The 72,089-nt window shown below is 40.0% G+C and overlaps 1 protein-coding gene across 1 annotated transcript; it reads right to left on the reverse strand.

Annotated features, from left to right (window-relative positions):
- Positions 1-5,930: 5,930 nt before the first annotated feature.
- On the reverse strand, positions 5,931-50,640 carry LOC146618618 (uncharacterized). Its single transcript, XM_085370628.1, has 7 exons — positions 50,585-50,640; positions 30,683-30,879; positions 30,460-30,568; positions 29,766-30,183; positions 28,949-29,108; positions 23,099-23,152; positions 5,931-6,067 (listed from the first exon to the last, which is right to left on the reverse strand). Exons 1-7 carry the CDS (start codon positions 50,638-50,640, stop codon positions 5,931-5,933), a joined length of 1,131 nt encoding a protein of 376 aa, XP_085226754.1.
- Between the last annotated feature and the right edge of the window lie 21,449 nt (positions 50,641-72,089).

The raw sequence follows: 72,089 nt of genomic DNA on the forward strand, positions 1-72,089 counted from the left end.
TCAGCTTGCTACATAGGTTGTCTCAGTGCCAGGAGCCCAAAAGAACTCACTTATGCTTGAAGAAGGTGTTCTTTATGGATAGACTGTGGTTGACACAAAAGTCCAAAAACAGAACACCACTCAGATTAAGATCAGGTAGGCCATTCCTACTGATGACGCCACTCCAGGTCTCACTGCCATTGCCCATGTTGAAGTCTCCGACCAGTGACAATGGAGTCACAAGGTGGGGCACCCTCCAGCACCATAAGTAGTGACTCCAAGAAAGCTTAGTACTCTGAACTTTCATCTGGCACAAAAGTGCAGACAACCCTCTTGCCCAGTGGAAGAAACCCCAACATATAGGCAGTGACTGTGGGAATACAACAATCCACAGAAGGGTGGACCCATGTCACTTCTGGTTTGACCCCAGGCTGGCTCCCTCAAGCTAGAGCTCAGCAAACTGACACTCTCCCTCAAGCACTCTCCTGAAGCCAAGTTCAGTGGCAGGGCATAAGTAACTGTCCTGGGCAGAGTAAAAATGGTCTCTAGATGTTTTTCATTTTCCCATACGTGTAATGTGAATTGCCCTTTGTCTGGCTTATCACCACTTTGCCTTGTGAAACCCTACCTGAGGCATAAGCCCCCAGCAACATAACCCCAGGGATTATTGGGACACACACAAAAAAAACATGACAAGGTGGTGATTCACAGAAGGAAGCTCACAGACAGAAGGTGCCAGTTATTAGTTGCCACTTAAAACATCACAGCAAATAATGATGAACATGAGGTGTATCGAGGGCCATTAATGTCAGTAATGTCAAGGGTACATAGAATGGTGAAATGTATGTCTGGGGATTATGAGATTAAACCAAACCAAAGTGCAGAAATATTGATCCCAGGAGGGAGAGAAGGACTTGTTTGACCAGCTTTGCTTAAATTTATAGTAAAGTCATATGTAGGTGTGCACAAATCAAACTAGAAATTCATCTGGACTTATCATCACACAAAACAGCATGCTGTAAGGAGTTAAACCCATTCTTATTTTAACCAATTAAAACAACAATTAAAATATTTCCTTGGAACATTTTATAAATGTCACATGTACAGAACTGCTTAATGAAAGCAAGACTTATAGGCAAGCCCTTTATACAACATTTTATAATTGTATAATGAATACCCTGTATAAATGGCATTTACTTTGAGCTGGTAAGTTAAAGAAAAAAGAAAAAGTTACCATGTTAGTTATAGAGTTTTTTGGCCACTTGGGGCTCAGCACATTACCCCATTACAACAACATATGACACGTGTGTCATCATCAGTTGTCATCATGAAATTACAGTAATCTTCAGGGTAACAAATACAGGTGTTTAATTTGCACTGACCTTTTGTGTATGTGCATACACCATCATCGCCTACCTGTGTTCATACTGCTTCAAAGTACACATTGATGGATTCACCTCTTCTCATAGAAAATCAATCAGTTACTGAGTGGAACCTAAACAAATAGAGCTGTTATGACTGAGTTTCCCATTACGGTCCTGTCTACAAATTCTAGCCTTGCTACACCTTGTTACACCTACACACAAAGACACACAGTAAACCATGACTGGTGAACCAACTAGGAAGTGGTTTCTACATTTGATAGAATGGGATAAAAAAGCAGAGCAAGGTCAAAGGGGAAGCTGAACACTAAAGCTGGTTACAGACCAATATAATTTCAGGTTAATTAACAGTAAGGTGTCACACACACACAGACACGCACACACGCATACTCAAACACTATGATGCTGAACATTAAAGGGAAAAAAAAGCCTTAAAAAAGCACAAGTTAATTTTGCTCAGATAGTTAATCTCTTTCTTTCTCCTTCTCTGAGACACACACACACACACACACACACAGTAGGCTCTCATACAGAAACCGTAAGACACTCTATCACAAGTCTCTCATCTTAGTAGGTACCGCTGTGTCTTTTTTCCATCTTGGTGTCCCTGCCTGTCTCTGTATTGCTCTCTTTGCCTCCCTTTCTGTTTCTCAGCAATTTCTGCTGTATCCTCTTTCACACCTTCATCCTCTCCCACTCACTCTGCACCTCTTTTTTTGCCTCTCATTCCCTCTAAGCAGTCTTTCCTAAAAACCCCTTTCATGCTTTCACCGCTCTCTCTCTCTGCACATTTTCCTCACTCTCTAAAGCCCGTTTTGATTCCCTCTCTCTCTCCCTCTCTCTCTCCCACCCCCCCCCTATCTCTGTCATATTCTTTTCTCTGCACCTGGCCATGACTCTTCCCCCATCACTGTGGTTTCCCCTCTCCACCTCTCTGACAGCTTCACATTAATCATTCCTATATCCCCAGGAAGACTCGCCTTCTTCAACTCTAGCTCTTTCTCTCCTTTTTCTTCTGCATGTATCTTTGTCTCACTCGCTCTCCCGCTGTCACGTTTTCCCTACAAACTGCTTCTTTCATTCTTTTTTATCACTTCTCATCAAATCCCTATTTATGTACGTGCAACAAAAACGCTAGCACCCATCTCCCAGTTGTATTAACTTATCACATGTGGAATACGCTTCCCAAGTTTTGCATTCGCTGAAGCAGCAGCGGAATGGCAGTGTATGTGTGGCAGAATGATTTATTCGAAGTAAGAGAATATTATGGGAAAGTCTTCAGACCAAAAATAGCACTGAGTTTAAAAAAAACAAAAAGAGAACACAAGTGGCTGCTTTGGTGTGGGTGTGTTGCCTCAAGTATTGGTGAGACAATGAAATATTATCCTTTTTAACTGGTGTGAGTGAAACATCCACAAGTTTTATGGCTCTTTGAGATGGCAGGACACTACACAGCTCTTTTTAAGACTCTGAAGACATAACAAGAGAACTTGTTACTGCGTTTCAAGATGGCACCTCATTAATTTCCAGTAAAAGTTGCTCAGCCAGCACATGCTGGCTTTCAGGCATTTTAACCCACTTAGCATGTGCAATGTTGTTCCTCTCCACCTGAGACAGTTGAGAACTGGTGTTTGGCATTCATGTGTTTTTAAGAAAAGTGTATCATTTGACTTTGCCAGTACCAAGTTGGGCTACTGTGCAAAAAACATTTGAAACATTTTTTCGTGAATGCATTTTAAAGACTATACTCAATCATTCTTGTTGCAAAGTAATTCACTGGAAATTTTCACTTGCTTGTAGCTGATTGACCGTTGCAGTTGGTTGCTTTACTACAATTTCATGTACACTACTTTTTTGACTTTAAACTGTGCTCTCATAAAAATGGATACAGCAGCCATACTGATAAAACAGCAGATACCATTCTCTGAAGCCAGTTCTCAATGCTGTGAACCCATTTATTGAATCAGTCGCTCCCTTTGGCAAACCTTGACAGCTTTCATCTAGTTAGATGCAATTTGCAGATCTAATTTACTCTTTCTGCAAAACTTTAAACAAAGTCTCACTCGCTAAAACACATTTTCACTGTGCCACACTTGTGATGCACATTGGTAACCACAGGTGGCATAAGTTAAACACAATTACAGCACAGCTGTCACTGCTTACACAAAATGATGCAAAAGTGTTCACACCTGTTGGCAATGATGCAATTAAACCAATATATACTAGTTCAGAGTGCACAGGCAGCACCAGAAAGTTGAAGTTTAGTACAAAAATGGATGGAAACCATCTGGGGGACAGGAGGATGATGAGATTAATATAAGCATGTAGGAGTGCATGTGAATTTTGATGAGGAGAAAGAGGGCAACAAGAAGAGCAAGACCAATAATAGTAATTGCAGATAAAATTCAAGCAACTGTGATAGATAACGATCTCATCCATGGAATGGCAATGAGGTAAGAAGGACAAAGAGTACAACCCAGTCACAGCACACTCTCTGCGGCTACCATAATCAGAAGATTGAGAGAGAAAAAAACCTTTCTGTGTTCTTCTAACAGCAAATCAGTTGATGAAATAGTTACTGAGGACAATGTTAGTTTTGGAGGACTCGACAGTTCACTACGCAACAACACTGACTACCCTTGAGGAAGAGTCAAATAAAAGTTTACGTTATCCATTTAAATCAATTGAGGTAAATGCTTTTCATTTGCATTATATCTGTGCAATGCGTTATTTCTTACAATAATTAAAGTGTGCATTGTCTAATTGCCACTGTCAGTTTTTCAAGCAGTCTCTAATAAATGGCAGTATTGTTTTTCTTTAAGTTTCTTTGATCTGATGACATTGTTTGATGTTCATAAACATGTAGTTTAAAAAAAGGTGAGAGTTATCAAAGAAATTCTTTGCTTTACTATTTTCTTTTTCGTTTGTTTCAAAACACTTATGCAACGTTTCTGATGCTCACTGGCTGAAACGAATAGTCAAAATGGAAATGAAACTCGTAATAATTGAGAAATTGCAGGAAATCAAACACTGGCACTATCAAATGCCTAAGACAAAACATCAGACAGCCATTCATTTCCTTTCCTCATCGGCGTTTTCAACAGTCTCTTTCACACACTCATTTGTTTTATGGTTCTCTCTTATGCTCTTTAACACTGTCTAATCCCTGATTAGTAGAGGAAGAGGGCGTTTAATGCTTGTCTCCACTTGTCTGCTGCTGAACTGTGACACATAAAAATGCTTACAACTGCACAGGCATACACTCGACACACAGACTTGCTCTTGCACAAAAGGAAAACCAGGTTCACACGCACACAAACCTACTCTGCTCCTCACTAATGTTTCACGTCTCTTTCTCTCTTTTTGCCAAAACAGGTACTTGAAAAGAATTTAACAGTATCCAGTGAGTGCAACCCAACATTCAAACAATGCGTTTACCCAAGAGAGAAAACGCATGTTAAAAGAGAAGTCATCCCAACATAATTGTACTAATTCTTCCAGGGATGCTTTTGTCAAAGTTAAAATACGCTATAAACAAGCAGTGTAATTATGTTTAGTAGAATTACTGTGATGTGGAAATTCCCTCACCATGGGAGAAAATGGGATGAAGAAAGGCAGGGAGCAAGGCTATTGCCCAGAGCCTGAATTTGGCAAGGGATCATGCTTATAGAGTAGTGGCGCTTACGTTTTTTTTGCCCAACCTCACAGTCTTGCTTCACTTCCTAAAAATGTTCAAAAATTTGCAGCTGATCTTTCCTGAGAGGAGCGATAGAGTTCTTCCCAACTTGCTGGGGAAGAGCCAAGTCTAAAACAATCTGCTGGTAAATGGTCTACCATCAGGGAAGACAGAACAGAGACAGTGCCAGTTGGACTCACTTAAGGGTTGTTTTCACTGAGGAGGCCAACTATTTAGAGGAAAAGTGGGGGATTAACCCATGAAAAATCACTTCTCTCAGCATTTAGTCTGTTCTGAAACTGCATGACAGGCAGGCAGAACACATTAGCAATAAACGTGGTACATATACAGCAAAAACAGAAAAACGGATTGTTGAGAAGTACCAAACTGACATACAAAAAAAAGTTACACGTATTGAGCAAAGTAAAAACAGCGCTTGAAATGTCACTTGATGAGCAGTGATATTTTTCATTTCCCATATTGAATAAAGTAATTACAGTGGCGTCCAATCAGCAGAAGTGGTGGAGCACTGGAGAGCTGACAGATTGCTATCTGTTTGACAGAGGCAAGTCAACAACACCTCTATCTTCACTCACATTTCCCCTGATGCCACAACACTTTATCTCTTCATTAACAACTGATAGGAGATGGGCCATGACAGTTAATTGCATCACTGGGATATGTGAGTGTGCACGCGTATGTGTGTGAGTGTGTGTGCTTTAACAGGTCATCACCATCAACTGCTGTGGCGTGCAATTTTGTGCTACTGTATACATTTGGGATTTAGGATCAGATGTGCACGTTGCATGTGCAGGGCTTACCTGTGAGGATGAAATGTTTCTACCGGACTGTCTCCTCTCTTTTTCCTTTTATCAGTCCTCTTCCTCCCCTCATTATATCATTTCCACACCTCTCTCCTCCCCTCCAGTCCCTTTCGTCACTGCTATCGTAACCTGAGGGTGTCTACGTCCCACGATGCATTGCAATCCGTCGGCTCGCCTGGTGGGTGATGGAACTGCAGTGACATCTACTGAGAGGAGAGAAGAGGAGAGGAGAAAAGAGGAGAGGTAAAAATGGACAGATGAGCCACTGTATTATTGAAAATCCAAGAGAAGTCACAACTAAGCAACTCCCCCTTGAACCTTTACTGCCAAGTATTCAACTCGGTTATTTAATATCAGCACCTTTCTAAAAAAGGGGGGGAAACCAATTGAAATTTCCCCTCCTTTTTCCAGATTTTTGTTCCTCAGCCTACTTTTGTGTGCAGATAATTGCTTCTCTTTAGTAACAGCAGCTCAGAGATGATTTTTATTCTAGTCAGCACGCTTTGATACAGGCTGTCTGTGTGTTGTGTAATTATTGTCTTAGCCACTGGCTGTCAAACCCCATTACGTGAGGTCAAGCTCAAATGACTATCCTGAGCTGATGACAATAATTTAATGACAGACACACACACATTAGTGAGCAATGTACTTACCAAAGCACGCACAGATATGTTTATGCACAAAAACACACACTGACCAAATTCACGCTGAGCAACACAGACAAATGAACATGTACTCATGTGTGCTCGTTAATACAAATGAATGCACAGTGGGAAATTTACCTTTTGACAGGAACCTATACCATGAATAATTCAAGATGTAGTTTAAATAAACTATTTTATTGTCTACTGAGTCATACGTGAATTTGAAATACATTTGTATGTGCAGGCAGCCATCATGTAATTATAAGGGCAGAGTGCTATCCATACAAAGATACAGCTTGGGTGAAGTCTGTTTTAATTCTCATCCCCTTTTTGCAGATTAAATCCCAAAGGTTTTATGCAGTTTAAAACACGAAGTCAAAGGAGCTTGCAAAGAAAAGCGTCTGGACTTCTTTAAGTTACTTGAAGACGTTTCACCTCTCATTCGAGAAGCTTCTTCAGTTCTAAGGTCAAATGGTGGAGAGTCCCAGATATAAACCTAGTGGGAGTGACCCCCCACAGAGGGACAAAAGCACCCCTGATGATCCTCTAATCGCCTGAGCCAAGGTGTGAAACTGGGCGTGGGTCCCAATCAGCCAGAGTTTCGGGTGTGTTCATTGTGAAACCTGGCCCCACCTTATCATGCGAATTCCTGAGATCAGATGGTCCAGGATGTGAGTGGGCGTTAAGGCGTCTGGGAAGGGATCTCAAAACTGGATTATAGATGGCAGAGAGTTGGTGTCGTAAACCACCGCCTCTGTTCAAAGATGGTCGCTCACAGTGGACATAGATGGCTTCTTTCACTCCTCTTTCAAACCATCTGTCCTCTCTGTCCAAAATGTGAACATTGGCATCCTTGAAAGAGTGTCCTTTATCCTTAAGATGCAGATGGACTGCTGAGTCTTGTCCTGTGGAGGTGGCTCTTCTGTGTTGTGCCATGCGCTTGTGAAGTGGCTGTTTGGTCTCTCCAATGTAGAGGTCTGGGCATTCCTCGCTGCACTGTACAGGATACACTGTACAGCATACACCACATTGTTAAGTCTGTGTTTTGGCGTTTTGTCTTTCGGGTGAACCAGTTTTTGTCTGAGCGTGTTGCTGGGTCTGAAATGCACCGGGATGTCATGCTTGTAGTGATGGGTCGTTCGCGAACGAAATGGCTCTTAGAGCCGGCTCTTTGACGTGAACGATGCGAGCCGGCTCCTTATCGCGAGCCGTCACGTGGGGTTTTTTTTTTTCTCTCACCCTCTCTCTCTCTCACTTTTTTTCCGCTTCACTCCGCACGTGAGCCTTGTGCTTTACGCTGGGCAGAGGGGGGAGGGGCGGTAGTTACACTCAGTAGCACAGGAACAGAGCCAGAGAGAGAGAGAGAGAAAGAGAGCCAGGGACAACAACATCACATTAGAAAGGTATAGTAATCATCCACAACTATTTTCGGTTGCAGATGATAAAGGATTCAGAAAGTTTATTCATGCAGGCCCATATGACAGAGAATATGCATCTTCTTTATGTTTTCATATTATAATTTATATTTAATTGTGTTGTGGTTTGCAGTGTTTTGTGTTGTTTTCACTTTAAATTTGTAAAAGGAAAAAGCTGAAAATTTAAATAGTTAAAAGTTGAAATGTGAATAGTTGATTTTTGTATTACATGATTTATTTATTACATTTTATGTGGAGTGAATAAATAAAAGTATATTTTTGGTGGCCCCTAGAGACAAAGCACATACAAACTTCAAATCACGTACGAACTCTGAAGTATGTACAAACTCCAAAACACGTAAAAACACGTACAAACTCCAAAACACGTAAAAACTCCAAAACACGTAAAAACTCATAAGCACGTAAAAACTTAGAAGCATATAAAAACTCAAAACACGTACAAAAGACAACAGAAGTGCTCCAGGATGCTGGGCGCAGTGTTGAGCTTTTGTTATCTTGTGGCTACACAAGCCAGCAAGTACCAACGACCGGATTTGATGTGTGGTAGTAACAGGTAAATGAACTTTTTTTTTTTTTAAATTATTTGAATATATATGAGTGCTTGTGTATGAATACACATACAATACATACATGCTTTCAATTGTGTAATTTAAGTGATCTAGTAGCTCTGCTTTGGAAGTTCAGTTCATGCTAGAAATGTGTTTTGGAGTTTGTACGTGTTTTGTCTCTAGGGGCCACTGCATATATTTATATATAAACATATATAAATAAAACCACTTTTTTTACGTTAGTAATTCCTTTTGTGCATAATTTTATATTATTGTTAATAATAAATTAATTAAAGCAACAAAACAATCTGAAGAGCCGGTTCGAAGCCGAAAGAGCCGGCTCTTTTTAGTGAGCCGAACCGAAAGAGCCGGATCTCTAAAAAGAGCCGGAAATCCCATCACTACATGCTTGGAGAAGCTTCTCGGATGAGAGGTGAAACGTCTTCAAGTAACTTAAAGAAGTCCAGACGCTTTTCTTTGCAAGCTCCTTTAACTACGATGACCTGGATGACTGAGAACCTTCACAGACATATTTAAAACACGAAACACTTTCTTGTCACTGTCTTGTCCTTTTGTGTGGCATGTGAGACTCTTAACTCCGTATTCAAGAGCAATCAGAAACATAAATGGTGAGAAGAAAAATGAAACAAAAATGTGTACTAATAGGTTAAAGATAAAAAAAAAAAAGCAAAAAAAAAAAAAAGCAAATTGTCGAAGACATCAGCGGGAAGTACTGAATCTTGTGAATTCAACTATTTAAACTAACAGGTTTAGCGTAGTGAGACATATTAAATAAATACAAATCACAGTCAGTATAAAATGATCTGGCAATGAGCACTTAACATCAGAAAACACACACACACACATCCTGAAAGAGACTGAAGTCGCCAGAATAGTCAACAGGTTTTGAAATTTTGATTTTTTTTTTTCCCCCAAAACTGCTTTGTTAAAAAATTTCATATGCAAAGCAAAAATTCCATATGAGTCTCACAAATAATTTCTTTGCTGATTAACTGAATGTATAAAGAAGTGTAACATACATCCAGGTCCATTTCTGGACAATGACCATTTTCATATATTGCCTTAGTGGATCCACATGAGTGGATTTTAAATTACCCAAGATGTGATGTCAAGCACAGACTTTAAGATTTAATTCAAGGAGGTTAACAAAAATACTGCATTAAGATTTTAGGAATTAAAGCCATTCTTATTCATAGTCCCACATTTCCAGAGCCTTACGAAGTCTCTGGACAGACCATGCTTTTCAGATACTGCAAAAAAAACTGAATGCAGAGAGACCCATAAACAAGCAGCAATAGAAGGAAGCTCCAGTAAAGGGCTTGCAGAGTATCTCAAGGGAGAAAACACAGCATTTGGTGATGGCATTGGTTCTTGACTTCAGGCAGGCATTGACTGCAATCCCTAAACAGTTAATGAAATATTTAAAAAAAACAAAACAAAAAACTAAATAACAGCCAAAGAAAAAGGGAAAATTCAAAAGCTTTACTAGGAGGTGAATCTCCAAAATGCTATACTAATCCTCATTAACAATATTAATATGTAAACATTGAAGCAGAAAGAATGCAGTTTTGCCATGATTTTCACGCAGTCTAAGTTATAGCTAGCATGCCTATTCAATCTCGCATTTGCCACCAGGTTAAGATCCATAGAAACCTTAGCTGTGGTGAGTAACATTTCCATAGTACAAATGCTATTCTGAGTGCATCCACACCTATAGTACTCTGTGCATTAGGAGTTTATAGCATGCAATATAACAACAGTCTGATCTATATGTTAATATCTATTTCCGTCCTGAGGGGCCTGTTCATTTTACAAAGTGTCTGTAGCAGGTGTAGCCCTGTCTATCTGTGACCAATGACACCAGGACACATGTCAAATAAAACTATATTACCTTTGATATATTGGCAGGATTATAAGACACGGAGCAGAGATGGACAACCATGTCAGAGGTGGAATAAAAGGTAGGAAAGAGAGAGTCAGAGAGGAACATGTTGGTGTTGCACTGAGAAGGGAACAAAAAGGCATGACAGGAGAGGGGCAAACACAACAGTGGCAGTTGTAAAAGGGGAATGTCTTAATTTAAAAAGAATTCTGATGGATAATAGAGGACAATGTTGAGGTAGAATGAGAAGCAAAAAATTACATAGGAGATGTGAGAGAAAAACAACTTAGAAAGGGAAGAGTGTTTTTCATATAACAGAGAAGAGTGGACAGTAGCTGTTGGACCAGAATAGTCCATCATGTTGCCTTTTTATTCAGATACACACACACACACACACACACACACACACACACAGGAAAACACCCTGAGTACTTAAGGTCAAAGACTAAGTTAGACTTCTTGCATATACAATTATTTATGATTATGTCTTTAAAGAAAAGAAAAAAAAGGTATTGTCCAGCAATATATTAATTCCAATTTCAGAAAGTCGGAAGGAAAAACTCCTTTTTAACAGGAAGAAACCTACAGCAGAACCAGGCTCAGGGAGGGGCACCCATTTGCATATTATATTCATTATATTCAGCAAAATGAGTGTCAGAAAAAGTAAATCTATTCTCTCAGTGGTCTTCAGTCTTTTTTTCCAAGTAACGAGTAAAGTAAGGGGTTGCAAAAACGGTAATTAGATTACCGTTACTTTCCCGTAAGCACACTGCGTTACCGCGTTACTAAAACCGTGATTTTTTTTGCGAGAATGTCTCACGACAGTGACGTAAGCGAGTGCGATTTTAGTGACAAGAGCTGTGTGCAGATCAACAATGGATCAACAATATCGAGTGCGGGAGAGAGTATGAGCCTGTAGCGTTTAAAGCGTGGAAGTACTGACCTTACTTTGAGTTTGATTCCATAAAAAGTGACAAAAACATTAGTGTCCATTGTGCGTGGGAAGAAAACTTCTTTTTACAGCAAAAAAACCCCTAAACTTCCAAGCAAGCACCGAGTGCGCTATGACCTAATGGAAAATTCACCTAGAAACTCCCGGATTCTTCCACTGACCACTGCGGCACACCTGCACCAGGGCAAACCTCCTATGGCGTTATTTTTGTGCCACTATTCTGAGCGCACGTAAAGAAAAATTGAGCGCACGTAAAAATAATTTGCAGTTGCAAGTGTTGCATTTTGAGGCGAAATTTATTTTGAGCAAAGAAAAGCTAAATTTGAGTGAACAAACTTCATTGCTGCGTGCAAAAAATGTATTTCAGTGTTTGCTATTATCCATACACACGCACAATAGCAGCCCCACTCGCTCAGTTTTTGCATTTGCGCTTGCTGGCAATGTGTTGCTTGCGCTCTCAACATTTCTGCCCGTGCGCGCTCAACTCTTTCTCTACACCGTTATATTTGTGCCACAAAACCAGCCAATCACAGACTTGGATTCAAAAAAATCTGATTGGCTGTTTTGGTCTCCAATCAGCTCGAAGTGACGAAATGCAATATTGCAGAATCTATTTCGTCAGAGGAACACAGAGTGGCGGAGTTTGAAATATTACTCTTTCTGGGTCACAAAATAAACTTTTAAGATATTTTCATGCGTGAATGTTGCTTTGTAGTGATGGCCAAATGAAGCTTTCTGAAGCATTGAAGCTTGTATTGAAAAACGGTTCATTACTTGAAGCTTTTCAACACAGTCTTCTCTGGTGACATCTGGTGGCCAAAAATAAGAAGAGCAGCTTGAATCCACAATTAAAACCAACTGCTTCGTAATGATTGCCCACTCTACAGAATGGAATTCTGTCTGATATTGGGCCACCGTTGTGTTGCTTTAAACGTGTATTTTTTGGGGTGACAAAAATGTTATTTATTTCTTTAATAAATAATTTTGACCAGTAAACTTTCCTTGTTTAAACATGCACCATGGTGTGGTCTTTCTTTGCTTGTGACGTCTTGATGTTGGTAAATACAATAAATGAAAAATACCACGTTACATATAATAATGTACAACACATTGGTCGTGTCCAAATTCATGGGCTGCATCCTCCTGAGTCCGCATTTGTAGACCGATTACGTCACAGCAACGCGCCGAAGGCTGTCCAAATTTGTAGACTCCTCTGAATGCAGCCGACAAATGCATCCTCCTTTTCCCCGAATTTGAAGGATGGGTTGGGTGTGTCCTTCGTGGCCTACCATATCCCAGAATTCATAGCGCGGCCCAGCCAAACTCCAGTTTCCAACAATGGCGGCCGCTACTAAGTTTTAAAATTACTCATACTAATTTTTCTGGGTCACAAAATAAACTTTTAACATATTTTCAGGCGAGAAAGTAGTTGTGTAAACATCAAATATCTGCTCGGTTTATCAAGATATCGCATATTTGCAAAAGTGCTTCGACGTTTTCGGAGACGTCTGCTACCCACCAGCTCCATAGCTAGCCGGGAGCTCGAGGATTACTGATGCGGCCAAGAACGGCACAACTCCCGGCACATCATTTTCAGATCACCGCGGACTGAGTTTATTAAACTCCACCGAGACAGCGGTGACGCTAATCAGAAGGCTAGACCGTCCAATTTCACGGTCGTTTACTTCCGGCCTACCCGACCTTCTGAGGTCCCGGCCCACGTAGACCGTGAAGGCCGGGTCCTCAGGAGGATGCAGCTCATGAATTTGGACACAACCATTATGGAGTATGCTTCTGCTGTGAGGTCCCGCCTCCATGTAGTTATGCAGTTAATCGCTAGATGGGTATTTTTATAAATAATATTACATTAGGGAAATTTTCCTATACATATTTTTGACCTGGGGGTAGAATTGATTGTGAACTGGAAAGGGAAAATGTTTATGAACTTGCAAATTAAAAACATGCATTTAAGGTAACCCTTTTCCATTTGTATTTAACAAGAAAATTTGTTCCACTGTGCGATGGCCGAACCTGTTCCTTTTATATTTAGATAATTTCTCCTGCCTTAAGGAAAATCCCTTCACATGGAACAGAAGAGGCTGGAGTGCAGAGAAACTGGTAGAGATGCAGTTATACAGTTTAACTGGGCCCCACAAACTATCAGCTAAAGAGAATAAATAAATTAAATTGCTGCACATTTTGCAGACTAACAGTTTAAGATTATTTAAAACATAAAATGTATCTTTTTATAACATTAAATGTAAAGAGTCAAATAGAAGTCTTTCTAAAGTTATTTAATGATATTTATATTATGAAAAGCAGATTTTTGACATTTTAAGTTTTTCCCGTTGTCAGATAAAATAAACACGCACAAAACAAAAGCAAACAACAAGAACACAAAGCTGGAAAACCAAGCCGATTGACCAAAATCAACTCAAAATACTTCCACACAGCAGAAACTCCTCTATTCCTCGCTTGCTCCAAATCTCTTAGTAAAAATATCAGTAGTTTGCTATCTGTCACCATCAAACACTCCACAAATCCCGCGAATGATTCGCTTCCTTATAAACCATTGAATCAGATACCAAAGCAGTTAGGTTCTAAATGAAGCTTCGGACGTCACTGATCACCTGACTCTGGCCAAACGAATCAAGCTTCGACACAGTGCTTCTGAAGCAGTGTGTTGATTTTTTTGACACACGCACCAGAGCGTCAGCTTCAAGCAGGCCATCACTATTGCTGTGTAAACTTCAAATATCTGCTTGATTCATCAAGACATCACATGTTTGCACAAGTGCTCTAAACATTTTCAGAGATGCCTGTTACCCACCAGCTGACCGGGTGGTCACTCGGGTTAAACATAATATATAGTATATAATATATATAAGGCTGAACTGACAAAAGATCACCGACTACACCACCAGGTATTATAGGAAAAACCATAAAGCCTTTGAACTAAAACAAACGCTGTTGTGACAGTGACGTACACTGGCTTTATGGTATATATGTATGATTTGTATCACCTTCATGTTTCCTTCTCACCTCATATCCAAACCGATATCATGAGCAGCAGCTTTTACAGCTGTGGCTCCAGCAAACATCAGCTGATACTAGAAATTTATTTTAAATAAATTATAACAACAGCTTATCAAGCTTAAACGTGCTGCTGTTGTTTAGCGCAACATCCACTGGTTTCCTCTTTCTGGCACAAAGTGGGCGATAAACAAACAAGAGAGATGATCAGCTGATCATTGATCAGTTTCATGATTGAAGTAGCAACAGGAGAGAGAGGGAGAGAAAGAGAAGAAGAGGCAGCTGTGCAGCAAAGACAGAATAACTCCAGTTTTGTGTCTTTTTCATTGTAGCTGAAGTACAGGACTAATCGCGTTCCTTTCCCCCTCAATACGGATGTATTGTAATTGGTCCAGCCCGCAGTTGATCATGACCAATTGGCTAATCCACCACCTTTCATTGTTTATACCGTTGCAAAATCCAAAACACGTACAAAATTCAAAACACGTACAAAATCCAAAACCCATTCAAACTCCAAAACACGTACGAACTCCAAAACATGTACGAACTCCAAAACACGTACAAAATCCAAAACACATGCAAACTCCAAAACACATGAAAAATCCAAAACGCGTACAAACTCCAAAACACATGCAAACTCCAAAACACATGCAAATTCCAAAACACATGCAAAATCCAAACACGTACAAAATCCAAAACACATGCAAACTCCAAAACACGTGCAGAATCCAAAACACATGCAAACTCCAAAACACATGCAAAATCCAAAACACATGCAAACTCCAAATCACAACGGAAGTGCTCCAGGACGCTAGGGGCAGTGTTGAGCTCGATTTGCAAAATAAACGGCAAGTTTGTTGCAAACACATGGGCTGTATGGGACAGTCTAGTCTCCATCGCGCTTCCCAGGTTGCCTAGCAACCATGATACTAACCGCTGGAAACGTGTCATACAACTTTGTTTGACAGAAATGAAGAAGAACATATTTTGTTCATTTGTTTGTTTGTTTCTACAAGAGCTTTGTGAGATTTAATAAGTATCTGAGGCTGAGACCACAGGACAGTAAAACATGATTGTTGGGCTTCATTTCTGTACTGAACAGTCATTTAAGATTAGCTAGTAAATAACAATTAGCTAATGTTTTTCATGAGACTAAAGTCATATCACTTTGGTAATGTAATGTAATGTAATGTAATGCTTCTTCCCGCAGGCGATACGGTCTCTCAATCACACCACCACACAGTACTGACCCACACATACAGTTCTTACACACACTGGACATTCTGGACATTGTTTTCACTTCATTACTTAAATCACGCTGCTGTTATTGTGTATATGCTGCTGTTATTGTGTATATATTTATTTATATTTCTTCATACATTCTTATATAGTTCTATATTGTGTATTTTGTTGTACAGTTATTTTATTTTCAACTTTAATTTATATATTTTACCTTATTCTCCCAGTCAAATTTACCCTTCATTCTAATTTGTGTTGTACAGTTATTTCATTTTTAACCTTAATTTATATTTTATTCCTTCCTAGTTAAATTGACCCTTTTTAATTTTTCATATTTATTTCCTATCTTATTCATAGCCTTTTCCTTTTTTGTTTTCTTTAGGTCACGAGCAGTTGTCCAAGCATTTCACTACATATCGTACTGTGTATGACTGTGTACGTGACAAATAAAATTTGAATTTGAATTTTTAAATATAATATGGCCAATATTATAGTTAATACATGAACATGAACTCTGTGTCAAATACTGAGCCTCAGTACAGATTCAAGTTGCAGTTATTTACATGTCTTCTCACCTAATTAAGTGTGCCTCTTGGCAGAGGCGCACTTAGTTAACTTTTGGCCCCCTAAAAACAGATTTCAAACTTCATTTGTGGTGTGTTGGCTCTCTCTAGTGGTATGTCGGGAGTGGTATGGCCTGTCTACCCGTATTTGGATTACCGTAATGACGAGAATATCAACGGCGCGCACAGCGTCGCTGCTTTAAGGAACCATTGGAATTTTTAAGGTTGCGCGAACCGTTGAATAGTTACGGTAACCGCAAGGGTGTATGCTTGGTGGAACACTCCATATCCCACAAGTCATGGCACGCCTCTACCGACTCAAACAATGGCGGCCACCATTTCGTTTTAATATATATTTTATTAGTGTTTCTAGGTCGCAAAATAAACTTTTAAGATATTTTCAGGCAAGGATGTAGGTGTGTAAACTTCAAATATCTGCTCGTTTTATCAAGAGATCCCATATTAGCAACAGTTCTCAATTGTGGATCAGGGAAACCTAAGGCAGGAGAAGCAGGCGGCTGCTGGTCGGAGCGTGAGGTGAACTGAATTTCAGGTAAGAAGTTATGAACTGCGCACTCTATTTGTGTCAGATATAAACCGAGTTTAGGTGTAGTTTATTTTCGTTGTGTTGACTTTTTACAATAACTCGTACTGCGTGCTAGCTAGCACGATGGAGTTTCTATACAGCTGTGTGCGCGCTAAGTTACTGATGTTGAACTTTATGACATGCTCCCATGTCATTCTCTCGCCTGTTGAAACTTCAATCATGAAACTGATCAATGATCGGCTTTTCTCTCGTTTGTTTATTGTGCTAAACAACAGCAGCACGTTTAAGCTTGATCAGCTGTTGTTAGAATTCATTTGATTTTAATTTCTAGTATCAGCTGATGTTTGCTGGAGCCACAGCTGTAAAAAAGGGCTGGTCGAAACCAGGAGATGTCCTTACTGAATCATCAGAGCTGAACTGGTGATGGAGAAACAGGTTTACCTTTTAGGTGACATGAATGAGTTGAAGGGAAGTTATGAACTGTTTCTGAGAGACAAATAACACCAAGCTCCTTTTTTTGTGTAGCTGACAGCTGGTAACTGTGCAGGGGCGGATCTAGCAAAGCTTTTGCCAGGGGGCCAGGTAGGGCATTAACAGGGAAAGGGGGACACGAAGATATACTTTTCTTTCTTGCTCTCATATAAAATATTTAGCTTTTATTAAATAGTTATCTGAATCTTACAACCAAAGCTTGTATAATAATACACAAGATTGGCTGTAGACCATTGTTAATCATTCAGAACACTGTGTAAAATAACAAAAAACAAAAAGTGAATATAAAAGTGCATAAATATTTATTTTACCTGTTTGATGTGTGTGGCAGGGCGTGGTCTGCAGTGCTGCTGCAGGGGAGGTGGACCCACGGGCGTAAAGTCTGTGCTCTCTCGGCTGTTTTTTTGGTGTGTGTTGGGCTGTGCGTTGAAAAGCTACAGCCGGCTGTGTGGGTACACCAACCATGTGCGAAAAGTGGTCCATAACGTAATGCTTCAAAGCATGTTCATGCAAACATTGTCGGGTCTGCCGTGGTACAATGCGACTTCTGCTCATGAACCTCTGTGCACAGCGTCTGCAAATCGGGGCTGTACGAAGTAGTGATGGGTCGTTCGCGAACGAAATGGCTCTTAGAGCCGGCTCTTTGACGTGAACGACGAGAGCCGGCTCCTTATCGCGAGCCGTGACGGCTCGTGGTTTTTTTTTTCTTTCTCTCACCCTCTGTCTCGCACTTTTTTTCCGCTTCACTCTGCACGCGAGCCTTGTGCTTTACGCTGGGCAGAGGGGGGAGGGGCGGTAGTTACACTCAGTAGCACAGGAACAACAGAGCCAGAGGGAGAGAGAGAGACAGAGAGCCAGGGACAACAACGTCACATTAGAAAGGTATAGTAATCATCCAAAACTATTTTCGGTTGCAGATGATAAAGGATTCAGAAAGTGCGGATTCATGCGGGCCCATATGACAGAGAATGTGCATGTCCTTTTTGTTTTCATATTATAACTTATATTTAATTGTGTTTTGCAGTGTTTTGTGTTGTTTTCACTTTAAATTTGTAAAAGGAAAAAGCTGAAAATTTAAATAGTTAAAAGTTGAAATGTGAATAGTTGATTTTTGTATTATATGATTTATTTATTACATTTTATGTGGTGTGAATAAATAAAAGTATATTTACGGTGGTCCCTAGAGACAAAGCACATACAAACTTCAAATCATGTACGAACTCTGAAGCATGTACAAACTCCAAAACACGTAAAAACACGTACAAACTCCAAAACACGTAAAAACTCCAAAACACGTAAAAACACGTACAAACTCCGAAGCACGTAAAAACTCAGAAGCACATAAAAACTCAAAACACTTACAAAAGACAACAGAAGTGCTCCAGGATGTTGGGCGCAGTGTTGAGCTTTTGTTATCTTGTGGCTACACAATCTAGCAAGTACCAACGACCGGATTTGGTGTGTGGCAGTAACAGGTAGATGAGCTTTTTTTTAAATTATTTGAATATATTTGAGTGCCTGTGTATGAATACACAAACAATACACACATGCTTTCATGCTTTCAATTGTGTAATTTAAGTGATCTAGTAGCTCTGCTTTGGAAGTTCAGTTCATGCTAGAAATGTGTTTTGGAGTTTGTACGTGTTTTGTCTCTAGGGGCCACCGCATATATTTATATATAAACATATATAAATAAAACCACTTTTTTACGTTAGTAATTCCTTTTGTGCATAATTTTATATTATTGTGAATAATAAATTAATTAAAGCAACAAAACAACCTGAAGAGCCGGTTCGGAGCCGAAAGAGCCGGCTCTTTTTAGTGAGCCGAGCCGAAAGAGCCGGATCTCTAAAAAGAGCCGGAAATCCCATCACTAGTACGAAGTCCCCTCATCGTTACACAAAACTGTAAGCTGTCATCTGTGACGCGCGAGCGGTGTTTGTTTTTACCATAGTTCATGGTGGAGAATGGCTGCTCTGCTGAGTTTTGCTCTCTGTAGCCGTATGAAAGGCAAACTACACTGATTAGCAGCGGCATAGGCACACTTAAAATTTCTTCTGAAATTTTCGCTTTCTAGTATATATATATATACACACACAATTTAACACATATTATACATGATTCTTTAAGAAAGGAAATAAAGGCCGTGTGCCCTGTGCTTCTGTCAGGGCTCTGTGTGCGGGCAGGCGGAGAGGAGGATCCAAACGCAGGACTCAGACACTAACGTGAAACTCAAAAACCTCAGCTTTATTGCTGGTATGAAAACAAAACATGAAGTGACCACTGAAATCGGAGAACAGGAACACAGGCATAATCTGAGGGTACGACGCGACACCGAGCATGGGAAAACACAGGGCTTATATACACAGGGTAGTAACGGGGGAATCGGCAATAGCAGTTTCACGTACTTTGATAACGAGTCGGCATGCAAAGTAGAACAGTGCAACCACCCTGCCCCAGTTAAATATTCCATCTGAAAAGATCTCAGAGGCCACTCTCATAAAAACCTTTCTTGTGGGACAAAGCGAAGAGTTATTTATCATTCTAGGGAAAAAGATTGAATAATGGTAAGCAAATAATTTAGTTATTACAGTTATAGTTGAACAAACATGCATATCATAATACTCCACGCCTTTAAAGTTGCCTGAAGAGGCACACAGACAAGTTACCAACCTTTGGAGCTCTACATTTCCATCCAGCTCGTCTCCAATATGCTGCAGGCACTGAGCAAGCTTCTTATGTTTTGGGTCAGTCAGCTGGCTTCCATCAAGCTGTTCTCTCGTCACTGCACTATTGCCATCTCTTTGCCTCTGAACTCGCTCATAGATGAAACTATACAGCACAAATACACAACAGTAAGCCATCTTACACTTTCTCTAGTTCAACAGCAAGAAACCAAAGTGAAGGGGTTAAGATGACCTGGTTACCTAAGCTGGTTGTCATCATTGAACCTTGGCACATTAGCACTTTCAAAATGGACTGTTACTTATATATAGCACTTTACTACTCTCTTTGAGTGTCGAATGTGTTTTCTTACAACAAGCCTCGTTCACATATGATACATATTTTCTCTGTGCCAAAGCACTTTTAACCCAGCATTAGGACACTAGCACTCTGACGGATGTGCCAAGGTCAACATGAGATTCACTATTTATGTTGACATGCAACCTAGAAGATCAAACAAACAGCTTTGCAATTGGTAGGTGATCAGCTCTTCCTTCTGAAACAAGTCAACAAAGGCACTCAAACTCCTTACACCCAACCCCTTATATCAAGTTGATTTCCTTCACAAAAATGATATATTCCACATATAACTGCTACCCAAGAGTGTAGTGTGTACTCACTCCTGTAACAAAATAGTTCCGACTTCCAGTATCTGATCTCCGGAATTCCATGAAAGACAAAGGTAGACACTCATTAGATGACTCAAATGCTGATAAATAAGCATTGCGCCAAATTATTATGAGATCACTTTAGATGACAGAAAAATTATACGTCAATTCTCAGTTTCATCGTACGTATTTTTTTTCGTAACAATTAGTTTAAACACGTTTTTAAAACTATTGTTTTTGTAAATTATTTATATCTCCTGTTGAACTCAACTCTAGACACCTGTTTGTCCGTAACATATACAAAGGCAATACATCAAATCTGGTGTTAGTTATTTAGTTGATAGTATTAATTTAAGTTAATTCACGTTAAAAACTGCCGTAACTGCCCAGTCAACACACATATGTGGGGCCCAAATAGGGAGCAGCAGGGCTAATATTTGGGGCCCACTTGGGAAACCCAACTGGGGTCCAGCTAATTTTGTCCTCAGTTTCCATGGTGGCCCCAAATGTGTTTGCCCACATAGGTTAATGACGGGCCCTGGATGGGCCCCAAATCCGGCCCAGCGAATAAACAAGTGTGGGACCCAGATGGGTAGAAGTGGGTCTGATAGTTGGGGCCCACTTGGGTTACCCACCTGGGACCCAGCTACTTTTTCCTCAGTTTTCATGGTGGCCCCAAGTGTGTTTGCCCAGATGGGTTAATGATGGGCCCCGGATGGGTCCCAAATCAGGCCCAGCCAACAAACGAGTGTGAGGCCCAGATGGGTAGAAGCGGGTCTGATATTTGGGGCCCACCTGGGTTACCCACCTGGGACCCAGCTACTTTTGTCCTCAGTTTCCATGGCGGCCCCAAGTGTGTTTGCCCAGATGGGTTAATGGCGGGCCCTGGATGGGCCCCAAATCAGGCCCAGCCAATAAACAAGTGTGGGACCCAGATGGGTAGAAGCGGGTCTGATATTTGGGGCCCACCTGGGTTACCCACCTGGGACCCAGCTACTTTTTCCTCAGTTTCCATGGTGGCCCCAAATGTGTTTGCCCAGATGGGTTAATGATGGGCCCCAAATCAGATCCAACCAAAAAAACGTGTGGGGCCCATATGCATAGAAGCGGGTCTGATATTTGGGGCCCACCTGGGACCCAGCTACCTTTGTCCTCAGCTTCCATGGTGGCCCCAAATGTGTTTGCCCAGATGGGTTAATGATGGGCCCCAAATCAGATCCAACCAAAAAAACATGTGTGGGGCCCATATGCATAGAAGCGGGTCTGATATTTGGGGCCCCCCTGGGTTACCCACCTGGGACCCAGCTACTTTTGTCCTCAGTTTCCATGGTGACCCCAAATGTGTTTGCCCAGATGGGTTAATAATGGGCCCCAAACCAGATCCAATCAAAAAAACATGTGTGGGGCCCATATGCATAGAAGCGGGTCTGATATTTGGGGCCCACACGGGTTACCCACCTGGGACCCAGCTATTTTTGTCCTCCATTTCCATGGTGGCCCCAAGTGTGCTTGCCCAGATGGGATTTTGGATAATACAGTAAGCTAAAATTTAAATCACCTGTACAACAAAGTCAGTTTATCTTTTTTATTAATACTGATTAATATGAAATTTTAAAACAGTATGCAGTATAACAGTAATTTTTTATATACTATACAAATATTTTTTTTGTTTAGAGAACATGTTGACAAAAAAGGTCCCTAGTATACACAAAACAATAACAAATCAATGTTATACAGTTTAAAAGAAAAAGAAATGCACTGAAACACAGCTTCTCACTCATTCACTGATCCATTGGTCCTGAAAAAAAGTGCACTTTTTCACAAATAACATCAGATTTGCAATACTACTGGAGTTGTTTTGAAAGTTGTGCTGAACAAGTTGTTTGACCTCCTACATTGAACTCTTTGAAGACCATGAGTATCCATGGTAACAGAAAAGCTATTTACAAAAGGATTAACCAAGTAGGCACTCAAAAATCAAATTAAAAGACATCTACATAGTTACATTGATAAGTGTTGTGGGGTGTCTCAGTGATGGACAAAGCTTAGAACAGGCACGTGGTTAACCAGTTGCATGGTGCAGAAACAATCACCTCATAGTAAACACAAAACAGAATGGATGATTGTGGATTTCAGGGGGAACAGGAGTAAACAAAGCACGGTTTACATGCTGAGAGACGAGGGAGAAGACTGGAAATGTAACAACGACTACATCTACCAAGGAGAGAACAGATTCTACTTCTTGAGGTGTGTGCTGGATGGGCACCGAAGATTTTCATGTAAAACAAAAATAGGGCCATCAGATAAAGTTTGGGAACTACTACTTTAATGTCTGCACCAAGATGTGGAATATCTTCTACAAGTCTCTTGTGGAAATTCCAATCTGCTTCCCAGCCATTTGTTAGGGCAGCAGTATCAGAGTCTGTGAGTTTGAAGTCACACTGGTGACACACTGGTAAAGAAGGCTGGCGCTGGAGTTCCTGGAGCTGATTGTGCAAAGAAGAATATTGCACAAACTGCTAAACATAACTGGAAATTGTTCACATACCGTAACACAGTGAGGAACCAAAAAATGGTTTAGTGAGAGCCGTCTTCAAGTATGCTGCAAACCAGAGAGAAATATGTGGTCATTCCTGGCAGCAGCCATCACCCTCCAGAACAACCTGAGCTGATGAGCCCCCCCCCCCAAAAAAAACCAACCCAAACATAATTTCCCTCAATAATAAAGTATTTCTAATTAATTTCATCTCCACAGTCTATCTAAACCGAGTCACTAAGGTATACCTCTCTTGCACGCGACACTGTGCCCTTGCTAGGGCTGCTCGATTATGGCAAAAATGATAATCACGATTATTTTCACTGGAATTGAGATCTCGATTATTTGACGATATTTATTTAACCCTTTAAGACCTACTATAGAACCAAGTCCGCCAGAGCTTATATTATTTTTTTACATGTTGTAGTGCCATTTGTGGGAGCATTTTAATTTGCTATGCAACTGTTATAGCCCATATTTTAATAATATGTATGCATTAAGTCCATAGTAACTACATTAATTGCAAAAAAGTGCAATAAACTACAAAAAAAATTGAAAATCATTTTTGTTTTTTTTACATATATTTCTACTTGGAGAAATTTAAGAGGCTTATCCCTCAAAACTTTAAATACAAAAAAGTTGCAAAAAATAGTTTACAACAACAGGAAATTTATTTTGAGTGTCTTCATAGTTTTATTTTGGAGATACAGCAATTTTTATATACTGCAGGAAAAACGAAAAAACAATCCTATGATGCAAATTTGCAAAGAAAACAGCATGTGCATCAAAATAAACTATTTCCAGCAGTGCAATTCGAGTTCTAAGCATCTCAGAAACTATTCAGAAAAGTCAAACATGACCAGTATAGGCTTTTAAGGCCTACGAGTAAAAAATGACGTCACTTCCGGTTTCGGGCAGGAAATGGCGGATATGCGGTAGTTCGCGCTGACCTCTGTTTCAATGTGGGAAGTGTTACGAATAGCTGATCGGATCGGCAAAGCGTGTTTCTGGAATATTGTGTTTTTGTTGCTGCAAGCGCTTTTTATGCAGTTTTTGCAAAGCTTTATGTGGAAGGAAACCGTGACCGAGGACAAGCTGATGGCATCAGATGTAAGTACAACTCCTCCGGGTTATTGCGCTAGCTTACACGGTTCCGGTTCTACAGGGATTTAAAAATAGTTACACAAAACGGAGCGTGCTGCTCGACCGGCTTTAAAGGGTTAACAATGACTTTAAAAAATAATATAAAATAGTGTGCAACACCACTGAAGTTTTTTTTTTACCTCTCTTTTCAGCCAACGGCAGTCACTCTCTCCTCTCCAAATAACTTCTGCTTAGCTTTCCGAGCTTCCCTCGGGTCCTCTTAATCAGCGGTCTCCAACCTTTTTTGCGCCACGGACCAGTTTATGCCCGACAATATTTTCACGGACCGGCCTTTAACCCCTTAGCAGTCCTACAAATTTTGCCTAAAATTTGTGAAAAAGGCATATCCAAAATAAATTGCATGCTGCTCTTGAACCATTTGGAGTATATGCATGGTTTTGGTCTCTTTTGAAAGGAGACAATCTGTAGTTTGTTCCTGAGGTGTCAGAATCACTTTATGTCATACTGCTATTGAGTAATAGAACTTTGAACACACTAAAAAAGAGAGAAAAAAAAATCCGCCCAAGTTTTTTTTTGTAAGGAATGCATGCAGATGCCTACCTTGTGAGGTATTAGCTGGAAAACACAACAGGATCAAAGCATGAAGCCTTACCAAGCCACAATTCAAATTTGATAACAATATCTTAGAAAATGAGTGTTCTATGCAAGTTTATTTAGGTCTATGTATAGGCGCTACCCAAAAAAGGCCACTTGGAGACTCCAAATGGCCCTTTGTAACAATCAACACATAAAAGGCTGTAATTCTTGAATGCTTTTATGTACAGTCCTAATTTTGGTCTCTAATTAAAGGTTACACTCAGAGCTATTCTTACATCCAGATTTATTGTCAATACTTTACAAAATTACAGGAGCATAAACATTATACAGTGTTTTTTTTTCAATTTCGAAACAAATGTAAAGGGAAAAAAAAGTATTATGGCATTAAAACTCACTATATATACACATTATGTATATGCATCTGTGGGTGTATAAATATATATATAGTTTTTCACACAAATGTATTTTTACAATTATATTTTTTAGAGATCATTGGCATCATGCCAGTCTTTATAACAATCTCGACTTGGCAAAAAGCACAAAGGCACATCACAGGAGGAGCACTTTACTGGTGTCTTTGCCTGGCAGTGTCTGCACCTCAGACGACCTGTGGTGCTGTGTCCACTGATATGCACAGGCTTGTGATGTGCTCTGTTTGGAGAGGGTGATGGTGCGGGCGATGGAGCAAGGCTGCCAGCTGCCGCTGCCAGCTCCTCAATAAGTGTCTCCCGAAAAGCCTTTTGGTGCATGGGTACCTCTCCTTTACCCTTTGTGATGCTCTTGTGAAGCAGGAAGGCATTCACAACAGCAATGTCCAGAAAATGATAAAAAAATGTCTTATACCACCTCTGAGTCTTGTGGATGACTTTATAGTAGTTTATCAAGGCATCGGAGTGGTCCACCCCACCCATGCACCTGCATTGACAGAAAAAACAAGAACAAACAGAATTGAATAACAAGAACAAACAAAATTGGATTTCCAAAAAACAAAATAAATAACATAATAGTTATATAGATTGTTGAATATAAAATACATACCGATTATACTCCTTCACTGCTGGTGGAACAGAGATGTCTTTCAGCACCCAGTGTCCATCTGCATCTCTAACTCTCCTTTGAACAGTGTCCCCAGCATGGGCTGTGTGGAGGGTTGAGCACAGGAACACATCCCTTGTGTCTCGCCACTGAACGAAGAGAAGGGAGTCCTTTCGGATCCATCTTATGCTGCCACGGGGAGATTTAGAGTCCAGGCAATTTTTTTTGGTTTTTGGAAATCCAATTCTATTTGTTCGTATTGTTCCACATGCCCAGATCCTCTTCTGAAGGAGGTCACAGAAAAGGGAGGGACTACTATAAAAATTATCTACAAAAAGTTTGTATCCTGTGCCAAGCAACCGTGTATCGATAAGCTCCATCACGGATTCATAACTTAGTCCCTTGCCACTGTTTCCCTGCAGCTTCCCTTCATACACGAAAAAGTCCCATGTATATCCGTTGCTCGAATCTGCCAAAACAAAAAGTTTGTATCCCCAGCGAACAGGCTTATTTTTCATGTATTGCTTTATTCCAATACGTGCTTTGGAGGCAACCATTCGCTCGTCAATGGAAATTTCTTGGCCAGGGTAATAGTTTATTTTACAGACCTCCCTCATCTCCGTGTATAATGGTTTTATTTTGCAGAGACGGTCAAAATCTGCCGTACCTCTTCTCTGCTCATTAGCAGCATTGTCCTCCAAACTGCTTAGGTGAAGGGAGCGGCAGATCCTTTGAAACTTCTTACCAGACATTATTTTTTTAGGGAATGGAAGGCTGTACAGTTTACTACCTCGCCAGTAATCAGTGATTGCAGGGAGTTTGACCAGACCCATATAAATCACCATGGCCATAAAAGCATACATGTCCTGTAAAGTCAAGTCAATCCATGGGTTAGAGGGCTTGTGGCATGTTGATCCAAAGTCATTTGTGTTTTTAATTATTGTCAGCAACATGGAGTTTGTGAAATAAAGTTGAAAAAGCTGTAAAAGTGTGTATGAAGCTGTAGGTATGATCTGAGGTCCTGGTGATTTGATGGGCCTGAAGGTGGGCTGTGGTGGTATTATGTCTGGAGCATCTGTATCATTCCATCCCTCTTCAGATGTACTGGCTGGCATCTCAGCTTGACTGCTGCCAGTTCTCCCTCTTCCTCTTCCTCTCCCCCTCCCTCTTGGCCTTCTGCTTCCAGAAACTCTTTGGAAAGTGGAAGGATGTGGCTCCTCTTCTGACGAAATGCTGTCATCGTGTTCCTCTGTACTTGTCTTTTTACTGGCTGGCTCCCATAGTTCATCTGATTCTGATGATTGTCTGTGATATACAAAAAAACAACAACGATATAAGTTAGCAGGAACACCTCAAAACACACACAATATATATATATATATATATATATATATATATATATATACACACATTATATAAAGACACACGACGTGAGTTAGTAAGAACACAATCAAAACACAAAGATGCACACACACAAACAAACAATATAAACACAGCAGGAGTTAGTAAAAACGCATCAAACACACAGAGGAGCAGGCGCGCACACACACAAAGGCGCACACACACACAAAGGCACACATACAAACAGTAATATCATTGTATGATATAATAAACACTTACATGTCGAGAGTAGCGTCTCCTCCATCCAAAAAAATATCCTCTGCTACCGAGTCAACAAAGGAAACATCACTGTCTTCTTCGGAAATATCTTCCTCCGACTGATCACTGTCACGCCGAGTGCATTGTTCGAGGACTTCTTCCAGTGAGAAGTAAGTTTTCCTCTTTGCCATTTTGTACTTACAAAGCTCCTTTGGTCGCAAGTTCTCTCAAAATGCTGTATGAACACAGACGCTGTCGTCGCTATGAAAGTTTACGCAAAAGCGCACGAGTGACAAAAACCTTTTGCGCATGCAAATAAAAGGGGAAAAACAAGTGTCCTCCCCCTTAAGCTGCATATCAATCTTCTTTAAAGATCATTGGCTATCTGATACGCCAATCATTTTGACACTCTGCCACAATTGGAAGAAGTTACTGCCCATCAAAGGGGGGCTGGCCAGACCGCTGACCACCAGCTGTGTTTGGCTATCGCTGCTTGTTCACACCTGTGTGAAGCACCCATTGGTTCAAATGAGGTGTCAATCGAAAGTGCAGAGGTCAGCGGCCATTTTGAGATCAAAATACCCGGAATATTTACATGTCAAGAGCTGCTAATGCTTCAGGAAGCACCGAAAATAGGATTATTCGCCGGCTACTTTGAAACAATACTATTACATTCAGTGGATGTTTATCAACATATAAATGTCTCAGAGACTAAATATTGGACTGATTTGGATTGCCTGGACTCTTGGCAGTCTAACTACACCGTTTTTGTTGGAATATTATGAACCAGTGGACTAACAGGTGCTTTATATGTGAGTACAGACCTTATTGTTATTGTTTTTTTTCGATGTTGGCAGCCTGACATAAACACTAATTGTACCTGCTATGTTGATTCTATCTTGAAATGCTTTACATCGTTCGAATCACGAGAATCTCAGCTTTCCAAATATATATAACATGTTTAGCTTCTTTTTTGATAAGTTTTTGTACGTAACCAATTAGTCCCCTAAACCATCCAATGTACCGTGGGCGGTACGTCCGACTGCTAACAGGTGTCGCGGATAAATGAGGGAGGGGCTAATAATCGGCTCCGTCATTTTTAATGATCGTTGAAAGCCCAGATCGTAATCGTGATTAAAATTAGATTAATTGAGCAGCCCTAGCCCTTGCCATGCGATTTCCTCCTCTATCTCTTGTACCAATAAACCACTTAGATGCTGCCTTTTCTGCCTCTTTTCTGGTAATCTGGCTTGTAAGAGCATTTTTTTTCAAGCTGCCTGTAAAGCACAGATATTGACCACAAGAAAGTGAGACTTTATTACTGAATCTAGACACAGCTGTAATTCTCTTTTTTTTGTTACATACTTATATTTATACTGTGACACAGCATAAGATGTCACATAAATGTTGAACCAAAGTATAAAAACCTTAAGTCAGTGATTAAATTGATTGGAAGACTGACTACAGCTGAAGTGAGCATCTGTTATTCAAACATCAACAAAATATCTTACAAACTAATGAGCTTACCATATAGCACTTCAAAAATTTTAAGCCCTCGAAATTCCCGCTTTCCATGGTGCCCAACGAAGTTATATTGCCTGGATAGAGCATTGTCCATAATGAAAGCCATCATTCTTCTGGTGGCTTCATCAACAGTGCTCCCTCCGATCTCTGCCACAACAGCAACCTTAGGACACACAAGGACAATAATTTTACTGACAGTAGTACCATCAGTCACACCTAAAAGAAAACCTGCATAGCTACACAGTAATTAGGCTTAAATGCAAAGAGCTAAATGACTGATCCACCAAAAGTATTTTCTTAAGGTTTGGCGTGGCACAACTTGTAAAGTACAACTTATTTTATTTTCAAAAACAGCAACTTTTGTGAAGCTCACCTTCCACTACTTCATTGAACTGACCATGTTTGAACAAACACCAACTTTCCTTGATCATGGTAAATGGCCTGTATTTATATAGCGCTTTACTAGTCCCTAAGGACCCCAAAGCGCTTTACATATCCAGTCATCCACCCATGCATTCACACACTGGTGATGGCAAGCTACATTGTAGCCACAGCCACCCTGGGGCGCACTGACAGAGGCGAGGCTGCCGGACACTGGCGCCACTGGGCCCTCTGACCACCACCAGTAGGCAACGGGTTAAGTGTCTTACCCAAGGACACAATGACCGAGACTGTCCAAGACGGGGCTCGAACCGGCAACCTTCCGATTACAAGGCGAACTCCCAACTCTTGAGCCACGATCGCCCGTCATAACTGCTAGCATAAAACGCAGATTGAGGCATTAATCAATGACTATTGTTATTACATCATTATTATTTACCACTTCTTTCAGGAAGACAGGGTCTATCAGTTTTTGCTCCACTACTTCCACGTCTGCGACTGTCCGGAGAGGAAAAACAGCACCCTCGGGTAATACTGCAGCAACTGGTCCATCACGTTGTTTGAGGAGAGACTGTAGCATTCGACTTTGGATCCTCTGAGTCTCCTTAATGTCTTCCAGGAGGGTTAGAACACGTACAAACATGCTGGTATTGGTGGCTTGTACAAGTTGTCTTGGAACTGGTTGTGAAACCACAGGTGAAGGAGTTGAGGGTGGTGGTAGCTGAACAAATGGATGAGTGATGTTCTGGTGGGGAGTTTCACTTGAATGTCTATTCTCCATTGCTGATGGTGATGAGGTCTCTGGCTGTTCCGCAGCGTTGTCCCAATCCTCATCCGAGCTTGACTGGATCACTGGCCTTAAAATGAATTTTAAAAAATATTAAAAAACCCCACAAACAATTTAGTTACTGGTTAGTCCTACAAACTAAAAACATTAATGTATAGTCCGGCATCAAAAGGAGTCTAAAACTGATTTTTAAAAGTCAAAAAGTTACAAAGTGCTATTTTAAGATCATATCTAAATCTGGTGAGCAGCAATGGTCTGCTAAAGACACTGTCAATTTTTTTTTGTTTTTCTTATAATCACCACGATAAATTGTTGCTTTTAAGGCGTTTTTAAGAAACATAATTACCTCCTTTTCCGCTTCCCTTTTCCCAATCTGCTTCCAGAATCCGACTCAGTCTGCAGATCAGAGGTTGCTTCAGACCTCCGCAGTTTCACCCTGGCATTTTCATAGTTTTCTGTAAATTTTTGACATACATCAACAAAATGTTGTTAGTGAAATTACAGGGAAATTTTTTGTTCTGTCTTTAATGACAGAATATTTGGTAGCAATAAATAAAAATGCTTCTTACCAGCTTTCCCCAAGATGTGAACTCTGTACTGTGACCAGTTTGTATCTGGAGTAACTCCATCCTTTACAGCCTTATTGATATTGACTCTCCCTGGTGGCCAGAAACAAGAATCTTCCGCTGGTCCTGTAAACCACTTGCAAGGAATTATGGATACACCTCCACCATCCAGAAAATCAACAACTGCAAATGGTAGCATGCTGGTGAGAAAGCAAAAAGAAGCCAACTAGTACAGCAGTGGCAATGCCATATATCCAGACTTCACTGGCAAAAGCACCATTTTCTGTTTTATTTCATCAAGTAATACAAGATGCATTTGTTTAGACAGATTTGAAACAAAGTAAATTCCAAGGCATGTTGAGTCCAATGGATAGCTGAAAAAGGCATTACAGTTTTCAAAGATAGATATTTTTCTTTAGATATTTAGAAGTCAATGTGGGCAAAGATCTACTTCTATATAATAAGCTCTAGTACATCAATCTTTATTATTTTCAGCTCATGATTTATTTCCATTTTTCAGCAAAGCAGCCTTTGAACTATACACAGCACCTGCAAAGGGAGTTTTTCCTTCCCATTGTCACCAAAGTGCTTGCTCATAGGGGGTCATATGATTGTTGGATTTTTCTCTGTATGTATTATTGTAGGGTCTACCTTACAGTATAAAACACCTTGAGGCGACTGATGTTGTGATTTAGTGCCGTATAAATAAAACTGAATTGAATTGAACCATCTCACAAGCTTACTCACAATTAGGGGTAGGTTTCAATAACTGATTTTCCGATTAAAATCGATTTTAGTTTGAATTAAGTGCTATGGATTCATTAAAATCCTGAATTGACTTTTAAATTTAAATGTACTTTGCCAGAAACGCCAGAATCTCAGGCTACGTCCACACGAACACGGGTATTTTTGAAAACGCAGATAGTTTCTATGCGTTTGGGCCTTTCCTCCACATGTAAACGGCGTTTTGGGTCACTGAAAACAGAGATTTTTAAAAACTCCTGCCAGGGTGGAGATTTTCGAAAACTCAGTTTTTGTGTTTAAGTATGGATGAGGAAAACGCAGATTTAGTCACGCAACGTCAAAGATGTGTGCCGTTTTTGACGTCACGCTGTGCGCCACGTTATTGTTTACATGAGATTAATTTCTACAATAAATAAATACTGTTGCTGTTAATCTTACCATCTGCAGTGTTTACACGCTTACATATACACATGCAGTTACTGTCCCTGCATTTAGAAAGACAGAGGCGTCAGAGTGAACTTCTACATTGAACACAGACGCTCTCACAACCCAAAATCCCGACATCAGTTTTGAATAAATGTTTTTTTTTTTTAAATTAAACTACTTATGCTGTATGCATTTTGTTCATTCCTAAGTTGCGAGTCTACATCAGCCAAAATATTGTCTTTAGCTAATAACATTTGAAATGATGAAGGCACTTGAAAAGTAACACAAAATTAGCTGCCTTTTCAGAAAAATACAAAAACTTTTCAGAAGTACTTAAAGTTTTGTGAGGGCACAAAACCCTGTTTACTCTTTCCCTCCTAGGCTTCTAGACTTCTGATTGGCCAACATTTAGTTTTTAGCGTTTACATGTGGACGGAGATATTTGTTCAAAACTGCACGTGTGGACTGGACTTTTTGTTTGTTTGTTTGTTTTTAAACAAAAAGGTAAAATCTCTGTTTTCAAAAAGACCCCTGTACGTGTGGACATACAGTGGGGTAAAAAAGTATTTAGTCATCCACCGATTGTGCAAGTTCCCCCACTTAAAATGATGACAGAGGTCAGTAATTTGCACCAGAGGTACACTTCAACTGTGAGAGACAGAATGTGGAAAAAAAAATCCATGAATCCACATGGTAGGATTTGTAAAGAATTTATTCGTAAATCAGGGTGGAAAATAAGTATTTGGTCAATAATAAAAATACAACTCAATACTTTGTAACATAACCTTTGTTGGCAATAACAGAGGTCAAATGTTTACTATAGGTCTTTACCAGGTTTGCACACACAGTAGCTGGTATTTTGGCCCATTCCTCCATGCAGATCTTCCCGAGAGCAGTGATGTTTTGGGGCTGTCGCCGAGCAACACGGACTTTCAACTCCCACCACAGATTTTCTATGGGGTTGAGGTCTGGAGACTGGCTAGGCCACTCCAGGACTTTCAAATGCTTCTTATGGAGCCACTCCTTTGTTGCCTGGGCGGTGTGTTTTGGATCATTGTCATGTTGGAAGACCCAGCCTCGTTTCATCTTCAAAGTTCTCACTGATGGAAGGAGGTTTTGGCTCAAAATCTCACGATACATGGCCCCATTCATTCTGTCCTTAACACGGATCAGTCGTCCTGTCCCCTTGGCAGAAAAACAGCCCCATAGCATGATGTTTCCACCCCCATGCTTCACAGTAGGTATGGTGTTCTTGGGATGCAACTCAGTATTCTTCTTCCTCCAAACACGACGAGTTGAGTTTATACCAAAAAGTTCTACTTTGGTTTCATCTGACCACATGACATTCTCCCAATCCTCTGCTGTATCATCCATGTGCTCTCTGGCAAACTTCAGACAGGCCTGGACATGCACTGGCTTCAGCAGCGGAACACGTCTGGCACTGCGGGATTTGATTCCCTGCCGTTGTAGTGTGTTACTGATGGTGACCTTTGTTACTTTGGTCCCAGCTCTCTGCAGGTCATTCACCAGGTCCCCCCGTGTGGTTCTGGGATCTTTGCTCACCGTTCTCATGATCATTTTGACCCCACGGGATGAGATCTTGCGTGGAGCCCCAGATCGAGGGAGATTATCAGTGGTCTTTCTGATGATTGCTCCCACAGTTGATTTTTTCACACCAAGCTGCTTGCCTATTGTAGATTCACTCTTCCCAGTCTGGAACAAATCAACAACACCTCAAATCAAGAACACCTATATTTTATTTGCTTTTTCTGGAAAAATGAGAACAATGGCAAGAAAAATGATGATGTCTTCTACAGAAATAGAGTGCTCACTGATCTGCCTCTCTGACTGCTGTGCATGCTCCTAACACAGGGACAAAAGCTGAGGAATGAAGCTAATAAAGACAACACCAAAGCAGTTTTGGTTGCTCTGATAGTGAAAATACCCTCCCGTATTCCTCTTAAAAAATTAGAACTTCGTTAATTTGGTCTAATACAGTCCTTTATTAATACTAATCATAGAGAAAAACCAAGATAATGTTTAAGTACAACTTGATGTTAAGTACACGCAGTAATTAATTTTGGTGCTAGTTAAGCAGTATACAGGACACCAGACAATGCTTTCAAACTGTGAAAATTGGCTAAATCCAACATTACGTAAAAATTTCAACTAGCTTAGCCTTGCTTGAGTGCTAGGAAAAAGTTCGCCAGCACTTGTGCCATACATTACTTTGCAGCATCATAACTTTGTAAACATTTCATTTATACTCATTCAAATTAAGTCAAAAAAGTTCTTACCCTTAGTGCAGATAAGTCCGTAGCTCAAAGATTAGTGATGTGCGATACCACTGATTTCCTTTCCGATCCGATACCAAGTAATATTCAGGGTGGTATCGACGATACTGATCCGATACCGAAATTATAGCATCATAATGATTACAGGACATCAGATTACTTGTTCTTATCACTTAATACATTCATAATACATTCATAATCTTCATACATTCTTATATATTTCTATACTGTGTATTTTGTTGTACAGTTATTTTATTTTCAACTTTAATTTATATATTTTATCTTGTTCTTTCCCAGTTAAATTTACCCTTCATTCTAATTTGTTGTTGTACAGTTATTTCATTTTTAACTTTCATTTTTATATTTTATTTTATTCCTTCCTAGTTAAATTGACCCTTTTTAATTTTCATATTTATTTCCTATCTTATTCATAGCCTTTTTTTTTTCTTTAGGTCACGAGCAGTTGTGTAAGCATTTCACTGCATATCATACTGTGTATGACTGTGTATGTGACAAATAAAATTTGAATTTGAATTTAATAATGTAGGGTTCATCATATAGAAATAAAAAAAATGAAGTTGTGCGCTATTTGAAATGTTGCCTGCCTGCAGCACTAAAGGACCCGTGAGAGACGTCTGTCTCGCCCTAGCAGCACCTGTCCCTCTCCTCCTCTTCAGTTCATCTCAACATACTGTAACAGCCGTTATGGTGTGGTGTCCCTTTAAGACACCCAAGTCGAGGGTTGATGGTGTCATCAGTGTGTGCCACTGCTCTCTCTCTCTGTGATTATGAGGACACGTGCCTTCACGCTCGTGCTTAACGAGGGACGGACTTATGTTTTCTTTTCGAGACCCTTTTTTTTGTTTTGTTTGCAGCGCTTGGGTTGTATGAACGCTGGGCATTTTGTTGTTGAGCCGCAGCCGTTCAGCCGGGCTTTTATACGGTTGCTGAAGAATGCGTATTAAAGAACCACCGTGGATTACTGATACCAGTGTGGGTGTGTATCCTTCCGCCTAGCCTGCTAGGTGTTTTGCCGCCTCTTCTCAACCACACAACACAACACAACGTTACAATACGCTCGTCATATTCTGTGATATGGTTTACTCTGAGGTGTTTGACAAGGTTAGTGATTTTGCCACAATTGTGGCATACATGCCAACCCTCCCAATTTTTCCGGGAGAATCCCAAATTTCAGTGCCCCTCCCGAAAATCTCCCTTAGCCACCATTCTCCCGGATTTCTCCCGATTTTCCACCCGGACAACAAAATTGAAAAACCATATCGCAGAATTCATAGCGCGGCCCAGCCAATTCCAGTTTCCAACAACGGCGGCAGCGACTTAGTTTTAATATTACTCTTATTTGTCTTTCTGGGTCGCAAAAAAACTTTTAACATGTTTTCAGGTGAGAATGTAGCTGTGTAAACTTCAAATATCTGAGCTGACTCACACATTGTTTTCAAACCCCCGCGGTCTTTCACTACTCGGGTTAAACATAAGTCACTTTGATAACTTAAAAATGTTATTGTTTGGCTTTTTCAGTGTTTTATTTGTTCGTGAGTAAATCGGTTTGGATGAGATTAAAGTTATTAGATTAGATTAAATTAAATTTAACTTTATTAATCCCTCGGGAGGGTTCCTCCGGGGTTTTCACACAGCTGAATAAACGCCAAACAGAAAACTAATTAAACAAAGTGAAACGGTCGAGAGTTTACGTCAGTGCCCAGTTATATTTTAGATAGCAAGGAGCAGACGGCAGAGTTTCACTCCACCGAGGGAGCTCGTGACCTACTACCCAGCTTTCTTTAGACCGCGAAGGCCGGGTCCTCAGGTAGAAGCAGCATCTGAATTTGGACACCCCGCTGTTTCCGGACATTTAACGTATTTTATCCGATAAATAAACACTGTAAAATGTATTTATCCCCCCCCAACAGCCCTTTTGAATATCTCCATAGTGTGGCCACAACACCTCATGTTTTTGCCACATGTATCGCAAACCACGTCTCAGCTTTTGTGGAGGTAAAATACGTTCGCACATGACTCCAATTATGCTCAGCCATTGTTGTGAGTGCGCGCGCCAAGGGGCTGCGAGACATTTATACAGCCGTATTACGCACATGACTATGAAAGGCGGAAGAGAAAGTAGTTCTTTTGAATGTAGACAATCCGAATGTTATAGTTTCTTTCCACTGTGTTCCTGTTAATGATAAACTACAAATTTACTCTAAATTACTAAAATATCGATATTCTAATGTGAGAATCGATTCTAGAACATAAATGATTGGTATCGGAGGAATCGATATTTCAGGATCGATCCGCACATCACTATCAAAGATGCACTTAATCCAAAAATTGCCAGCTTAACTGTCAGCTTTGTCCAAGGGCGCGAAATGAAGAATGTTCCAGAATGGGGGTGACGGGTTTAAGAAAACCTCGTGATATTTCATTAAATAACGCGAGATTTCGAAAAGCACTCCTACATAGAGTGAATTTTTTTTCCCATTTAAATGTAAAACCATTTATTTTATTTTATTAAGCGTCTTTATTAAGTCACATCTGTTCTTTGTGTTTCACTTATATTAATATGTTTTATATGTATATTTTGTTATTAATTAAATATACATATGCTGCCTCTGGCATAATTTATTATCAGTTATTTCATCTTAATTCATGTTTATATTTACACATGACTAATAATTATACTTACCTAAGGTCGTTAAACTCAGTTGCCTGTTCATGCAACTTCCCATATATTACCCATATGGTGCCCATAGAACATAGCCCATCTGGGCTGTCTCAGATGGGTCCTACTTGGTTAACCCAGGTGGGTCCCAGATGGATGCCCATTGTAAGCCCATCCCCACTTGGAACCCCCATAGCCCATGTGGGGCCCACATACTGGTGTTTACTGGGTGAGGAAATTTGCCATTTTTTTAATGTCAAACGGATGCTGTTTCCAAATGTGTACCTTTCGCTTTTGGTCAAACGCGTTTGCTTACTCTTTGTAACGCGAACATCTACACAACGCAGTGCTAACGCAAAGCTAACGTTTAGCTACTTTTGCCAAGCTAAGCCCTATCCATGTTAACGATACACTTAGCAAGCAATAAAGCAGCAAACTGAATGTTAACTGTTAAAGCGCCACATTATCTGTGTCTATTGGACTCCCACCGACTCTGTCAGAGTCGAAATATATGTATTTTATTTGTTGACGATAGCTGCTACTACCTTGATCGCATCCTCCTGGGTGTGATGCCATCTTGTTTTCTGTTTGGGTCGTTTCTGGTTCCCGTGCAATCACGTGATAACAGTTATTTGTTCGTACCAGTGGGCGGCACTTGTCACCCTCACTTTTTCACCCTCTAGTTTAATTTACAAATATACAAATAGAACTATAGGCAACAGAAATAGGGAAAAACTATAATGTCCCCTACCGAACGTAAAGTGGTACGATAACTCTGTAATTTTAGTCCAAAGAAAGTCTGTTATATCTTTTTTTAGCCTCGCCTAAATGAACGTCATTTCCCGTACCTCGGTGTCTTCCGTCCGTCGCGCGCATACACAGGCCTCTTTACGACTCGGCTGGCAAAGATGGCGGATGCACAAGTATGTTCGGCAAAACGGCGTGGTGACTTTAAATCGACATATTTACACTTTAATAAACCTTTTACTCATCTAGAATTAAGTATATGTCATTATAGTGTTCTTATATTTGTTCCTGAGTCACTTCAAACTACATTTACGCGCTTATAGTCAACATTTTTTGCTCCTCTGTACTCCCTCGTGCAGCACTCAAGTAGCCGGAATGGTAGCTTGGTTAGCTTAGCGTGCTATTACTTACCATTCCCTGTTGATACGGCTTCCACTCTTTGCATGTTGTGCGTGTTAAGTCTTAGCGTGTAGGCACGTCTTCTGTAACTTGTTAGGCTGCATGTCATATTAACCACATATATTTATATATAAACATATATAAATAAAACCACTTTTTTTTTACGTTAGTAATTCCTTTTGTGCATAATTTTATATTACTGTTAATAATAAATTAATTAAAGCAACAAAACAACCTGAAGAGCCGGTTCGGAGCAGAAAGAGCCGGCTCTTTTTAGTGAGCCGAACCGAAAGAGCCGGATCTCTAAAAAGAGCCGGAAATCCCATCACTAGTCCTAAGCATCCCAGAAACAATACAGAAAGTCATAAAGTCAAACATAACTTTTATAAACACCAGTGTAGGCTCATGAGGCCCTGATGGTAAAAAACTACATTTCCACGAAAATGACGTCACTTCCGGTTTCGGGCAGGTCATGATGGACATGCGAGAGTTCGCGCTGACGTCTATTCCAACGTAGGAAGTGTTATGAACAGCTGATCGGATCGGCAAAGCGTGTTTCTGGAATATTATGTTTTTGTTATTTTTGAAATACACCAATTTTTATATACTGCAGGAAAAACGAAAATAAATATTATAATGCAAATTTGCACAAAAAACAACATATGCATCAAAATAAACTATTTCCAGCAGTGCAATATGAGTCCTAAGCATCCCAGAAACGACACAGAAAGTCATAAACTCAAACATAACTTTTAAAAACACCACTATAGGCTCATAAGGCCCTGATGGTAAAATACTATATTTCCGCAAAATGACGTCACTTCCGGTTTCGGGCAGGACATGGAGGACATGCGATAGTTCGCGCTGATGGACGTAGGAAGTGTTACAAACAGCTGATCGGATCGGCAAAGCGCGTTTCTGGAATATTATGTTTTTGTTGCTGCAAGTGCTTTTTATCCAGTTTTTGCAAAGCTATATGTGGAAGGAAACTGTGACTTAGGACAAGCTGATGGCATAAGATGTAAGTACAACTCCTCCGGTTTCATATGCAAAAAAAATTATTGCGCTAGCTTACGTGGTTGCAGTGCTACCGGGATTTAAAAATAGTTGCGCAAAACAGAGCGTGCCTGCTCCCACCGGCTTTAAAGGGTTAAAGTCCGTTTGGCTTGACACCACCGAACAGAGGCAGCAATATAACATATCTAACATTAACAGTGCAGTGAATCCTGCTTGTGCCGTGATATTCAGGACTGCAAACCGAGCAGCATCACTGACTTTCAGTTTGTTGTGTTTGTGAAATATATGACTGACTTAAATTATTCACAAAATCATCACATTCTCTGTAAGATTAAAGTCAACTATTGAACGGGCGTATATTTTGAAGTAAAGGCCTTAAAACCAAGTTAGTACAAACATCACTAATGTCACATAACTTTCCCGACATGTGGCCAACAGTAATGTTTTAATATTCTTCATTATAAAAACATTTGCGCATAAATAAGTGACATAATATTCAGTACTTACTTCTGAAAGTTTACTCTTCGTCCGCTCCACTTCCGCCGTTTTTTTTGGGTTTTTTTCGACAAAATTATCCACACCACTGCCGCGCTATGAAGTCTGGGATATGTCGGGCCATGAAGGCTACACCGACCCATCCTTAAAATTCAGGGAAATTAAGGACGCATTTGAGGGACGCATTTCGAGCAGCCTTTGAATTGGGACAGCCTTTGTTGTATCGCTGTGACGTAATCGGCTTAAAATGAAGACCCCAAATCCGGTCATTGGTACTTCCTGGCTTGTGTAGTTACTGGGTAACAAAAGCTCAACACGGCCCCTAGTGTCCTGGAGCACTTCTGTTGTGTTTTGGAATTTGCATGTGTTTCGGATTTTGCACGTGTTTTGGAGTTTGCATGTGTTTTGGAATTTGCACGTGTTTTGGGGTTTGCACGTGTTTTGGATTTTGCACGTGTTTTGGAGTTTGCACGTGTTTTGGATTTTGTACGTGTTTTGGATTTTGCATGTGTTTTGGAGTTTGTACGTGCTTTGTCTCTAGGGGCCACCGTAAATATGTGACGTCTTGATGAATCGAGCAGATATTTGAAGTTTACACAGCACCATTCACGCATGAAAATATCTTAAAAGTTTATTTTGTGACCCAGAAAGAGTAATATTTCAAACTCCGCCACTCTGTGTTCCTCCACCACTGCCTCCTTTAGTGATGCGCGAATCATGAACGAATCGTTCAATACTCGAGAATCACTTTACTGACTCATGAATCACGATTCACGAGCCCAACTGACTCACTGACTCATCCCTGTTGATAATATATCTAGCTAATAATTAAAATTGTGGAGAAAAACACAACATCCAGTATCTTAACAAAAACATTTCTGCTCTGAACTGGAAGAAAAAACCCTGAGTAGAAGCTCACATCAAGACAATAGCTCCTCAGTTCACAGTAGCATCGATCTGCTAACATGCTAACAGCACATTTCAGACCGCTAGTCTTTGATTTTATTTATTTTCTGCTGTGTTTTACTTGCATCTATTTGAAGGAGTGAGTGTAAACACAAAATATTTTTTTATTTTATGTGCTGGAATGTGCAGGTTTAAATAGGTTTAAATGTTAAACAAATTTCTTCCAGTCAGAGAATGTTGCATATAATTACATTTTTTAAAAGATTAAAACTAATAAAACAAGTTTTATCACCTATTCAGGTTGTAATTCGTGTTTTTAAAAAGTAACTAAGTAATTAATTACTTTTGAAAATAAGTAATCAGTAAAGTAACTGGATTACTTTTTGGGGGAAGTAATTAGTTACTGATTACTTTTTTCAAGTAACTTGACCAACACTGGTGGTCTTAATGCATCATACACAAGTATAGATGAAAGTATACTTTGGAACTGACAGAAGAACAGACGTTGATCTTATAAGCACAAGAACATTTGTGGCTGGAACTTTGTACATGTCTGATGCTAGTTTACAGACATTAAAGAAAATCGTATTTTCACATTTTTATCCAAGTGGATTGATAAGTAAGCATGAAGGAAATAATACATTGAATCCATTTGCTTTGTTTTCAGTTGTGAAAAAATAGCCTGAAGTGCAGCTGCTGAGACACTCCTTCATATCAAAGCCTTGCCAAGTTCACATTTGGCTATTTTGACCCCACTTAGCCTATACATTGATTATTTTCTTCCCAAGGATAGATAATCCCAGAATCAATTCACTGCACCTTCACTAAGAAGAATACTGTATACCTTAAGAGGTCACATGCATTAAAAAATAAACTAAGAATGCATTATCCTTCTAGCATGTAAATGTTATTAATTCCCATAGCCTTGCCCCTTGGAGTGATTGAGGTGTTTACTCCGGTGCATATGTTTTATAAATCAGCAGTGGGTGAGCACCTGCTTAGTGTCCCATTCTTCCTTATTATGCCTGGCAGGGTGATAGAGCACATAGCAATAGATCAATATTCACCCTCACACACGCACACACACACCAAACAGGACACTCAGGCTCAAACAATGTGGATGCCACAGCTATGCATGGGGGGATGCACGTGAACATTAATAAACATGCACAAATAAATGCACAAGCACATTTGCATAAGGGGTTGTGCCTATTTGCCCATTTTCCAGGTTATGAGATGATTACCATCCCATTAACAACAGTTTTCCTGCCCTGCACAAACCCTCTTTATGCCATAGGTGCTATGGGGATGATGAAGCATTGTTATCAGGGGCCATGAATCATCCTCTTCCACAAATTAAACATGCAACGTCATAAACACATTATGGCAAACCTGCAGTTCAGGATAGATGTGTAGACAGGATTATGTGTGAAGGTGTCTGGGTGTATGTGTGAGTGTGGGTGTGTTTGACTGAGTGCCTAGTGTCCCAGTTAAGTGTAATAAAGCACAGGGCTAAAATAATGTGATGAGTTAAATGAGCAGACCATCCATGCATTCAAATCCCTCAATTCCCCACCCGCCATCCACCGTCTCCCTCTGTCTCTGGCTCACGGACCCTCTCTCTCGCTCTCACTTTCTCTCACACATGTATGTGTGTGTTGGGCGGGGAGTTTGGAGTTGGGCTTGGAGGTAATGTGATTCGACTGGAACGATTAATCTTGCTCAGGTGAGAGTGCGTTGGGAGAAACAGGGAGGGCAATAGGGAAAAGAGAGATGGGCAGCGATGGTAGTTTAAATATAAGTGGGGAAAGAAAAGAGAAGAGAGGGAAGCAGATGACGTATGGCTGGTGATTTCTTGTCTCCCACTCCCTTTCTGCCTCTATCTTTCTTCATAAGTTTACTACTCTTTTTTTACTCAGATCTAATCATTTCCTCCATCCTTTGATTCCATGTTACCTTTTTTCATATGCTTTTGTACAAAGGCCTGCAGTAATCAGTAGACCAACCAAATGGCAGCAACAAAATCATTTCACCTGGTAGACCTGCATACAATGCGCAGGCTTGTGCAAATACTGTAAAAGCACATTCAGGTGCACTTTATTCAAACTTTGAAGAATTTATGTGTTCAAATGCACAAAGACGCGCCATACATAGGTTTGTAAAGGCCACACTAATGTAGGGAAAGTAGAGATGTTTCAATAGGTTTAACAATGAAATCAAAAAGAGGCATTTTTATTGCTTTTCTGATTTTATTCAAGGGCAGTTTCAGTCTGTGATTTTAATTCATTTTCAGTCAAACAAGAACTTTAATTATGGCTGCTGCAAGCATTGCAAGTCCATCACTATGCATTCACCCTTTATTATTAAAGCAGGACTTCCAAAACAATTAGTATTTGAGGTTGAATAGAGAGGGGGGGAAATTAGAACACAAAAGGGAAGAGGCACTGACACACTGACCAGTTTAACAAGATTCTTTAGGTAAAAGTTCTTTTTTTTTTTTTATTTAATCAAAACTTAAGAGTTTACTTACATTTGGCAAAGTTAAGGTAATCCATAAGTATTAGAATCCCTGAGCTTAGTGGATGGAATGAAGATGAAATCTAAACTAAGAGCTAATGGTATTACTGGCTAGGGTACAGTGTTGGATCTGTGCTAATTTCTTAATTTGATTTCCCTCCTCAAATAGAGCGAGTAATTTGTTTAGGCGACCAGAATTTGCCTAATTTAGCTGGTAAGCTCCTTGGCAGCAGTAATGGGGATAAACAGCTAGAAGAAACTGCAGCCTAATCATAGTGCGTCTGTCTAAATCTTTCATTTGCACACACACATACACACACCGACACACACAAATAAACTCATGTATATTTTTTTAGTTCCTCCCCTGTCTCTACATTCCACCATAATTATCTAGTTTAAAAATTACAGCTTCATAAGGCTCAATAGCTTGCCAACTAACCTGTTAGCCAAGTCAATTTGTACAGACAAACTCACACTATGGAATTATTGGCTTTTCAAGTTTTGCAACCCATACCAATACGATATCAGTTTGATATAATGAAATCATGTAGTAGTGCTCAATCAGCCAGATAGAGTTCTTCTAGAAAAGTACAGAAAAAAAAATCTCTTTCCTCACATAAGACAATGGCCGTTATCCAACAGCTAGAATAACTTTGGTGTGTCAAGAGATAATCTCTATTAATACTGTAGCCGATGCTTTCTAAGAGGGCAAGTACACAGAGTGCACGGCATCCAATTTCGGAGCAAAGCCAGGCGATTTGAAATTGAAAGAGAAGCGGTATGTACTTTATAATGGAATACAAATGAAGGCGAATGGAAACAAGCTACAGATATAGTCCTCATAGTGATTTTATAGTTGGGATAGTACAAACACACACACACACACACCTATACGCCCACATCACTTACTCGTGTGTGGATTGATTATACACTTACAATGGGTGAAAACATATGTAGCTATATGATGAGGCAGTTTAATGTGAGTGCAGAAACATTTAATGCATTCCAGCCTCATAAACACACAAGGGTTTCTAACTGGTTGCTTGGACTCTACACACAAACACACACAGACACACAAACTCTCTCCTGTACTGCACCAGAATGTTTCTGAGCATGTTTCCCAAGATAGAGATGTGTTATATAAATACAGGCATGCTGCTAAAATCAACATTCAATAGCGCACACACGCATGCACACACTCCAACCTGCTCTCCACATTTGTGTACACATTTGCACAAACAATCAATCCCTGTATCCAGGGAGAGGAAATGCGTGTATTAAATTTAGAGATCTCCCATATGGAAAAGAAATAGTAAAAACTTATATGTGATTACTCATGAAAGTGGCCACTTTCGCATTACTTTCATACATTGTTTTAGTAAGTATCCAAAACATACAAGTTTCATTATATAATTTTTCAAGGGATCTTATATCTGTTTTCACTCTTATATGCTTTTCATACAAGTTTCACACAAGACAGATACAAACTTTATAAGATTTATATATATCTTTTCCATATGGGCTGCATCAAGGCAGTATATGGTTAATAAGCTAGTTCCCCATTACAATGTGTAAGTAAAGCACTTTGAGGCATCTCTTGTTGTAATTTGGTACTGTATAAAATAAAACTTGATTGAATTGCATTGAACTGATTGTCTAAATGTGTGTTTATACTCGCTCTGCTCTGTGCTCAGGTGCTTATGTTTTCTTAGGGGAATGCCGAGCTTTCTCTCAATTACCATCCTATATCTTTCTCATCCCTCTGCTCTTCTCTGCTTCCTACCCCAATGGATTCTCCCTTTTCCTGAAGCTCCTCCATCCTTCTCTCTAGCTCCTAATACTTTTCAATAAGTGCGCTATTTTAGCTGTTAGCACGCTGATTCACCTTCATCTATACAAGCAACATGCCCAGCAGGATGTTCACACACGTATGTGGCACTTCGTGTTTTGCATCTCACAGACAAAAAGTGTGGGCGGGATGACTGACATCTAAGTTTGATTGACATATACTGTAGCCCTAAGACAGAGCAAGCCAAAGAATCCTTTCATCCTTGGTAGGCCATTCTCAGAGTTTCTGCTTTTTATCTCCATGTTCACTCTGTGCTTTCATCAAATAATGAACTCTTTCACGTTCCCTTCACTTCTCTCTCAACTGCCTGTTATTTATAGCCTTTTGTTATCTGACTTGGTGCTCTCATTTACTCTCACATATGATTTTGCTCTACACAAACTTTTCCGTCACTGTTTTAGCCTCAACACCCCCACACACACACACACACACACACTCACACACACTTTCCCTCCTACGCCAGGTTCACGACCATACTGTTCCTCTCGAACGTTCCCTCTGTCATCTATTCATCATTATCACAAGTGATGGGTAAGCTGCAGCGGTACAATTCATAGTTGCAGAGCTGAGTGACAGCGTGTTGGCACTATTTGTGACATTCACGCGTGCAAGCGGTTGATAACACGTTGCCTACCCCTTTATTTAACTGGCCACGGTTGAATGAGAAGTGGGGTTTCATTTTCACAGCGGTAACACTAAGTGGAGTTGTGGAGGAGGGAGGGCATGTACACAAACACACACACATTACACACACGTGCGCAAACATAAATGCATGCATGAGCGAAAACTCACACATTCAATTAAACTTACATGTGCACATTTCTGGGGAGCTGTGACGCACCTGTCTTCTAGTGAGTGTATTAGTGCACACTACCTCAAAGTTAAAGGAGAGATTGCTGCTGAAAAGAATGAAACTGAACAAAGCTGGGATTTTAACAGCATTGTTCTTGTCTGAACCCCCCTAAAGAAACCTCTGGCTCTTCCTGACATGGATTTTGCTTAAAGCAAAAAGTCAAATGTTTTTGAACTCCGGTTGAACTTTGGAACTGAGTTTCCCTTAGCTTCCGTAACCCCAAAGGTAAGGAAAATAGCTCTGTGTTGCTTTAATGTCATAAATATTCAATGAGTCTTTTTTTTTCCTTCATCTGCAGATCTCTGACTTTCATGTGACTTTTTCCTTTGTGTATTTCACAGGGGAGAGTTTTCAATTCTCAGCCAAAACCCGTTTGCTAAGGACATTTCTAGTGTAGAGGAAGATCAGCACCATGGATAGTTCCACACTCGCAAACAACTACAAGTACTCGATTTGCTTCATGGTTTGCGACTCGTTTCTGGCACCTGACATATTGGGAATGAAAGAATTTTGCATCACATGGATTTCATTTTTTTAGACCTCTTACAGGTGATTATTTGAAGTGAGTTTGTCTGCATACTTTGTTTTATTGGTCATATATTTTCTCCTGCTGTCTTTTGTTTTCATGCCCCTTTTTCAGACCTCTCCTGCCTATTAATTTACCTTCCAGCATTTGAGCTCAATGTTGCCCCTGTGTTTCATCACTGATTTGATTAAAGTTTTTAGGCAGGTATAAAGAAGAGCTTATGCTTCAGTCACACTGAGTAAAAACAGGACGGCACCTCTTTGCAGCTAGGAAAAACCAGCGGTTGCTCCGTGATTACACTGATTTTTTTCATGCTTGATGACAAATTGCAAGTAGCTGCGACATCCAGTTCGTCACCCAGAGGTTGAGCATGCAAACACTATCTACCTCTGGGTGAACATTTTCAGTCGCAAGGTAACTGCACAGGTTGCCTGGTGGGAGGCAACGTGTCTCCAACAATCTCCTACTTGGACTGACTGAAGTCACTCTCAGACAGAACCTGCCCACGGTGTGTCCCTTTGCAGCTCAGCTGTTTGGTATCTGGCTGTGTTCTGGTTATATTCCTGCATAAAAGCAGAGCTGGCGAGCCCCTATGTTACAGTGGGGCAAAAAAGTATTTAGTCAGCCACCGATTGTGCAAGTTCCCCCACTTAAAATGATGACAGAGGTCAGTAATTTGCACCAGAGGTACACTTCAACTGTGAGAGACAGAATGTGAAAAAAAAATCCATGAATTCACATGGTAGGATTTGTAAAGAATTTATTCGTAAATTAGGGTGGAAAATAAGTATTTGGTCACCTCAAACAAGGAAGATCTCTGGCTCTCACAGACCTGTAACGTCTTCTGTAAGAAGCTTTTCTGTCCCCCACTCGTTACCTGTATGAATAGCACCTGTGTGAACTCATCATCTGTATAAAAGACACCTGTCCACAGCCTCAAACAGTCAGACTCCAAACTCCGCCATGGCCAAGACCAAAGAGCTTTCGAAGGACACCAGGAAAAGTATTGTAGACCTGCACCAGACTGGGAAGAGTGAATCTACAATAGGCAAGCTTGGTGTGAAAAAATCAACTGTGGGAGCAATCATCAGAAAATGGAAGACATACAAGACCACTGATAATCTCCCTCGATCTGGGGCTCCACGCAAGATCTCATCCCGTGGGGTCAAAATGATCATGAGAACGGTGAGCAAAGATCCCAGAACCACACGGGGGGACCTGGTGAATGACCTGCAGAGAGCTGGGACCAAAGTAACAAAGGTCACCATCAGTAACACACTACAACGGCAGGGAATCAAATCCCGCAGTGCCAGACGTGTTCCGCTGCTGAAGCCAGTGCATGTCCAGGCCCGTCTGAAGTTTGCCAGAGAGCACATGGATGATACAGCAGAGGATTGGGAGAATGTCATGTGGTCAGATGAAACCAAAGTAGAACTTTTTGGTATAAACTCAACTCGTCGTGTTTGGAGGAAGAAGAATACTGAGTTGCATCCCAAGAACACCATACCTACTGTGAAGCATGGGGGTGGAAACATCATGCTATGGGGCTGTTTTTCTGATCCGTGTTAAGGACAGAATGAATGGGGCCATGTATCGTGAGATTTTGAGCCAAAACCTCCTTCCATCAGTGAGAACTTTGAAGATGAAACGAGGCTGGGTCTTCCAACATGACAATGATCCAAAACACACCGCCCGGGCAACAAAGGAGTGGCTCCGTAAGAAGCATTTGAAAGTCCTGGAGTGGCCTAGCCAGTCTCCAGACCTCAACCCCATAGAAAATCTGTGGCGGGAGTTGAAAGTCCATGTTGCTCGGCGACAGCCCCAAAACATCACTGCTCTCGAGAAGATCTGCATGGAGGAATGGGCCAAAATACCAGCTACTGTGTGTGCAAACCTGGTAAAGACCTATAGTAAACGTTTGACCTCTGTTATTGCCAACAAAGGTTATGTTACAAAGTATTGAGTTGTATTTTTGTTATTGACCAAATACTTATTTTCCACCCTAATTTACAAATAAATTCTTTACAAATCCTACCATGTGGATTCATGGATTTTTTTTTCACATTCTGTCTCTCACAGTTGAAGTGTACCTCTGGTGCAAATTACTGACCTCTGTCATCATTTTAGGTGGGGGAACTTGCACAATCGGTGGCTGACTAAATACTTTTTTGCCCCACTGTATGTTAAACTGTCATCCTACAGCAATTACGTGACTGTTTATGGGGGTCAGAATTTCTAATTCAAACCTATGAGGTTCTGACTGGAGTCTGGTCCCCATCTTCGAAGCAATAAAGGGAATGAGATCGCAAATTCAGTGCACACGGTTGCTGTCTCCAACCACTGTTTTCCCTAGTGAGACTGTAGCTTTATACAAACCTTTGTGCATGTGCATGACTAGCACAGCTGTGTGTGTTCGTGTGTAAATGTGACACCAGAAGAGTTTTTATGGCTTCAAATGATTAATTTGAAAAGCCCCCACCCACCCCCACCCTCCATCAATTCAGAGCCCATGTCACAAGTGAAAATGATACAAATTAACGGATGAAAAGGACCTTGACAAAAGCGCTACAGTTGGTGGCCATATTTTTCTATGCGTGATGTAGACTGATTGAGGTGAAAAAGAGCAACAGCGATTGATGAGGGATGACAAGAAATGACAGATGTTGAGCTACTTGTTTATTTTTGTCATTTTATTTTGGGGCTTAATTTAAAGGTCTGTGTCAATGCAGCATTATAATATTTGGGGGTTTTTTTTTCTTTTCAAAAGACGAAGTTTTACCCAACTCCTAAAACATCACACGATGTGTTTTAGGACTAATGTTACTTGGGTGCACAAACTCACTGCCATCTGATTCACTGAGCACCCGACGGATATGTTTATGTGTGTAAGAGTAAGAAGCTAAGCAGTTTCAGTATGATTTATGATAAGGCAGGGACTTGAGTTTCCCCTGATTTGTTTACTTTCTAACATGCCCGATCTGCCAAAACACACACACACGGTCGGACACACATGCAAATAAACACTGTCACTTTCAGAAATGAGATTGATGCGCAAGTAAACTTATTCTGAGTTGCCAACTAAATACTCTCACTGAGGATTTCAGTTAGTCTGTGGAGAAACGGAATTTATGGCTTCTTGTTAAATGCTACATGTATGAACACATGCACACTATGACTAGGCACCCTCTAACTGTAATCTTTCACCCTTTAACCTTTGAACTCAGCCAAAGTTCTCATTAGACTCAGGCAATGTTACTTTTATTAGCTCCTCTTTTCCACATATCCTCGTGAGTCATGGTGAATGCACATGAATTCTAAGAGTGAAAAAAGATCAGCGGCGAGGAAACACACACACACACAGCGAGACATCATGTTTAAAGCCATCTGGTTGCGCCAGCAGGACACAGAAGCCGCTCCTGTGTTTTCTCTCAAAGACAGACTATCTGTTTACAAGATAATATCTCTGTGTGTCCCCGTGCTATACATGCAATTCATGTACAATGGTTTAGTCTGTTTTTAAACCAGGCAATTGCCGGTCATTATTGACAACTGCGTTATATCTTTCTAGTGTGTCTCAAATTCTCAGTAGGCATCCTTGTCTTCAATGACTTGCGTTAACCCTTTAAAACATATATGTAAAAAATATTTTAAAAAATACAGAAAAGACTAACAGCAGGAACTAGTAGAATGAGATTTCACTGATGTTTATTCACACTTTTCAAGGTATTTCTGCTTTATTCGTTTCTATAGCTTGAAAGATAGTAAAAACCAGAGGAGAGATGATGGATTGCACAATATTAATTATCGACTGCAACAATAATAGGAGTAATAAACATAAAATGTGGCTACTAAAGTCACAGGTCTTCCTGTAAAATGAAAGATATTGACTTAATTTTTATTGCTTTTCATGCATGTGCACTATCTTGTTACTAAGCACCACGTATAAGACAGGTTTTAGTTATTCAGCTGCATCTGTATTGGGCCCTAACACTCCTCCTTTACCACCTGCTCGCCTTAATCCAAACTGCTGCTACTCTGCTGCTGAACTGCTCCACATATTGTAAATCATTCTGGATCTGAGCACCTGCTAAATTTCCCCTGTGTTATTGTTAAACAGGTTGTGAAAGACAATGCCAAGTCTTATTTTTGTGCATCTCATATACTTGAAGTTGTGCAGTCGGTGAAAAACTTTGGAGAGTCACTCTGACAGATCTTCTAAAGAAATGATTACATTCGACACCAGAGCCCCTGTAAGATTATTATCATGAATAAATCATTTGAAAATATAAAATATTACACTATGTTAATCATTTTTGGGGGGATAGAAAAGACAGAAAAGCCAGAGTACATGGAACACAAAGGATTTAATGTTACAATCCTTTGTGCAATCATCCAGACACTGCATTCACATACTGAATCCTAATTCAGATTTTCAGGGAATGATGTACTTACTCCCAGATGGTGACTATAGAGGACATCACACAGCCACTATAAATCCACAAGACCATCAGGAAGCCCTATTCACCAGACGTCTTATCTGAATGTTACAGCACTGAGTGTGTTAAGTCCCACACTTAAGCTCCTACACACCAGGGTTATAGGGCTGGCACTTCCCGTCACATGTTGTGTTAAATTAGACCCATGACACCTGCAGGAGGTTCTGCAGTGGCTTCTGGCATCCCAGACCGAAACTTACAGTTAAAGGGTAAAAACTGGTCAGGGTATTTCAGGAAGATTAAATTTTATTTTAAGCCTTAAAATGTTTTGTGCTTTATTTTAGGTCTGAATCTACAGTACTAATAATTATAATAAAGAGGTTTATGGATTATATTGCGTGGGTGTGTAAAAATATGAAGATGATTATGACAGGGTAATACTGCTTCAAAGTTAACCTCTTCTGTTAACTCTTTTATATTCCTGTCCCTGTAGATACATCTTGATTTAGATAGCATATATACCAGTGAATAAAAGGTGTCAGAAGATATATAGTGAAAGAGAATGATGAGAAGCAACAGCGGAGCTTTTTATTTCTGGCTTAAATGTTATGTTTATAGTTCTGTCAGGACCACTTTATTCAAAACAGGAGCGTGAGTTCATCTACAGTAATTTTATATTTGACTGTTTAGCTCTGATTTGGGATCTACCAATGCACTAAAAGGCAGCAAGACCCCTTGTACAGAGCAGAGCAGGCCTCAATACAAACTGTGGTAGAGGTAGTTTTGCAGAGGGGCTTGCAGAGTCAGCTGTAGCTGTTCTGAGGCTAGACTGTGCCCCATGCAGCATTTGTCAATAGGATGTGCACAAGGTTATCAGCTGATGTGGCACTGAGATGAGCTTGGATCGACTTTATGGACTGCTTTAACAGTGTGCTCAATTCGTTTAGAGAAATCATACAGTCATGGTCATTGTTTTATGATGTTATGTTAATTCCTCCTTCAAACTTTGCTCTTAAAAGCTAACTTTAAGGTCATGATATCGTCCAGTTGTCTAACAGTATTGGTTCCAAGAAATGCCCCTCTTACCTAAAGGATAATGACAGACAACATAAACATAAGGGAAGCACCCGTCACAATATAACCTTGGAGATATCACCTCTCATCTGGGCATGCTCCATCAGATCCAATTACAGAGACCAGGGATTAGACAGTCGGTGTGTCCTAGCTTAACATATGACGCCGAAAAGGACGCGTACAACCTGTGGCAAAGAAAAAAGGGGCAGAGGGTGAAATGTAAGGAAACAACTATTAGAAGAAGAACAAGCAGTAGCTCGGCTGAGCAAAGAGCCTCTAAAAGTCGAGTGGGTCACAAAAATAAAGAATAATTTATTTCAAGACATTTAGAGGACATTTGTGTTTAAAAAAAAAACAGTTTTACAAGTTGGATTCAGGTGGGAATGAGAAGCTGAGTGAGTTTTTCTTCAGGTAAGAAATCATAATTAATGGATCTACTCATTGTTGAATTATTCTTAAAATGCTTTATTAATTGTCCTCTCTGCTAAAGACAAAAATAATTTAAAATAAATCAACTATGGTTTTATTTAAGTTCCATTTTTTATGAATCATTCTTCGTCAGGAGTTAGCTTCTTTGATGTCCCCAGATGGCCCGACTGTATTAATATTACACTGGTCTCAACTAAAAATCTGAGGACAGGCTGTGCAGCTTGTTTCCACTCTCATTCCACTCCAGTCACAGTTACGTTCATACTCGAGTGTGATTGTGGCAACTGAGATTGTGACAAATAGCAGGCCCACACTCTCTGAACCAGTTTTCCTTTCTGTGTTTACTTCTCCTTCATGCCATCTTTTTCAACCTCTTTTCATTCACTAAACATCCCTATATTTCTTCAATCTGTCCTCATTCCCTTGCCTCCTTCTTTCCTGCTTTCACATTACCCCCCTTTCTACCATCTAGCCATCCATCTTCCCTCTGCCTTTGCACCTACCTCTATACTTTACACCCCACCCCCCAAAATGTCCTCGGTCTAGCTGTTTACCAAGCATCCACTCTGTCATCTGCACTGTGACTGATGCTGTTCCAGTGCAATCTCTCTGCACAGTGTCACCACTCTGCTTTCAAAATTCAATCATTTAGTGAAACTGCAGTCGTGAACCATCTCTCATCTCCACCATTCTGGCTCTGACTGAGAGGCACCATTGGCAGTGCCCACTGATGTCCTGCCTAGATATTAAACTCTTTGGACACTTCAAGCATTTTAACTCTGATGTGTTTTGATGGCTTCCACTGGTCTCTTGGGGATGATAGCAGTCACAGTCCTATTTTGGGATATGGTGGGGGGAAGTTTTCCGTTGGGCCAAACTCAAGCAGATCTAGGCCAAGCTGTGACACCTGCGACTAGACATTTACTACTTCCTGAGCTGTTGAATGGATAATGGTATGAACAGATCGCAGTATATTTAAAGGGGATTTGGCCAGTGGCAGATACACATAACACACAAACTCAAGGTCTAGAATTGACAGCAAAGACATGGTAAAGTCTGGGAGGTCTGGGCCTCTTTGCTTAGGCTGCTGCCCCCGCGACCCGGCCCCGGACAAAGCGGATGAAGATGGATGGATGGACATGGTAAAGTCTTCACTGTCTAAAATGTACATGTTGGCATTTATGATTACTTTATGAATACTGGTCAATTATTTATCTAAGGTAAACTCATTTATAGTTAACAGATTTCTTTCTTTCCTGCTGCATGAGGATTCACGCTCCAGATCCTGCATGCCTATTTTCCTACTAAACTTACCTGCTGGTGTTTCTTCCCCTCCTGGTGATCGGTCAGTCCTCACATTCCTTCCTAATTTTTATCATTTTCTCTCTGAATTTTTCAAACCCACCTGCCAACCAGATTCTCTCATTTTCCTTTCCTCAACTTTTACCATCGGCATTGGGTAACACTTCAGTTGTCTTCTTTTTCTTTTTTTAGGATGATTGTGTTTTATGCCAGAGCACATTAGCAAATCCCTGGACTCAAGCAAGCCAGCCCACATGCGAGATGATCCACCCTGGCTAATACTGGGCTCAGATGTTCATTTGGGCGTAGTGCAGACAAACCGCTTGTTTCATCGGCAAAGCCCCACTCCAGAGTTTAATCCAGACTTTTTTGCATCAACAGTGTCAGATGCAGATTGCTTTTTTAAATGATAAGAGACACCATAAAAACATAGTTTTTCTTTTCTGTAGTGGTTGACAAGCTTTTCTGAAACCTCTCTCTTCCTTTCTTTCTTTGCCTTATTCTAGACATCTTAGATCCAGATCACAAGAGACCAGACAGGAACAGTTCGTCTGTGTTTGTATAGTCTGGCCTCCTGCTATCTCTGTGCTTTATATTGATATTCTAATTTGAGACTTTCCTCTTTCGGGATGTGTGCTAACCTTTAGTTACATTTTAAAGCTAAGGGACCTCAGCACCACAGTAAAGCAGTTTTTAAAGCGGCTTTCATGGGTAATTTTAGATGGTAGAAACAAATTTCCAATGTGATCATTTCCTTAGAGCACTTCTTGTTGTGACTCTTCCCTAATTTGGACAGCCTTCCTGAACTGTACATCAGGCCTGCTTGGAGATGGATGAAGCTCAGGGGCACAGTTAGAAGGGTAAGGATTTTAGAAGTCATTTTACTCTCAATCCATCCAGTAGATTTCATGTAAACCTCTTACAGTCAGTTTAACAAAGAGAATGCATTATAGCCAAAAGTTCAAGCACAACTGAGTTAACTGAGCTGTATTTGTAAAAGCCGTCAGATATACCAGTTTATCAGTTTACAAGTTACTTAAAGTCAATCTCATTCTGTCTTTCGCACATCAGATTTTTTTATCATGCTCTGATTAAATCCATCCATCCTCATCTATCGTCTTTGCCCCTTTAGCCCTACCTCTCTGCATGCCTATGTCAAGACTGCACAGTACAACAACCTGACATTGCTTATACACTGCTATCCAAGCAAAGCAAAGCAAATCATATTGCCTCCTCGAGCATTTGTCCCATAGCTCTCTCTAATGTAGATAGCGGCAAACACAGATAGCAGCAATCTGCAGAAAGCACTGGGTTCCCCCCCTCCACTTCTCTAATCCACAATCTGTCAATAATAGGCTGATGCCTGACAAGATGTGGCGGAAAGAAATAGGAAGCCCATTGAAATGTTACAAAGGTTTGATGTGTGATGTCAGGTAGTCCCCCCCCTTAAACATGACACCCTCTTCAAGCTCGGACTGCCGAGCGGGGAAATGCAATCTCTTATCTTGTCACTCTTATTGCGGGTGAGGTGGGGGCCGTGGGAGCCTAGTAAAACGAGAGAGAAGGGGAGCAGACACAGGAGGACAGAATGCATGAAGATGGAGTTTTATAAGATAAGTGTATTGTGGAAGCAGAAATAAAGGCAAGAAGGATGGCAAAACTAGGAGAGATGAAGTCAAGAAAGGTGGAAGGTGAAGGAAGTGAAGAGTGATTTTTTTAGTAAATCTGACAGGAGCAAAAATCCTATTCTACACAGTTCAGTGTGAACATCTAGAGCACGGGAGCAGGACGAGAAGGAAGGCGGTCGAGATGATGCATAATATAGAAGGATGGGGAGGAGAAGGGATGTAGGTTTAGGAGAGGGATGAAAGCAGTGAATAGGAGCCCATACAGACTGAGGTGGAAATAAATGAAGAGGGGGGGAAAAAAACACAAGCGCTTGACATACACAAGTTTTGCTTCCTGGCCAGAAAGGCTTCTTGTCACAGACAAGAAAAAATGAGAGAGAAAGAGAGAGAGAGGGAGATAATATAGGGAATTTAATCCTAAACCCGCACCGTGCCGCATCTCTTTTCCAAATATTTATTTATAAGTGACTTATGTATGTATGTATGTATATATATGTATATATTGTACTATTCTTAGTTAGCGTATTGTCTGTCTTGTCTTAATGTTGGTTTAAAATGGAGCACTGTAACAAAAAATAATTTCCCCCAGGGATCAATAAAGTATTCTGATTCTGATTCTGATTCATAACTCATAATGTGCTACACATTCAATGCTGGCCTGGCTGACGCTGCTCCAGGTCTAGATCCAAATTGGGAAACAGGCAAGAAAAGCAATATGTTTTAATGAGCTTGGGAAACTACAGGGAGAGACTACATTTCAGTCCCCAGCTGAAAATATTTACAAACCCCTGCTAACAGCCCTCGTCTGACACTTGAATTACATGGAGCCCTCAGAAATTAATGCGCTAAGCAAACAGACACCGTGTTACCTATTGCTCAGTATTTCCATGGTGGGAAGCTGCGGCGCGAACATAAAGCCTTTGGCAGGCAGCTCCGAATGATGCACTGCCTTGTAATGAATTTGATTTCATCCTGCCATTTCAGGCAATAAACATACAAGCTTAAGATGCACGGGGTTGTAAATTTTAGCTGGAACACTCTTTTTTCGTTTGGGGTGTGAAGATTGGTTAGCGAGCAGTCTGACAGGGTTGGACAAGAGGTTTGCTGTATATTAACATAAGGCAATGCATATTTGAAATTATAAAATGGGAGAGGATCTCTTAAAAACCTAAAGGCTAACTTACAGACTTGAGGTGAAGGGCTTATATTATGACGCTAAACTGAATTTCTTTAATGAACAGGCGTTTGGTATAGTAGAGATGTTAGCAAATTGAAAAGGAGGAAGGAAGATGACAAAATAGAGAAGAAGACGAAGGTGTAGCGCGGAGAAAAGTGGATTAACGATGTCACTCACTGGAACAGGTTCTGAAGAAAGGCAAATGTGCACGTGAGCGTGTGTGGAGGTTCGTTACGTAGGGCGCAGCAACAGAGGCTAACCTGTCCTGTCAATTCCGAAATTAGCAGCACTCTTCTTGGGTCTCAAAGAGTCGGCGGGAAGATTTTCCAATCAAATTCAATAATTTCTACGTCAAATAATAAAATCCTTTTTCATGCAGCATTTTATAACTTTGGTGGATTATTCACACACAGCAGTTGCACTAAGCCAGACTTTTACGACTCCAATTCAAAAGAAATCCATATTAGTCTCACTGCACTGCACACATTTTTTTCTATTTTAGTGAATAACCATAAAACAAAGGCACAAACTAAATTGCTGCTGATCCCTGGTCTTGTTTCACTGTTTCAGAATTTAAAAATCACTTAGCAGACCTGTTACGGCAGATGATACATAAAAGCCAAAAAGCTGGCTGTAGATCTTCTACTGATGCAGATGAGAGTGAACATGAACAAGAGACAACATCATAAATTAGCAGGATAGATTATAGATCAGTATAAATGTGATGCCTATTTGTGTTGTTTTATTTTTTTTAACATAGCTATATAGAGGAAACAACAACACAGCTTTAAGCGATGCCGTGTGCCAGTTGTCCACATATACTGCAGCTACAACACTGCTAGGGGTGTGTATGTATCTGTTCAACAGAAGACTAAATCTGCTCTCTTTTTGTACTTGCTTGCCAGCTGAAGGTGTTATGAGTTGATAAGATTAGGATTTCACTCAAGGATTCTTACTTTAACTCTCTAGCCAAGGTTAACATGTGCACCTGAATGTGTGTTTCCCACAGACAAGTGTATTAGTGTGTGTTTAGCTCCTTGTAATTGCCAGTAAGTTGAAACGTGCATGTGAATTTTGAGCATCTCTGCACAACTGTGTGTATTTTCTACAGTGTCTACTACAATTTTCTAGTAGATGTGTTTTAAATTTTCATAGCCTCGGGGTCCTTGCTCTCTGATTAAATGTCTGTCCTTCGTATCCGTTAATGCTTTGCTCTGTGTTCACTTAAACACATACAGGGAGAGCAGAATTATTAGGCAAGTTGTATTTTTGAGGAATAATTTTATTATTGAACAACAACCATGTTCTCAATGAACCCAAAAAACTCATTAATATCAAAGCTGAATGTTTTTGGAAGTAGTTTTTGGTTTGTTTTTAGTTTTAGCTATTTTAGGGGGATATCTGTGTGTGCAGGTGACTATTACTGTGCATAATTATTAGGCAACTTAACAAAAAACAAATATATACCCATTTCAATTATTTATTTTTACCAGTGAAACCAATATAACATCTCCACATTCACAAATATACATTTCTGACATTCAAAAACAAAACAAAAACAAATCAGCGACCAATATAGCCACCTTTCTTTGCAAGGACACTCAAAAGCCTGCCATCCATGGATTCTGTCAGTGTTTTGATCTGTTCACCATCAACATTGCGTGCAGCAGCAACCACAGCCTCCCAGACACTGTTCAGAGAGGTGTACTGTTTTCCCTCCTTGTAAATCTCACATTTGATGATGGACCACAGGTTCTCAATGGGGTTCAGATCAGGTGAACAAGGTGGCCATGTCATTAGTTTTTCTTCTTTTTTACCCTTTCTTGCCAGCCACACTGTGGAGTACTTGGACGCGTGTGATGGAGCATTGTCCTGCATGAAAATCATGTTTTTCTTGAAGGATGCAGACTTCTTCCTGTACCACTGCTTGAAGAAGGTGTCTTCCAGAAACTGGCAGTAGGACTGGGAGTTGAGCTTGACTCCATCCTCAACCCGAAAAGGCCCCACAAGCTCATCTTTGATGATACCAGCCCAAACCAGTACTCCACCTCCACCTTGCTGGCGTCTGAGTCGGACTGGAGCTCTCTGCCCTTTACCAATCCAGCCACGGGCCCATCCATTTGGCCCATCAAGACTCACTCTCATTTCATCAGTCCATAAAACCTTAGAAAAATCAGTCTTGAGATATTTCTTGGCCCAGTCTTGACGTTTCAGCTTGTGTGTCTTGTTCAGTGGTGGTCGTCTTTCAGCCTTTCTTACCTTGGCCATGTTTTTCCACACGCTTCTTGCGACCCTGTTGACTATTTTGAATGAAACGCTTGATTGTTCGATGATCACGCTTCAGAAGCTTTGCAATTTTGAGACTGCTGCATCCCTCTGCAAGATATCTCACTATTTTTGACTTTTCTGAGCCTGTCAAGTCCTTCTTTTGACCCATTTTGCCAAAGGAAAGGACGTTGCCTAATAATTATGCACACCTGATATAGGGTGTTGATGTCATTAGACCACACCCCTTCTCATTACAGAGATGCGCATCAGCTAATATGCTTAATTGGTAGTAGGCTTTCGAGCCTATACAGCTTGGAGTAAGACAACATGCATGAAGAGGATGATGTGGACAAAATACTCATTTGCCTAATAATTCTGCACTCCCTGTACTGTATTACAGGAGCAGCCATAATCAAATCTGCATGAAGGCACTAGAATATATACAAATGTGCTATCACACACCAGCATCTGAGCTCACTGATGCACATCCCTATGTGCAAATGCATCTCCACTCAGAGAGACACATACAAACATGTTCAAAATTAAAAAAAACAAACAAACAAAAAATTACCCATCCAGACCGAGTGAGCTAAATCCAAAAGGAACTTTACTATGTAATTTTGGTTGAATAACAGCAAGCCTCTGTGGTATAATGGCCACAATTCGGCTGAAGGCTGCTTCATTTCAGTATCAAAGTGGCTGTAATGAAGGCTGAATGACACTGGGGAAGGGCACAATAGCTCAGATATTGCTTCCAATTAATGTAGCTGATGTTAGAAGAAACATGAATTAGATCTTTCTAAGCTGAGCAATAGATGTAATTAAGTCCAATGACTGCTACATACTCTGTTTCTTTCCTTTTTAACCTGTCTTTCTTTGCACATTTCTGTTTTATGCCATCTGTTATTATATATCTCTGTGTCATCTACCCTCACCTTGCCATCTCCCCATACAGATAATACCACAGTATCTGTCTTGTTATGAGGATTTTAATATTCTGCTCATTTTCCTCTCCCTAGTTCAATCCGTGCCTTTGCCCATCACTTGGCATGCCTCTCTAACGATGAGCATAATGATCTACCTGTCTATCTTTGCTTCTTGTGAGGAAGTCTGTCCATCTGACTCGCTCCTTCTTGTCTCCTCTTGACTTCAGAAAATAAAAGCTTAGCCTGTTTGACACCAACAGGATTACCTAAGCAGACATGATCCTCTCACCTTTGTTCTCTGCAGCACCAACACTCCATATTAACATTCCAAAGGAAGTGGAGGAAGGCCTCTGATTTATGAACTAGGCTGTGTGTAAAAAAAGAAGGAAAGAAAAACAGTGGAACAGCAGGCACATATTAATTCTGCCTGCCAGAAGCAAAACCTACCACTGTCCAAAGGTACCCGCAGCTTTGTTCTTAATATGCTCTTCTGCATGTGCCATTTGTTTAAAAATGAAAGAATCAAAAGTCTAAAATAAACACACATTTTATGGACGGCTACATGCCTGGGGGCAATGACTTCCTGTGGTCTCTTTTTGTTACTTGGCAACCTCATGACGACAAAGGTCAAGAAGTTACAGTAAAACGACCTGTACTTCATTCTGGGTGAGAGAAATTCTAATATTTTCATTTCTGTGTTAACTCTAAGTATCTGTGTGTGAGTGTTACACCCAAGCAGTGTGTGGATGCACCTTGCTGACCTTGCTTACTATGATTAGCTGTGTTTATTTTATTTTAATGGTTAGCCACAGTTCTGTGTTCTCGAATAGTCCAGAACACAACACCTTTTTTGTATTTGCTTTTGTTGCAATTAGAAACAAGAAATACAATACAATAAAATATAACTTTATTTATATAGCACATTTAAAAACCAACAGTATACCAAAGTGCTTCACAATAAAACAGCAGGTTAAAACATGAATAATATAAGACCATTAACAAACTACTGAATATGCTAACAGGTCAATGGCACTAATTACACAAAAATAAAAGTGAATATCAAATCAAGCTTGCTAAAAACAAAGGTTTTAAGTAGAAGATATATAATAAAGGCGTTAACTAACCGGGAAAGAAAGATTAAATAAGTGAGTTTTTAATCGTGATTTAAATAATTGGATGGAGTCACGCGAATAGTAATGGGAAGGTTGTTCCACGGGTTGGGTGCAACCAGGTCAAACGCACAGTCACCTCTGGTCTTAAGCCGAGATCTAGGCTGCACCAAGAGTAACTGGTCAGAAAAAACAGAGAATAATCCTTCTGACTTAAATACATAAAACAAATTCCTATTTCTCCCGAAGAAAGTCATTTTTATAGTGTAGCATCTATGTGCCAACACAGAGGGTTGTAGCTGAAGTGCAGACTTTAATTTAAGGGATTTAGCTGCTGAAAATCGATTACCAGCAGGGGGAGATAATATATTTAAAGCCACAAAGTCAGTAGTGAGCAAAAACCGCATTGAGTACATTCCAGGGTCCTTAATCGCCGGAAACGATTAAGTTGGCGGATAATATTTATATACATGTAAATGTGTTAATAATGTCTGTTTAAACACTTTCCCGTGATTATTTTCATGTTAGCTTGAAATAAAATATCTGCTCCCTCTGTTGTTAATGCAGCTTACTGCAACTTCGGTGTACATTTTTTTTTGGAGAAGCAAAGTGTGAAATGGACACGGTGCACCGGCGTGTTCATTACAAGCTTTGCCGTGATATTGGGTTGCTAGAAACTATAGGCATTCCTATATAGTGCATTTTCTTTGAGGCTTTTGGACAAATCTTTCAGAAGAAGCTTCAAACTGATCAGGAGTCTGAGGGACTATTGGGATATTGATTGGATTGAACTCAGTTACTCTGCCATCTATTTTTATCTTCGTTGCTTGTGGGCATGCTCCATGGTCACGGTCAAGAACATACAGGCTCATTTTTGTACTAAAAACTTGGCCTTCTCAAATGAACATAAACAGATGGTATTTGCTGTTGCAAATGTAATATATCTTTGATACGAATTGATGGCCATAATGTGTAGTTTGTAAGCTCCTGTGAGAACCTCCCTGGAAAAATTGCCTTAAATATTTAAAATTTCGCCAAAGTAATGTTTTACTTTCAGAAGCAGTCTAAATTATTGAACATATATGATACACAAACTGAAATGTGATGGAGTACCAGTTTATCAGTTCCTGGAACCAGGAGCTCAGAAAAATCACTTTTTATTGTTTTAACACATTCACATTATATTTATTTGAATGAAGTTTTGGATCAGTTTTTACCTAATGTATGATACTATATTAACAGTTTCAAAAAATACACATCCAGTATTTGGTCAGACAATGTTAAACGTTTTCAGTTGACTTTGCTGTGCTTCAACAGTTTTATAAGCATCTTCTTTAATAAGTCAGTTAGCCTGCACTCCCTCCCCCCTTTAACTAACTAGGTGGTATATTGCCAGCACATACGCTGCAACAAATCTAGATAAATTGCTGTGTTCAGTAACATTATTTACATATTTGTTGGGTAATGAGAATTTCTATCATCGTGGACATCATGGTGTGTTCCAGTAAACAATATAGTGCAGAGAAACAAACGAAGGAAGCCATTTGGAGCTCTTGAATTTCATCATATCATCTGATAATTAGATTTCTTAATATAGTTTTTACCTTTAATTACTTGTTTACTGCCATGGGTGGTAGTTTCTACATATAGTGTATGGCAATAGGGCGAGTAATAGTCATAGAAGCCTGTTAAAACTAATTTAATATTTTATGATGCAATTTGGTGTGTGCTTGTATTTTATGCATGGGAAGAGTGCTTGTTCCAAGCCACATTGTTCTTTTTAAAATAAAAGTGTACTTTGAACAAAGGTAAAGGAGTACTTTTCAAAAAACACAAAAGTCTGGGTTACTGTATTTGGTACCCCAAAAAGTTGATTCTGTTCACTTGGACGTAGCATTTTCAGTGGTAGAAACATTTTGTCGCTCACCTGAGTGACTTCTACAGAGTTCATGACATACAGTTGTGATCCCCCACTACTCCCACACCAACATTCACAACACTGAAACTAAGAATCTGAAGTTGATTAAATGTTAATATTATACAGATGAACACAACATTTGAACACCCCATTCACTATTGCAAGTGATGATAAGCCAATTTATGCATTCAATTTGTTAATAAGCCATAGTCAAGTTTGTCTGACTATGGCTTATTAACAACATCTGTTTTGCTCTTAATAACACATAATGCTGCTCAGTAGTGCGTGGTCCAGTGAGTTGTGATCCAGAGAGAAAAGCTAGAAATGAAGAAATACGTGTGACAGGTCAAACAGAAAAGCTTCCAACATGAGATAGGACATCAAAAACAAGCCATGTGAATTGAATGAGGGGATTAAAGTTGTTTACCAGGGATGCATACATGTCATGGTGCTAAGTGCAATGCTGAAGGTCAACAGTGACCCCTGATGCATGCCCCCTCGCCAGATAGTCTTATCATGGCCAGCACCATGTTTTCACAGCCATCTTTGTGGACGACTTCTTCACTAGCCCGGAGACGGTAACCGCAAGGTACATGGGAATAGCCAGGCACGTGAGAATACGCCAACTTCTACTCAGAAGTCACAAATGATGATTGGACAAAATACTAATTCTACCAGTTCTGCTATGAAACCAAGAGGAAGGTTCAAGTGAGCTGCCCTCTTGTCATCAGGTTGTTTCTCCTACAGTCTAATTTACTTTATGTTTATTAATGATGTCACAGTGGGATTTAATGATGTACTAAACTGCATTAAAGTTGTTCCTATTTTGTCAGACCACTGAAATTCACGAGGGAGCAGAGTATTAGAAGTTTTCAGATATTTAAATGTACAAAGCACAATGACCTCAGGGTTAAAGATAAGTAGCACTGTCATCATTTTGACAATGCCAAAAACAACAGAAAATGTAGCAGCTTTGTAAAGCAAAAATCGACAAGAAAGCTCTATTAGGTTTCACAAGTACTGGATTAGATTTAACACAGCACATCAAGCGGTATATACTGATTTTAATACATGAGACAAAATGGGAAATCTGCCCTCATTTTCTTGTTCTTACATCACAACTGTCTGCATAGTTTCCGTACAAAAATACAGACTTTATTAGCAGAAAGTATCATTTGTTTCAGTGTTTTCTTCAAAGCATCCACCCACTTGTTGTTCTGTAGTCATGTCTAGTTCTGTTTGAAATCTTTTAATCAGCAGGCAGCACATGTACCCGTGCTTGACTATTTAGAGGACAAATTGAAAGGACACAGCTCTGCAAAGGCAAATCTGAATATCATGAGCTCATCATGCCATTTTGGTATTAAAAATGAATCATGAAAGCATTTTTAAAATGATCAATAGATACCGATTTGGGTGTGCATGGTTAAGATTTAATGGAAATAAGTTTGCCGTGGCAAACGTAGGCATAGTTTTTAGAATATTTCAGTTTATTGTGAAATAAAACACTTTATACATTGATTCAGATACCAGCTAAGGGAAGGTGCAAAGACAATAACACTGTTAATATAACTCATCACAAAACGTAATATTGAATATTGAGGTTTTGCCATATTTTCCATTCTTGTTTATAGTCATAGACATGTGACATATGATTTTACCAGGTTTCTGGTCTCATACTCAAGTTAGAAAGAGAAAAATATATACGCAACGTAAATCGACTTAGGCTCTCTGTGGACCTCTGGGGTCAAATTTCTATTTATGGAGCCATCAACCGCCTATACAAATCACCTGCACATATACTGAAACGTAGCTTGTGTTTTGTCCAAAGGTAAAAGCACTGCTTAATGGATGATTGCATGAATGTCGTGGTACGCACTTCTTTCACATACACTGATGTTTAAATAAAGGAAGGATCAGACAGGTCACTTACAGAAACCACTCCATCCATTAGTGCTATTGTTTATGCTCTTAAGGGGTTTAGGCAGCTGCAATTGAATCCACTGGGGAAGAGATCTACACCCTGAAACAGTCAAATACACGGTGGACACAGAGAGCGATAACCATTAATGCTGACATTCATAATTAGGAAAGTTAACCTCTCCTGCATGTCTTCAGATGGTGCAAAGAAACCTGATATAGCATAACAAAACAAGGTCTGCTCCATTGCAGGAGGGGGGTGTGGCGCCATTGCTGTTCCTGGCTGCTGCAATGTTTAATATCCAGTTCATTATCTTAATCGGGTGTGTTGGAGCAGGGATTTAAGTCCCCAGGAGAACCTGTATAGATTAACATTTCAAGACCACTGACTGCTGGGGTATTAGATAAACAGAAAAGGATGGATGGAATATATAAATAATCAAACCTTCCACTCACGTGAACTTGTACTAACTTCCAGGAAATGGACAAAAAACTTTTAGGAAGAAAGAACATGATTGGACCATAAGGATGTTCTGTTTTTGCCCAGAATCTGGTCCGAGGAACATTTAGGAGTCAAGAGGTCAGTTCAGGGTCAAAAATATTGGATATGTGTTTATGTAAGTGTTCATATCTGTCCACGTGCATGCTTGTGTGCATGTATCTCGGGAGCATGGAGAGTACTTTGAGACATTCTAATGGAGTAACCGGATGAAATAGCAGTCCAAAATTTGAATGCCAGAAATGTGATGTCCTCCTCTGTTTCACATTCATGTTAGAACTGTACACACCTTGTTTCTACCTTGCATATTGTATTTCCATGTATGTTTGCACATGCTTCAATAAATCACTGCATTTCGCATTTTCTGAGCAAAACATGCAGCAGGGCAGTGGTTCATAACATTTTCACAGAAAATCATGTAATTTTGGTATTCTTGTAGCACATTGTTGACTTGAGGCAACAATCCCATTTCTGGTGGTGATGTTGGTGTTGGTGAGGGTTCACTGCTGACAGGGAGGCCCAAACTCCAACGCTGCCGGGTGATTTTTTTTTTTTTCAAAAACTAAAAATTCATGTCCCTGAGGACTCTCAGTAAGAAATGAAACAGTCATCAGAGGCTTCCAGCAAAGAATATGGGACAAAGGGAAAATACTAATACTAGCCCTAAAAGAGGTACATTAGGTGGGTTGAGAGAAAGTGAGACAAAAGACAAACAAACCGGTGGAATAAAAGTGTAAAACAAAAACAGCTGGTGAAAAAGGTGGACCTAGTGAAGTTTAGTCGGCACTGCTGAAATAGAAAGGGTATCATAAAGAAGTACAGTGAGATGAGGAAATATGAGAGGAGACAAAGTGACAAAGTGAAAGAGAATTGTGGCCGTAAAAATGTTTTTATATCTGTCTTCACTAGTATAGGAAGATGAATAAAATACCTTAAAAACATTTTTCCAAGGTTGATTGATTTAAAAGACAGTGGTTGGGCTGGAGCATGAGATCAAATGAGGCTTAGGAAAGAATAGGATGTATTGGTTCTACACATAGGTGACCTGCAAGAAGATGCCGATTGCCTCTTTCATCATATTAGTTAATTTTCAGTATATGTCTATGTGGCGGGCAGTGTTGGGGAGTAACGGAATACATGGACCGCCGTTACGTATTTAAAATACAAAATATGAATAACTGTATTCCGTTACAGTTACCGTTTAAAAAGGTGGTGTTCAGAATACAGTTACTTTGTTGAAATAAACGGATTACACGGCGGTCTTTTCCCAAGGTTCAAGGTTCTTTATTTGTCACATGCATAGTTATACAAGTATAACATACAGTGAAATGTAGCCGTTTCATATGTTAGGCTATGCCCTCTCTATTTTTGGTAATTCCACGCCGATGGAAACCCAAACAAAACATGCATTAAGAGGCTAAATGCCCATGTCTCAATCTCATGTCTCATAATGACGTGAAGAAATATGTTTAAAAATGATTTCATATGAAGGCAATAGGCAGAGTGTTACAGGTATCGCCCTAAAGAATGTAGCCTCATGGGCAGTGTAGTCTGTGCTGCAGAGAGAATGGACTGCCATACCCGTTATGTGTCTGTGAGCGACAGGGAGGGAGAAAAAGGAGAGTCAAAGTACAAAGCAAAGTATGAGCTGTCACCGAGCAGAAACGGGAGCTGGAAGCATGTAAATATAATAATAACCACTGCAGCCAAAAAGAGTGCCTGACGAGCCCAGTTGTAAGTAAGCTATTAAGACTCGACTGTACACCGTGTTCGTGTTTTCCTCTGAAACAATATGTTCCGTTGGAGCAGCCTTTCAACGCCTCTCTCTGTCTCTCACTAGCAAAGTTGACCCAGACAACAAAGTAAAGCTAGTTTTCGGCTACCAGCCCGACACAGAACATAACATATTGGCCAGAGGTCCCTTTACTACGGTTCGGAGCCGCGGACCTGTTTTATATACGCGCGGAATAGTTTTCTATATGAGATCGCTGCAAAAAGTGCAGCCTAATGTCTACCCTACCTACTGTTACTCATTTTATATTAAGATGTAAACATCTAGTTGGTATTGGCATGGCGAGTAGCCTTCAGTAATACTAATAAATCACACAGCAATAGTACATTCATGTAGTTGTAAAAAGCATGATAATATATTAAGTAATCCAAAGTATTCAGAATACTTAACGGAACGGAATACGTTCCAAAATACATTTTGGGGCATGTATTCTGTAATCTGTAGTGGAATACATTTTAAAAGTAACCTTCCCAACGCTGGTGGCGGGTGTGGTTGGTGACCCGGGGCTCACTGGTGGCTGGACAGGCGCCTGCCGTCCAGGACCACGCAGCACTTCAACGCTCTGTTACAAGGCTGGTTGGAGGCCGGTTTGGCCAGCACGCCGACCTCCGGCTTCACAGTACTGTCGCACGCCTCCTCCTCCCCCTCCGATTGGCGAGGTGCCTCGCACCCCATAGCCTACAGCTCCACCTCCGGGTGGCGAATTCCCTCAGGCGCCTCCACACCCACCTCCGGCTGTTGAGTTCTGTTGCGCGCCTAAATCTCCAGCAATGGCATGGCAGGTTCCTCCCACGTACTCTGCGCACTGACCTCCGGCTCGAGCTGAGCAGGTGAGTGGGCTGGTGGTGGGCCTGGCATTTGCTCCGCGGCCCTCCTTTGGGGAGCAGCACAGTCAGCACAGACAGACTTTTGATTGCGGTTGCCGCTCAGGTGCGTCGGCCTTCTCTGCAGCGGCACCGCAAACCATGCCCCTCTGCAGTGTCTCTACATGGATATTTAAGGGTTAGCACAGCAACAGCGCCTGAAATTTTAATCACTGCCATAGTTTCATTTTTTACATGAATCAGTTTGACTTTAAGTGAAGCTTTTCAGTTTGGTTTAATTCATAGTTCCAGTCATTCATTAATGTGACAGCTTTACAAGCTAAATTTATACCTGCTTGATAAGACATACATGATGATAAATCAGTGACGAGTACTCACATGTGAAATATAAGTTACTGTCCTTCTAGTAAATGGGGGGTAAAAGGAACACTTTCCACTTTCATTATACTGGCAGGGGTCTAAGCCATCAGACGTACGACAGGACTGTTGAAAGAAAGAATGAAATGAACTGAGTGGAGAGATAAGTGCAGAGAGATAGAGGTTAACCTTTTTAAATCTTCTCTTGCTCATTTCATGGTCTCGGCTCGCCGAATCTGCCTCATCCTTAAAATAAGGTTTCGGTTCTTGCTGATTTTCTTTTTGGCTGTCTTTTCCAAAAGCATTCTAAGAAAAAAAGTAGACAGAGCTTTGACCTTTACATTTTCAAAATGTTTATTAGTGAAAACAAAATAGATGAGTTTTCTGCAGCATCTGCAAAGCTAGAGCACACAAAAAAACATACTTGCAGCCTCACTGTAAGCTTCACTTATTATTTTAGGAAATTATTATTGTTCATAATGATTTTTCATTTATTGCCCAGTGATTTGGACCCAACAGTAAAAGCTGTCACCCTTAAATCTACAGAAAGCTAATGTATAAAAACTTTGCACATATAAAGAGAGCTGTAGGAAATTGTTTAAGTCCTGCTCTAAACAGAAATTAGAACATTTCCTCGTTGTGTGTGTCTGCATGTGTGCCAGTGTTTAGTGGATGCCTTTTTGACAGCTCGAACAGCTTTTGGCCTTTTGGCTGACCACTGCAATCTGACCTCAGTGGCAGTTAATCAAAGCCTCATGCATGCTACCATTCATCATACTAACACACACAAATTATCTGGATTACATCTGCAGTGACATGTTTGCAACAGCCTACACACATATAAAAAAATAAAAAATAAAACCAGATCGACTGTGCCTTTGGGTGTGCCTAACAGCAAAGCCCAGCCTCAGTGTACTAGGAGATTTATTAGAGGCTCCAAAACTACAGTATGCGGGGGTTACAGATATACATGAGTCAGCATATCTGTGTGTGTGTGTGTGTGTGTGTGTGTGTGTGTGTGTGTGTGTGTTATTTTTTTAATGGCTCAGTCACACAAGAGTGAAAATAGGATGGCAACCTGCTTGCAAGTAGGAAGGATCAGTGTTTCAATGTTTTGTTGTTGTTGTTGTCAGAGCAACTGCAAGTAGTTGTAGTAGTTGTGATACTCAACTGTTCAGCCAGAGGCTGAGTATACAACATCCTCAACCTCTGGGCATCCAACTTCATTTGTGGGGCACTCGCAACATGCAGTTTCCACAGATTTATCACAGTTAATCACTGTATTGTCACAAACAGATTGCATGTTATGGCCAACTCAGTTATGAATGCACAAATTGCTGATTATTTTCAGCGTGGTTTCACAAATGATGAAATCCTTGTGTTATTAGCTGAATCACATGGCCTTACTATCAGCAAACGTACTCTCGAAAGCGCCAATTGCTTAATGCCGTTTTGATGCATCAAAGTTGCTTTGAAAGTGACAGTCACAGACCTGGACCCCATCTTTGAAGCAATGATTACAAAGGCAGCAAGATCACAAGCTCATTGCATATGGTCATAGTATTTTTTTTTTCTGTGGTCTCCAGCTAGTAGTTCCGGTAGACAGTTTATTTAGTATGCATATATAGCTTGGAGTTTAAAACTTTAAAGTTTGAGAGGTGAAACGATAGAAGCAGGATGCACACTAGAGCATGGTCATATGTGTTCTGTGCAAGAATTTTGCTGTATTTTTGAAATGAACAGTAAATCAATTTGAAACATATTTTACTAACAGGTAAATCCATACCCCGCTTTCATTTACTCCTTTGTGCCATAAGGCTTCACTGGTGAAAAAACATATATACATCAATGAACCACACTGTTGCACAGGTTATACAGCTATACAGACTAATAGAGGATATCACTTGTAACAGTCTCTGGAGAGACTTTCCTGCGAGGGCCAGGTTTATGGTCCCTCAGAAGTAGTTCCTAAGATGTTGTGCAGACATCAAAAATCAAACGTGTTTATAGTTGTTTCAAAGAGCCACACAGGAAGGGAGCCACAGAGGAAAAGGGGACGATAAGTTCTTTAAAAAAAAAAAAGGGATAACTGCACACATTTTCAGTAATTTCTTTAGGGAGTCACTGATAGTTTCACTTTGGATTATACACATGAAAAGTGTAGTTGAAGAACTATTGCAAGAAAGATATAGAAAGAGGACTAGAATTTCTTACAACCACCTTAACTCTGTAGAGCCAGCCAATCACAGCATGGAGTCTGTGCAAATGCCAGATCATATGTCTTTAAAAAAAAAGTTAATACTCCTTAGCAGCACCATAACATTGTATCTGTAACTGTTACACATTATTTTATCTCAAATTATTTTTATCTCAGATTGTGGTTTAAAAATATGATATCCGTGACATTTTTGTACATACTTTGTTTAATTCCCTGATGTAACAGATTCAGACCTCCTCGGGGAGAATAACCTTTGAAAATGGTCACGTTTTTAGATGCATATTATGCTGTCATAGATAATAGTGGAACACTACTTAATATATTTAGATTATTAAAAGAGATCAAAATTATTGATAGTTATAAGTTATATTTGAATAATATTACAGGGCACAATGCAGAACCTTGCAGACTATGCAGCACTATGGGAGACACTATTTTATACTGAAAACAGTCTTATAGTCTATTTATCAACCTGGCATTATATCTTACTGTAAAAACAAGTAAAATAGATTTTCTTATAGTAATTCTGCACCATGTTGGCCTAACTGGAAAAGGTGTGGTTAAAAATACAAAGTGTATCACCACAAATGAATCTTTGGCAATTAAGATTAACAGCAAGCATGAAAGTCACCAAAAGTCACTGGCACTGGGATGATAACAAGCAGGAATCATGACAGAGGTGTTTGTATACATGTTAATCCTTTCTTCATCATGGTGTGGTTCGCTGATATTTTAGTAATACTTTTGGGACAACAGCAAATATTCTAAACTGGTCTTTGGATACTCCAATTGTGACAGCGTGAGAATCACAGTGCTGTTATTTGAATTTAGGACAGGTGTTTGTTAGTTTACTCGTCTGTGGACAGATTTAGTCCAAATGATAGAATCACAACCACGAAGTAACAAAATTCAAAGAGAAGCAACTGACATCAAAGTGAAAAGATTAAAGGCAGTTGTGCTCTCTACAACTGCTCATCTGTTGAGTGTGCACTGAAATGTCTTTGGACAGCTTTAGCCCCTCTGTCGCTTGAAGGCAAAATCTCACCTGCACCATCGAAAAGCATCATGAACATTATTTATTTTTATTCAGTCAAATTTATTTCTTCCATTCATTAATTTTGGATTTCATTTTCATTCATTTGCTGTTGTATTTTATTATTGTTATCAAGTGATAACCAAAACCCAAGCATCTGGTAACAGGAAGAGACCTCTGGTAGAATCAAGCTTAGGGAAGGCCATGGATCTATTGTGATAATCTGGGGGAGGGGAAAGAGAAGAATTAAAAGGAATAAAAGGCGTAGAAAGATAAAAATAAAACACAAAATGTGGAGGAAAGAAGAACCACAGGTTAGCTTTCACTCTCAGAGCAAAATATGACAATATGATTGCAAAAATTTGTCGAAATTGGAGGTCCTAAATTTGTTATAACATAGTAGAGAGGCTCCTTTGCTGTCCACATTTAAAACACATCTTAAAACTCATGTTTATTCTTTGGCTTTTGGCCTAAATGAGACTCAGTTTTCTTTTAGTATTTCTCTTAGTTTTTATAAAAACATACTTTTTTGTTTTATTTGGTTTTTATTTATATTTTATGTGTTTTTATTATTTAATTCCAATGCACAGCACTTTGTGTCAGCTGTGGTTGTTTTAAAGTGCTTTATAAATAAAGATGATGATGATGATGATGATAGTTGGGAACTTAAGAGCCTAGAAAAACACTAATTTTCAAGGGGATAGGAGGGGGGCAATATTATTGTATTTTTTAAATGTTGCTGCAATTTAAAATGCAGTGTAAAAAATGACTAAACCCTTGTAGAGTTAATTTGCATTTTGCAGTGTGGGAAGTCACTTAATGATTCAACTCATGCACCTTGCATGAGTTGAAAATAAAGATTTGAAAATAAAGACACCAATAAAGAAAAAGTGTATCATTAAAGTGAAATTGTATTGGAACATGCTGGGAGCTCATAGTGGCAATCACTGAGGCAGAGAGATGATCATGGGTTCCAATGCAATTTCCTGTGTACCACACAGTTCTAAGAAATGATGCTGAGCAGCAACAAAGTACACAGGAAAATGC

The sequence above is a fragment of the Diplotaxodon limnothrissa genome, linkage group LG14, assembly GCF_057381915.1.
Source record: "Diplotaxodon limnothrissa isolate DT_005_m linkage group LG14, D_limnothrissa_male_GT1.1, whole genome shotgun sequence".
NCBI lineage: Eukaryota > Metazoa > Chordata > Actinopteri > Cichliformes > Cichlidae > Diplotaxodon > Diplotaxodon limnothrissa.

What these genes read in the sequence shown, in the direction of transcription:
- LOC146618618 (XM_085370628.1), bottom strand. Translation starts at nt 50,640, where the DNA reads ATGGTCTTGTGGATTTATAGTGGCTGTGTGATGTCCTCTATAGTCACC. An exon ending in TCACATCTTGGGGAAAGCTG is followed by an intron (nt 30,569 to 30,682) that starts GTAAGAAGCATT and finishes AAAAATTTACAG; the next exon opens with AAAACTATGAAAATGCCAGG. An exon ending in AATTTTTGAAGTGCTATATG is followed by an intron (nt 23,153 to 28,948) that starts GTAAGCTCATTA and finishes TCTGGTTTGCAG; the next exon opens with CATACTTGAAGACGGCTCTC.